General features: G+C 38.7%; 1 protein-coding gene across 1 annotated transcript; it reads right to left on the reverse strand.

The window, feature by feature from the left end:
- Positions 1–33,236: 33,236 nt before the first annotated feature.
- Positions 33,237–60,537, reverse strand: diras2 (DIRAS family GTPase 2). Its single transcript, XM_003216418.3, has 2 exons — positions 60,203–60,537; positions 33,237–39,190 (listed from the first exon to the last, which is right to left on the reverse strand). The coding sequence occupies exon 2, from the start codon at positions 39,149–39,151 to the stop codon at positions 38,552–38,554; it is 600 nt and encodes a 199-aa protein (XP_003216466.1). The 5' UTR covers positions 39,152–39,190; positions 60,203–60,537; the 3' UTR covers positions 33,237–38,551.
- Between the last annotated feature and the right edge of the window lie 411 nt (positions 60,538–60,948).

A 60,948-nucleotide genomic window follows, 5' to 3' on the forward strand; every position in this document is an offset into this window, starting at 1 on the left:
TGAATTCAAGTCTCTAAGACCAGATGAGTTGCATCCAAGGATATTAAAATAACTGGCAGAAGTAATTTCAGAACCACTGGCAATCATCTTTGAATCATAGAGTTGGAAGAGGCCACAAAAGCCATCCAGTCCAACCCCCTGTTTTGCAGAAACACACAATCAAAGAATTAAGCTTCTCCTTAATAACTCCCAGAGAAGAGACTACATTATTTTCTGAGGATCATATTCCATTGCCAAATAGCCCTTATCATCAGCTCTTGACATTAGGCGGTTCTAAAAAAACATTTAGGATATAATGGTGTTTTGTCCTACGGTTAACAAAATATTTACCTACTAATTCCGTATATCAGCACCACTGAAAAATATTATATGGCATTAAGAAACTGGTTGTTATTCTATAAAAATAATCTGCACAGCTTCTGCTTTTAAGCATTCCATGAATTATCTATTAATAGTGTTTATTCAACACCCTCTCATCACTCTGAGTTAACTATCCAAGTTTGATTCACACAGTGAGATGAATTGCTGACGTCTAGTCTACCATGTAAGAAATGTTTGTGATGATGTAGGTGAAAAAGTTCCATTAAATAACAGTTTTGCTTAATTCTCTAAATTTAGCAAAGTATCATGTACAAAACATCCCACACATCCAGTTAAGCTGGAGCACTTGATATGCAGCTAAATCCTACACATCTTAAGTTAGAAGTAGTGAGTGATGTACGAGTACAAATATGATCAATGCACAAATTGTATGAAGACCTCTAATTATATATTCTTTTCACAAATGCTACAGAAAACTGCTCCAGATTACACAAGTGTTAATCTGGCATTCTCACAAATTTCTCAGAAAGTCACAGCAGCAGATTCCCGAACTTATTTTCCATCATGTGTCATCAGTCCTGATAGTTTGGCTTTTTGTTGGATTTGGATTGTAGAGTGGGAGTGTTATCAAAAAATCACACACCCCAACAATATGAATTATATCAAATATATGAATTGTAAGATGTGATTCCACTGTAAAATATAGTCAGCCACAAGGTCATTTCTTATTGTCCTAAAAATTAACCTCCAAGAATTTCATTGTAATGTGCCTCACCATACTTTGGGCTCTAGAAAACAATGTTCCAAATTAACATAATCCTTTTTCAATGACATGGAACACCTGAGGGGAGCTCAGAGAAAATAGCAGACCTATTGATTGATGAAATCCTTCTGTATCTCTGTATAAGCCTTAAACCATTCATGGATTTCCCATTGCATTCATGAATCCCTTGTGTCCACCTCTCATACCCTTTGCCTCCTGGAGGTTCATTCATGAATTTTTATTACATATTTTCCCTGCAATCTTGCAATGCCAGCAGATTGCCTTTCTATTTTCCACAACCCCAATGGAGCCAAGCAGGTTGCATCCCCCTTTTCCCCAAAATTATAGTACAAAGTCATGTTTGGAATGTCTGCCTAGCCACATCTGAATGTGTATTTCTATCTGCATAATCGCTTCACAGTGCACAAAGAAGCACTTAATGTAAGCACACAAAGTGTTCCTTGACCCCATTGATAAAATCCTTACTGACATTATTTACTTAAACCTTTTCCATTGATAAACTCCCATTTCATTAATAATTTTTCTGTTGTCATTGGTAGATGCTTCCAATTTTCATTAATAACATCTGTAATTTCTGAAGTTCAGTGCATAAGGTTTGGGAGAACTTTGCCCATTACACTGTTTAAACATTTTTAAATATCCAATGTATACTTCCCATTGTGTTTATCCAGACTGGACCATTGAAGTCAATCAAAGACTCATTTACATGTTGCCACACTGAATTCCTAGGGTTTGCGCCCCTGTTAGGGCGGAACAGTGAATGGACTGAAACTTTGTACCAACAAATAACAACTGTTTATTTTTCCTGCCACTGGAGAAAACCAACCAGCAATGATATCTGAGGGAATCCGCAGCCAACAGAAGCTCGGATCTTAGCTGGGTTGGTTTTCAAACTAATCAGAGGCTTGCACAGGTATTCTGAATAGCTGTCAAGGTGAACAAAAATGCTCTGTATTTTCCAATGCTTTATGTCAGTACTTTGTGCACTAGCTCTACTGATATTCTCTTTGGCCATTGAGAATAAAGACCTCTGCCTTGCCTTCAAACCCGTTTGTGCTTCCTTCGACTCTCTGGCTGCTTAGCATTCCAGATTTCCAAACCCTGCAATTTAGGGAAGCTGAAATTACACAGTCAGAGGACTTAGGAACTCTAATGATACTGATCATCTCAGTCTTATCTACAGTTCTTGTTCATTTATGTTCCCCATCCTTTCCACAGCCCCTTTCCCTAGGTATGAGTGGTATTTACTATTACTAAATGGTAGTGTGGATATCCAGTAAATGCAGAGATTGTGACAAGACTTTGATTGGGAAACCTGCCAGAAGATAGCATAAGGATGTCATAAATGCCATGTATATGGACACAGAAAACCTTCAGTTCAAAATACATGCCACTATTAATTACTAATGGAGTAAAAATGTTGGGGTAAGAGGGCATTTTAATCAAACTTATATTGAAAACTTCAAAAACTGGAGTTACAAGGCCAACAGTCATTCTCTTTGTCAGAAACTCCATTTTGAAAGAAGGTTATGGTTACTCTCAAATAAATGTGAATTGAATTGCAAACTTGAGTTGACAGGAAACTGAGACCTATGAGCTAAATCCAACATTATGCATACATATTTCTATTCATATGTTTTCCTTCCACTCTTCCTTGCTGGAGCATCCTATTCCTCAAAATAAGCTCCACAAAGTATCCTTACACTTTGGAGAAAATGTAGAGCTGTGAGCTGGGAAAAGAGGGTGAATTCATCAATGCTATGGTATGTAGATGCACCCACAGTTATAGACCAGATTTTGTAAGACTGTAAAACTTTTATCTCTTGGAAGATGTGTTTGCTTAAACTCTGTGTCATTCAGTAGTTCTTAGTTGAAACACATTGGCAATTGCTTGAGGAAGAGGGCTTCCCTTCCTACAGTCTGGGACTGCCTCTCCTTCTCCACCTGGTTTAGCTCTAGATATGTTAATCCAACTTTCAGATTGTTTGCTACAATTGCGATGTCTTGCTTCTTTGATCACATTTTGGCTTCTGCCATCAGCAAGAGCTGAGCTGGTTTTTGCTGCAATATGTGTCAAACCCCCACTTTTCCTTACTGTGACAAGACATTTCAGCCTGCATCACTGTCCTATTTATTCCGCTGTACTCTGGCATACGGGCAGAAGGATCAGCCATATGGAGTCAGTAATCAACACAAATGTCATTGGTTTCCTTTTGGGAGTGTGTGTCATACAAGGAATTGCAGTCCTGACATTTATGGAGGGAAATTCTTTTCTGAGGTCAGCAAGTGTTCCCTCTAGTGACATCAGCACTGGCATTTCTTAGGGGGAAATTCTAGCCTGTGAAATGTGTTCATGCCTTTGTCTGAAGACATTGTTTTAAAAAGCTCATTTAAATTAGATCAGCAAGGATTAGTGTGGCTGCAGTTAAAAGAAAAGATATTTATTTCCAAATGTATTAGTAGAAAAACCAACAATGTCTTGTGACATTGTCAAAGTGATGACATCTGGCTTCCATATCAATCAAATTGTGACTCTTCAACTTTTTATTCAAGTTGATAAATCCTATGCCCAGACAAGGTTTCTTAAAGTTTCTATTTGGACCATTGCTGCTGTTAATTACTGTCAAGTCACTCTGACATATGGTGGCCCAATGAATGACATTCTGATATCAACAGCCTTATTGTGACTTCATTGACCAAGTATGTCATTTGCAATGCAATCTGTTTGGATCAGGACTTGAATTTTGGACTAAAACTTAGAGTGGCATGATCATTCCAGGAGCATGGAAACCATCCGTTGTTAAAGCTTTACAGGAGAACTGATTTGTTATTAATGTAAAAGCAACCTTGTTGTTTGAAACAAAGTGTCCACCTTGTCCAGTTTTTTGTTTCCTATAGTGGACAACCAACTCCCTGTAGAACATTCATAGTAGGCCAACTGTCCCATTGTGCTTTAGTTTCTCAATGAATGTCATGTGGAGGCCCGCTGAATATGATCCTAGAAGAAGCATATTGCCATTTTAATTGCTAAACACAGACATTCACAATAACATTTAATCAATTTAAAAGCCAATGTGATGTAAAACTTTAGTACCAGATGCAGAAATAATATGGAAAGAACAGAGATAGTTTCCTCCATCACAAAAGGGAAGAGCAATTCAACAAACACATCTGAGAAGCCTTGCATAAGTGTGCAAAACACTGAATCTTCAAGAAAAATGCTTGGTCTTATTGTGTGCTTTCAAACCATTTCTGAGTCATGCACTCATGACCCTTGGGAACAAAAAGCACATTCTCTATGGGGAAAAACAGGTATGCAAAAAAACAACAACAACCTTTTCTCAAGAAAAACACATTTTCTGTGCAGAAAACATTTATTTTTCTGAAGAATAATTCTTTCACAAAACTTCAGGGTGTTTGAATATGGGAAGATTGCTGTGGATGAATGTTTCTTTTCTCTCACTGAAGGAAGAAATGTACAGTGATTACTCAACCTTTCATGTACGGATGAAATGACTGGGGATTTACAAAATTATTGTGGTATTGTAGCTTCAAATGTTACATAATTTAGAGGGCCCTGGTGGGAAGGGGAAAAAACTATAACTACTTCTAGTGAACAAATAAATCAATAGTTTGCTTTTCCTCTGAGAGATTTTCTTGACCTATTTAACTGTGCTCTTGCTCCTTATGCCTACTCTAAGCCTTGTTGTTCCATCTTATCTATTCAAGACTCTGTCTCTTCCCTGATGTCTTTTCCTCTTCCAACTTACTTGACAACATACACAGCCATTGCTTCTTTCCCCAAAGGCACCTGAACCACCCAGACTTTTTATTGCCATCTACTCTGTTGCCTCTGCTTCTCATCCCATTCTTTGTGTTTGGAAGTTTGTTTTAAAGAGGGCATGCTTTCATGATCTCCATTTTAAGTTCCTTGTATTTGAAATTTTAAATAATTCATAGCAGTGAATAACAATTTACTTTTTTCCTGCTGTGATTGCACATTTGAGTCTAAAATGAGGACAGATGTGGGTGTAAGGGGGTAGCACACTTTAGCTATTTGGCTCATCCCAAAATCTCTCTCTGTGTGTGTGTGTGTGTGTGTGTGTGTGTGTGTGTGTGTAACACAAAGCACTCCCTCATCACCTGCCCACTCCCTTGCCTACAGTTCTTGGTGGATCCTTCCTTTGAAAATGCAATTTTGGAAACACCATATATACTCAGATATAAGTAAAACTCATGTATAAGTGAGGTTGGTTTGGGTCCAAAACTATAGATTTTTGATATGACATGTGGATAAGTCGAGGGTCATTTTGTGAAAAGAGGAAAGCACCAGTATGATCCAGGTGGTCAGATGCCCCTGGCCATTGCCATTTCCCTCCCAGGCATCCAAAAATGCCAAAAGCAACCCTGTGCCAAGCGCTTCTTAAGGCCCTTCCGGACAGGCTTTATATTCCAAGATCTGATCCCACGTTTTCTGCTTTAAACTTGACTTGTTTTATTGTTGAGTTTTTACATTGTCTGTTTTATCTGACCTGCTGATTTCAAAAATGGCACCAGCATTCACCAATCATCTATAGCCATGTACCAGTCATCATCTGATCATTCATAAAAATTCAGGATATTTTAATGTAGTGTTTAAATTAATATCTTTTAAGCATGAAAAAAACATCTTAAACATTTTAAAAGTGTGCTACATAAAAATCTATTTCATACCAAGTGCACAGATGTATGATACAAACATTCTATTATAAAAATGATATCTAAGAAACTAGAGCTGATGCAGTCTATCCAATTAAATTTTCTGAATCAGCACCCCAAATAACCTCAGGAACAGATCCAAAAGCCAAGGCACCAAGAATTTTTTTTTTTTGTTGGGCTGTGTTAACTCTTTTTAAAGCTCTCCTTCTCTTGATGTGCTATACCCAACAAGATGCTAATGTATTTTGACTGTAATTCCTGATTTGTTAATTTTAAATGCTATCACATCTGTTGCACTTTTCAGCTTTCATTTTCTTATCGTTATCATAAGTGGTAAATAGCAGCCACATTACCTGACAGGGCAAGGAAGGTCTGAGTCATATGGCCACTTTGCTGTGTAAAGATCATTTCGGGGTCCCACGTCAAATGGAGTAGGTTGGCTTGTGACCAAAATGCATAATTGCCAATCAAGATAGATAGCACTTGTCTATAAGAGGCAAAATATGACTCTAATATAGTACTTTTCAGTAATGACTGTTCGGTAAACTCTTGTATGTTGTTCACTTGACAGCTGCGGGTCCATGGACCGTAATAAAGTTATGTATGTATATGTATGTATGCATCTATTTAAAAAAATAGCAGCAAAATGAATTTGCTGTGATCGGTCTCATTAATGCAGACACCAAAAGTAATAAAAGATCTGCAATAATACAGATATTGATTCCTTACCAGAAAAATATGTAGACTCGAATTATTATTTGAATCAGTGTAACCTATTCTAAACTTTTTTATTATTATTTGACAGCAAATCCAATTAGGCTTTACTTACATGTACATAAATTTAGGAATCTATTTTCTGCTATAGGTTTTTTGTTGCCAAAATACTTTGTAACACTGAATTTAACTCTTCCAGGCACTTATATCACACAGGTGACTGGAATAATTCAAACTGGATTTACATTTACTGGAGAGGCAAAATAATAGATGTGCATACCATCAAAACACAATGCCAGCCCTAAGGCCATGAACACTAAATAATGCATACAAGAGCACTATATAAATATTAAACTGACTTTTTAGACAGACTGCATCTACGAGATTCTAGAATTGTTGAAAAACAATGCTTTAAGGACAACAAAATAGAGGACAGAATGTCTTCACAGTTTGAGAATCAGAAAAGAGCTGCAGGCTTGTCCCTGTGCCTTCTTCTCCCTGATCAGTTCAAAGACATAACCAGGTTAGTCCTGAATATCAGTATGCAAAGGAATCTTGTAGCACCTTAGGGATTGAGGGAATGAAATTCATAGAATCATAGAGTTGGAAGAGACTATCAGGGCCATCAGGACCATCAGGGCCAACTCCATCCTGACCTGCATGAATACACAATCAAAATATTCCTAACAGATGGCAATCTAGCCTCTGCTTAAAAGCCCCCAGAGAAGGAGACTCCAGTACTCTTTGAGGCAGTGTATTCCACTGTCGAATAGGTCTTACAGAAAGAAAGTTCTTCCTAATGTTTAGGTGGAATATCTTTTCCTGCAATTCAAATCCATTGTGTTGAGTCCTACAAGACACAAAATGCAGGCGCTGTAGAAGAGATGTTGTCACCTCTCAAATTTCTCTTCTCCAGGCTAAACGTACCCAGCTCCTTAAGCCTCTCCTCATGGGGCATGGTTTCAAAACGCTTTACCATTTTGGTCACCATCTTCAGGACTGGACACAGCATTACAGGTGAGGTCTGACCAAAACAAAATAGAGAAGTAGTATTACTTCCCTCACTTAATAGATACTATATTTGTGGAATCACAGAATCATAGGGTTGGAAGAGGCCACAAAGGCTATTTAGCTCACTTCCTCACCATGCAGGGACACACAATCAAAACGCTCCTAATTGATGGCAAGCCAGCATCTGTTTAAAAACGTCCAGAGAGTTTGACTCTGCCACATTGAGGCAGCATTTACACTATCCAACAGCTCTTCCAGTCAGGAAGTTCTTCCAAATGTTTAGATGGAATTTCTTTTCCTGCAATTTGAATTCATTGCTCCATGCCCTGGTCTCCAGAACAGCATATTGATGAAGCCTACATTAAGCTTTTGTGGCATCTAATGAAGTAGACTTGGTTAACAAAAGCTTATACTACCAATTTGTTTCTCTCAGTCTTAAAGGTGCTACAAAACCCCTTTGAATACAAGTAATATATTTTAGCTTAGTTGTCAATGACGCCATTCCAGGTTGTAGTTAAAACTGTCAGAGCTACCCAAGGTACTGATCTCTACCTCCAAATGCATGTCATGCCTCAGATACTGAAAGAGATTCACTATTCCAGTGATTTGGGGACCATCAGCTACTCTTGCTTCTCTGTTTCATCTCTTTTGCGCATACCTTCCCTCTTGGTGTTTTGCTTAGTACTAAACAGATAGCTGGAGGAAGAAGGATGCCTCATGTAGTAAAGGGCGAGAAAGTAGAGGGGTGGAGAAGTCACGTTCATTGTTTATTCATGATAATCCAAACAAATCAAGATTGCAAATTACAACAGATTTTTTTCTAACCAATTAATTTTTCTTCCACTGCAACCAATGCTGCAGGTTTGGGTTTTTTAAAGGTCTTTCTAATTAATTGAATCTTGTCATTTTGGTTCAATTGATGTTATTTAAAATCATGGCTAGGTGCCTTGGGCTTAGTATCCCATTTTACAAAGAATTGTCCTTAATTTGAAAGACTAACAGAAACTTTCTACTATTTGAAAGCATTCTCTGTTTGAACAAAAGACTTGAGGTGACAGACTAATCACTTGGCCCCAGTGCTCTCTATTACAGTGAGGTATCTTACTGTATTTTATTTTTATTCTTTATAGTGCAGAATTATTCCATTTGATTATATATTTTATTATGTGCCTTGTCCTTATCTATAAGTACTCTGTTCTTATTGTGTTTTAAATAGTACATTGTGTTTAATTTTGAATCTAGCCATTCAACATAATCAAACTGGTGTCCTCCTTTGTTCCAAGCTTCAATAACCCATGTCTTCTCTTGTAGCTCAGCATAGGTGGGCATCATATCTGTAGTAGGATAGATTAGATATGCTGGCAGAAGTCAGGTTATATATTTTAAAATGAACGTTTAAAGTGTCACTTTGGTCATCTTCTAATATGTGGCTTTGCCATTTCATTCCTTTTTAGGAATAGGGAAATGTGTTTTTTTTCATAATGATTTGCCATTAAAGCACATATTCAGCTCCTTCACCAAGCTGATATATCCCTAGGACCCTGAGAGCAGCACCCATACTTCTGCTGTTTCATATTGGAAAAGTCATTTAGAAAAGACCTGCACCACTGCTACTAAACATCCATCATCTGAACCTCATCTCTTTCAGTGGGTGCAACCTTCAGAAGGGAAAATATGGTGAGAATGTGAATAGAGCAAAGATACTGTGAGCACAAACTGACACAAAGTCTCTCCCACTCTACATCTAAGTTTCAAATGGGCTCCAGTGATCCATGAACACATAGTGCTTGAGGCAAATTCTCGAACACATTTATAAACATTTCTGCTGGGAAGATCATGGCCCTTAATGAACTGAGACAAGTTTAATCACTAAACATTGAATCAGCAGAATGCACTTGTGTCGCAGCAAATATTGAAATGAAGTACATAGAGAGCACAAAAAACTTGGCTAAGAAATATGCCAATGATTGTCTCACAGGGCTGTATGATTCCATTTTATTTATTTACAATTGATTGATGATCCAAAGGATATTTACACAGCACGAGTGCTCTGAAATGTAGGCAGAACCATAGATAGCAGCAGAGGCTTTGCTGTGACGTCTTGAAAGATGCAAAGCAATTTTCTAATCCAATGATGCTGATGAGATCTTGGCAAACCTTTCTCTTGGATGATGCAGTCTTGTACCCAATAATTAGTCTGTGCTCAAAACACAGCAGAGGGATAAAGTTCTAGTTCAATTCATAATCCAGGTCAGGGGATGGACAGAGAAGAACTGATAATATATTTCTAATAATGCACATCAGAGATCTTGTTGGAACATTTTATAAATAGCTTTTGCTTTCACACATTTTCCAGTCACAGTTATATTCATTAGGACATATTCTCAAAATATGGTGTAAAGGTCTGAGCAATGTGTGACTTAAAATAATCCACTTTTAATCATTTCCAGTGTATAGAGCTAAATCCAATATTAGGCAACAAGGTATCTCCTTGTGCTCAGGAATTACAAATCTCTTCTTCACACATGAAGCAAGACTTATCCTCCCATGCTCTATATCTGTTCTGAAGGGGCATGAAATCTGAAGTCTGAATTCAGTTAATCTGTTTTTGGGGGTTTTTTTGGTCATAAGAATACTGATGCGTTTCTGCAATTTTGTTGCATTGTGAGTGGGATAGAGAGAGTATAGTTGATGAGGAAATGGATGACTCACCAAAGAAAGATCAGGTATAAGAGACTTTTGGCAGATGACTTTTCAACATCCAGCCCCAGGACTTGAAGGAAGTCAGAGGCTGATCCTGTTAATGAGAAAATTTTAAAGTACATGAAATCTTGCAGTGAAGTGTCTTCAGGCAAGTGATTTTCTACATGTTTTCTACAGTTAAATTCAAACATATCTTCAAATATCTCTGGTGAACCCTTTCAGAAACAGGTTCTTCTGAAGCAAAATATGGTTGCATTTTAAGAGCAGCCAAAAGTTCCCCAACAGTCTAGAGAGAAAGTTCAAAAAGTTAATTCCATAGATCACATCTGGGATCCTAAATATGGCCACTGAAACTCCCCATAGCCTTAACACGATTTTCAGGTAATTCTTCACCTAAAAACTAGCCAAGAGCCTCCTCATTATTTCCAAGTTGTGGCAGGGGCTTGCTTTCCTCAAATGTTCCCAAATGAATAAAAATGGCAGTCAAGTATGACATTATATGTACCACTTCCAGTGTGTCCAAAATGCACTAGGCTCCTGATGCCTCCACAGTTGCTACTCTTGATTTAGAGAAATGGGGCATCCAACTCCAAACTGTCCTCCCAATCAAAAGAAAGCAGGAGTGGTATTCAGACCTTGCAGAAGAGAATGATGGAAAGCAAACTAAATGCAGCTGACTAACCTCACCACTCAAAATAGAATAAATAATAAAACAATAACTATCATTGGAACAAACTCTGAAGAGCAGAGAGACTAGGTCGGACATCCATAAGCTTGGTCAAATAAGGTCTAGTTGTAATCTGATGACAAAGATATTGCAGTGTTATCAACTATCATATCACTGTGCCATAGTGTCTGTGGCAAGTTGGGAAACCTCTTTTAGCCAAATTCACTTTCAGAGAACTGCTTCACTTTACATGTGGGTGAGGCCAAACATTCTAGCATATTTTAGATTAAAAATGTTACTTCCAGTAATGATGGGCCTCTTTACACTACACAGTTCTAGCTATGGCTGCATCCTAAGTTTGTTATTTGGTGAGATACTGAAAATCTCTAGCTGAGAATTCTAACCACTGTTACCAAAACTGTAAACTCCATGTTCCCATGGCAGTTAAAATAGAATCATGGACCTCATCAAAAAGGTCAATGGATTCACCCTGCATCAGGGCAAATCCATGGGCTTCCAGCAGGGGGAATAGAGAAGCCACCATTCTATGCCCTGCATCACCTACCTTACCTTGCCCCTCATCCCATGAGCGGAAGCGTTGCTACCCAGCTCCCCCCCTCCCCACATACACACACCCCATTACTAGGAAGGCAATATGGGAAGGCTTCCATGTTGTCACAGTGGTGGTATGCACTACTTCTTCTCCATTTTCAGCATGGAGCCTGACCGGAAGTGCCTGTACATCGTATGAAGGGCTCCGTGCAGAAAATGGAGGGGAAGCAGTTGTTGTAGCCCAGCCTCCATCTGAGCTGTCAAGTGAGCCCCATTCAGCCTGTGATTGTCCCTGCACCTGCCTTGTCAGAGGTGCAGCCAGAGTTTGTCCCTCCACCTGCCTTGCCAGACTACTCTGGGTTTGGGCCTGAGATGCAGCCAGAGTTTGTCCCATTGGATTCTGGGACCAGGGACAGAATGGTTGCAACTAGGCAGTTTGAACCACATTCCTCAAAGCAGTCAAGGTCAGATCTCCAGGTGTCAGATGGACATTCTAGTTCGGATGCTGGAACTGATAAGGTGGAGAGGAATAATGAGCTTGACAGGAGGAGGGTGATAACTCAGTTGAGAAAAGAAAAGGAGTGTGTTAGGAGTAGATGTTTGCTTTTGAAATGAAATAATGAGCAACCTTCTCACGGAAAGGGACCTTAAATTTCCCATAAGAAGGGTTGCTTTCTCTGACACAGTCAGAGGTGGTAACGTTGCTAATCCAAGAAGGAAGATTTTTGCTTTGTGTGTATTTCTGCAGCCTTGTATCTTTATTAAAGTTCCAGCCTTGCTTATTCCTGGGTTTCCAGTTCCAGTATTTTGCAGTTTGGATTTCGGTTAAAGCCAAGACCCTTGCTTTGTGTTCCAGCTTTATTTCTGTACCTTGGACTAAACTTGGAGTTTTGTTCCTGTACTCCAGTTTTGCTTCTTGTGTTCCCAGCTTGATTCATGCCTTGGATTAATCCTTGAAATCCTGTTTGGACTACTCATGATACTTTTCTTGGAACTGTCTTTGATATCCGGTTTGAACTATGTTCTTTGAGTAATTTTTATAGACTTTTGCTTCCAGGTTTTCAAGTACTTTGTTCCTGTGGATTCAAACCCATTTTATTGGCTTTGAACTTTGATTTTGCTATTGCTTGCATATAATCTTCAACAAACAGCTTGCTTGCTTATATTCTGGGGCTTCAGTATGGTTTTGAGGTGCCTACGCAGCCTAGGAGTGCAATAGCAGTGTACAATGGGGAAATCGGCCCATCTGATGAGCTAGTATGTTTGTAACCAAGGCCTTGGGAAATGTAGAAGAGGCCTTAGCCTTTCTGAACATAAAAAAATGTATAAAATCTGGGAACCTGCCCTAAGTGGTGCCATGAAGGTGAGGTTATGGGACTGATTTGGGTCCTAGGGCCTAAGATTCCTCAGCCCTGCTCTATGAGGAAGCTATTCCACAGATGGGACACATTTCTCATAAATACTCTCACCCTATGCAGACATACCACTTGTCCTAGAACTATAGAAAAACATCAATCAAACTGCCTTAAACTGAAATATTCTGTAGATCAATATTGTCTACTCTAGCAACACTAATTTCCCAGTGCCAGCCTTTTTCTTTCACTAGAGATATGAAGGATTGCACCTAGAACTTCTGCTTGCAACCATCAGTTCCGCATTCCTCCTTCTTAATTGGTAGTTGTTCCTGCATGAACCCTACCTGGAAACAGAATGAGAAAGTTCTCTCTATCTACCTCCATGTTAAATTGGCAGTTTCAATTGTTGTTGCAATAAGTCATTGTGGCAAAGAAAGGCAGTGTATATTTTTATATGTACTTGGGAAGAAATACTTATTACATCCCAGAAATAGATTTAGAAATGATATCTGACATTCTACAAATCTGAAATGTCCAAATAGTTGCTGTAGAACATCTATTACCTACTAAAAAGCTGAGTAAATTATTTGTCAAGCTGTGTAACTAAAATTGCAGAAACAGGACAATTGCCTAGGGTTGTGAATCATCCTTGGAGGGATTGCCACAGATGCTGTCACAGTTTTTCAAACATACAAAAGAAAATATATTGTGAATTATCTTTCTGCAATGGTGGTCTGAGGTGTATCAACACCATAGAGTTAATGCAATGGGACACCTCTTTAATTGCAATGACTCAATGCTATGGAAATTATAGGAGTTGAAGTTTTACAAACTCTTTAGCCTTCTCTGCCAAAGTATGTTGATGCCTCACCAAACTACAAATCCCAGGATCCAAAGCATTGAGGTAGGGCATTTAAAATGGTTTTAACCTACATTGATTCTATAATATAGATGCACCCTTGGTTGAATTACAAAATCATAGAAGTGTGGGAACCCACAGCAATAGGAATCTGTGATATGTCTGAAGTGGATGTCCCAAAGATTATATTTCGTACTGCAACTAAGATGTGGGGAAAGAATTGTATTTCATTTACCAGATAGATGCTTTGCATGCTCAATGTCCCAGATTCAATTATGGCATCTTCTTGTAAAGCAAGGATAGTTTCCTGTGTGAAATACTGGAAAGCCTCTGCTAATCTGTGTCAAAATGATGGGACTGTCTGATTTGACATACAGTGTTCTGGCTTTGATTCATGTTGGATTCCAGGCTCTTCAATTCATTTTGAGCTACAATTTCAAATGAATAACACAACTTGATTAATCAAATCAGAAGATTAAAAGGATGCTGAATGGAAGACTGAAGGAGGAGGTTAAAAAAGAGATGTCATGGGTAAGACTGAAAGACATACAAAGCCAGGTCTTTGAGGCTGCAATCTAGAGTGTTTGCAGAGAACCAGTCCAGGAGAGAAATCAGTCTTCTCAGCAGCAATCACTCACTCATCACTCATATAACCTGCTCATCCATATGTATAAAGGTCAGTTCCATGACACTTCACTCCATCCATCTTTTTTTATAATTTTTGATTGTGATATATGAGAGGGGGGCAAAAAGAAACATACAATCTTCAAGATTAAACAATCAAAATACAAATATTATTTCCCCTGTCCCACCACCTTCCCATTCCCACCCGTGAATCCCCACCCATGACTTCCAGCACCACACTATATGGAACAAGTATCTAACAAAAATCTGTCCTTATCATGACACTAATAAATCCCCCATTCATCTATTTCAAAATCTTTTTTGTCTTCTTTTTTAAATACCCAAAGGCCAGTTTCCATTTTCTAGTGAATTCTTCTTTGTTTCCTCCCCTTATGCCATTGGAGATCTTGGCCATTTGAATATACTCTATTAAATTTCATCTCCAATCCATAATAAGTAGTTATTTTCCCCCTTCTAAGATTTTGCTATAATGATGCATCTGATGACATGATGGATTTCAATAGGGATAAATGTAAGTGGTAGGGGAAAAAAATCAAAAGCCCAAATATAAAATTAGCAACATCTGGCTTGATAGCAGTACTGAAAAGAATCTCAGGGTCTTCACAAAGTATAATTTTAACAGGAATAAATAACACCATTCAGCAGCAGGGGAAAAGACCCAATGCACTTCTGTCCTATATTAACAGAGCTAAAATGTTCAGACCAAGAACTCATCTACACTTGACATTTTAGCTTGGTAGAAATATGCCCCAGAACACCTGCAGATTGAACATGGTCATGCTGAATCCAGGGCCATTGTTCACATGGCCATTTAGTACATCTGGTCTATTTGGGCAGCATATGTCTCACCTCTTCCATGTTGCTGTCACTGCTACTGCTTGCTAGACAAAGAGCTTTGTACAAACTCCTGGCTATTATGGGCACTTCTCCCTTCTCCTTCCCTGTTCAAACAGACATCCCATTCTGACATTGAGAGATACACCCACATGACCAGTAAGAAGAGAGGTTATCCTCAGGATGCATGGAAGCATCCGCTGGTGTCAGAAGACCCTTGTGAGCCTTTTATAGAAGTATGAGTCTATAACTTTTTAAAATAATTTGGAGCAGGTGGGAAAACATACTTGGATTCTTAAAAGTCAAATTAAACATTATTAGCTGCACTCTTTAATTCCTCGCAATGATTTGTCCCTCCCCCCACAATCTCCAATTTGTTTTAAATGAACTAGCTCATTACTCTGAAGAATCACAAAGGCTTTTAGCAACCCAGCAGGATTTAGTTAATTATTTAGCTATCACCCCACAGAGTAAACAAATTACCCAGCATTTATTCCCTATTGAAACCTGCAATTTTTCCTTTTTCTTTGATCACTGTAATTTCTTACAGGTCTACCGTGTGATCAGTGTTGTCAATTTTCCTGACATTGCACACACTCGGTTACAGATTTGAAACATGCCATGGTTATTCATTAGCTCTTTCTTCTGGCTTTTGGACAACTTCTGTGGCTTGGTCCACCAGTTTGTTATACTGAGTTGGGTGTTTCTTTCATAAATATAATTGCAAGTTGTCAGCACCTACTGCAGAAACAATTGGGGGTTGGGGCCTGAGAAAGAGGGAGATCCCTCAAAATGAGGAAGTGAGTAGCAAGAAGCTTGCAATTTCTATGCCAATAAAACATCCACCAAGACCAAATTCAGAATGTCTACCCAGTCAGGGTATCCCCATTTCTGCTTCCCAACCCATGTGCCCTAAAAGAAACAGAGGTTTGCCTGTGTCATAGGTGTGATCTATAATAAGCAATGAGCCAAGCAAACTTCTGGTTTTTATCAATTAGTGATATGAAGGAGAAATGCCACATTTAGGGTTGGGAAGGCAGAATTTGGATACCCTGAATAAAAAGAAGCCCTGAATTGAGGATATTTTATTGGGATGGAAAGTGCAAATCCTTATTCTGTATTATGGAAATTCCTTCTGTCTAAATCCCTGATTCCCAATGTGGAGTACACACTTCACAGGGGAGTAATTTGAATTTGGGGGGGGGGGGGGATATGAGAATGAGCTATTGATAGTGTGTGTGGGGGGGTTGCATTTCTTATGGGGTTACAGTCCTCATATACAATTTATAAATCTTTATCATGACATACACATTTTAAAAATGAAAATAACAATGCACACAGAGGTCAGCTGGTATCAGTGGAGATGGGGAAAGCCCTCTAATAGAGAGCATAGAGTTAGCTAGAGAACTCATGAGCACAGAAAAGTGAAGCCACTTTCATTCCAAACTCCTCTCCATGTTCTTTTAGCATTACAAGCTATGCAAAATATATAAAAATGTCTTTTTGTTCTGCATATAAATGCAGCAAGAAATATGTGAGCACAATTATTACTTTCATAGGTAAGTCAATATTTTGTATGATTTTTTTTATTCTTGCACATTTTCACCAAATACATGTAATGAAGTTGGACACTTAAGTTACCCTGAACTCAAGGCAGATCTCTCAAATCAATCATGCCTTGAATATTACTACTGCCCACGTGATAGTTCTATTTCATTACTTAACTTTATTAAGCGTGAAGTGTTTTCATTAGCAAAAATCATGTTCAAAAATGGAAATCTTTCATTTTCCATTGCCATGACTTTTTTCCTGATATCTTGTTGGCTACTTAAAATACTTATGTGTGTGTTTTAAGGGGAAATAACTTTTTGAATACATAATAAAAAGAACATGCATTGACACATCACTAACCATCAACAAATGATGTCAGCCCTATATTTCAATCCTGTTTAGATGTTCACTATTGTGAAACTGCATGTGAGATATAGCAGGTAGCAGAACTCTGACAATAATTTTTAAAAGGAAACTCATTCTGCAGTTCATTACAAAAAAGCCTTCATAAAAAGGTTGATGCTACACTGTGTGAAGTATCTCTTTTATGTTACAATATAATCCATTGTTCTTTTTACATATCTTCTTGTTGTGCTAGTTATTGCTTTCCTTTGCTAATATTTAAATATTAAACAAAAACCTTATTATTGATAAGAGAAAAGCATAAAAGTTGAGAAATCCCACCAGTCAAAATTCCTCTAAAATGTCTTGCAATGGCCTGGGAGGAAGAAAACCTTCAATAGCAATACTTGTTATCCTTTCTTCAAACACTGTCAATCCCATGTGTTATTTTATGTTCATGTTGTCCAGAAAAAGAAATTAAGCGTACAGTAACTATTTTACTTTTAATTCATAGCTTCCCTCTTTGATCATAAGGTGGGGATCTCTTCTATACTCACGTTTCTGAAACTCATGGTTCTATAAAAAGAACAGAATTTCCATATTCCATATATGGTACATCGGGGTCAAAAACTGAGTGGGGTCCAAGGGCCCATTTTTCCACACACATCTCCCCTGGACTGCAAATGCAAATACTGGATTTCCATTTTCCCTTGAAGTTCCTCTCAAAACGGTGACATGTAACATATTCAAGGCTATCACTTTCATCAAAGGAGTGTCAGCAAAGTCAGTGCTTTAGTGAGCGAAAGCAGCCAGTTTAGCTTTGGCTGCACAAGGTGATAAATGCATTAACGGAGAGCTGTAACCCAACCCTTTGTTACCAGACTGTTACATAATACACATTTTCACCCCATTTGAGAAATTTGATGCTTTGCTCACAGATAACGATTCCAGAAGTACATGCCAGTTCTGAAGGCGAAAGCAAGAATGCAGATTATGCTGCAATTAAGGCGGCTGCTTTTAACACACAGCTAGGAAATTGCAAGGCTTAATGATACACTCAGCTGAATTTTCTTTCTGCTCGGCCTCTGTAATCTATCATGGCCCATCAGAAAGAAGAATCAGTATGTTCCTGATACATGGGTTATTTAGAATGGACTCCTGCAGTCACTAGATGCCACGGAACCTACTTCTGAGTAAACATGGACATAAACCAAGTTCTTTAGGCAGCTGCACTAAGACCTTGATTTTTAAAAAATATTTTACTTGAAGTTTTTATAGTATAGCAGCATATTGTCCCCTATCCTTCTTCCTTCAGCACTGATGATATTTCATGATTCAAATGAATTTATGATATGAACTCACAATTCCACAACAGTTGTATTATTCTTGATATGGATACTTACTGTCAAGTACCTCCAATAGTACACCTCTCTTCATTAGAGAAATTGTGCTGAATCACAAATTAATTCTATTGTTATCATACTTCTGCACACTCTCATAACTCTGCCTTCCCACACTAATGCTATTCCATATATTTTAATTATTATTTTTACTACTAGCACAATTCTGAAAATCCAGCATTTAAAATAAAACAAAGAAAAGGCAAATAAAATTGTAAAATCTATCTATACACATAATACAAGTGAAAATAACTATATGTGTATGTGGCAGAGGTGTCCACTTACACAGACAGCCTCCAGCCTCCACAAATAGCTTTAACCCACAGTGCTGAGGAACCACCAATGCCCTCCCACAGGTTATAGTGAGCGCCATGAACATGTATCCCAAACTTTGCCAATGTCCTCCCCAAAGACTACAGCCCACCATCCAAGGAATGCTTTCATTTCATCCTAGATTTTACGTGTTTCCTCCACCACACTTAGGCATCACAGTGTTCCTTTCTCTCTCAATTGGTGTGCAATTTGCATGACCCTACACACTGCCTCTCCCTTAACCCTTTACTACTCTTTTTAACTCTGCTTTCATAACAAACTGAGCAGAACCGAGCAGCAACTAAACATACTGGAGGAGTTTGGGGGACTGACTCCAAGTGATGGAGGTTGTAGTTCACCCTGCATTTAGACACAACATTGTGACCCCCACTGACAATGGACCTGGACCACATTTGGCACACAAAACACCCATGACCAACAAAAAATACTGGAGAGGTTTGGGGTGAATTCACCTTGATTTATGGGAGTTGTAGGTACTGAGATGTATATTTCATCTGCAATTGAAGAGCACTCTGGACCCCACCAACGATGGCCCTGGACCTAACTTAGCATACAGAACCCCCATGACCAACGGAAAATGCAGAAGGACTTTGGGGAAAATTCACCTTGCTTTATAGGAATTGTAGTTTACCTACGTCCAGAGACCACTGTGAATGCAAACAATAATGGATCTGCACCATATATGAGCTATGATTTGTCATGCATATTTTCAGATGCTAAACCAACATTGGCATTACACAAGATCACCTCTATATGTTTTACTAAGGTACATGCAGTCTCTGGCCAGCTAAAAACCTATCAGACCTCTTTGTTTATAAAGCCAACATGGTGTAATGGTTTGAGTGTTGGAGTACAACCCAGGAGACCAGGACCTTGGGCAAGTCACACTCTCTCATACTCAGAGAAAGGCAAAGGGTCTGAATAAATTTTGTCAAGAAAGTTCTGGTTGTTTTAGGGTCATTATAAGTCAGAAACATCTTGAAGGCACACACTAAACAACATGCATTCAAGAGCTTTGACCAAATTAAAAATGGTCAGGCCTCCTAGTTTATGCTTCTATATGTTGCACATTGTTTATTTCATATCATCTGTATGTTTCCAGAGTGCCTCTGAAGGAATCATATGCTATATCTTCACATCTTCAATAAATAGAACTTTTGATTTTGCCTGTTGATCTGGAAGAATATACTTTAGCCACAGAAATGGCCTAGGATATTATGCCACTTGTAGCGGGGTGAAAAAAGGCAGCCTCTCACTCATGCAAGTCAGGGTGGACAGCATCCAAAGACAATCTACTTAGGCCTCTTCTACACTGCCAGATAAAATCCAGATTATCTGCTTTGAACTGGATTGTATGGCAGTGTAGACTCATATAATTCAATTCAAAACAGATAATCTGGATTATCTGCATTGATAATCTGAATTATAGCTCAGTGTAGAAGGAGCCTTAGTATGGAACATGAGAAAGTAATCCCAGAAATATTTATTTGTCTTTCTGTCAGTAATAATAACAGTAGTAATAGATCAAGTAGTAATATGTATTATCACCACTGCTACCAATTGAACAACTACCATGTTTTCTGAAATGTGCTGTGTGATTGTGCCTAATTGCCCTGCTGCCCTTACCATGCCATCAATCTAAAATAAAAAGTTTGAAGGACTGAGGAACACAATGGGGTTCATAAGTTCCACAAGGCAAAGGAAGCCGGAGATGTGAACACAGTCTAGCAGGAAAGGGAAACCCTAGAGAGAGAACATATTGTAACACTGCAGGAGTCTTTGGAAGTTTTCCTAGCACTGGTGTGATGTTTTTGTTTGTTTTTGATTTTATCTCTGTTTTAACAGGCTACTTAGGGTTTGATATTAAAAGACGTTCATGAAGCATGAGACACAAACAAGATTTTGCTTAACACTAACTTTTTTTTATTTTATTCTTCAACCTCTTATCCTTTTATGAAACAAAACAAAATTACTTGTCTTGCACCCGTTTTGTGTTTGCTCCCTGCTCCCCATACATCATCAGTTTGAGAAATAAGACTTGTCAGAATGATCATCATCCCAGCTATATAAGAATTGCATATACAGTAGAGTCTCACTTATCCAAGCCTCGCTTATCCAAGTCTCTGGATAATCCAAGCCATTTTTGTAGTCAATGTTTTCAATATATCATGATATTTTGGTGCTAAAGTCATAAATACAGTAATTACAACATAACATTACTGAGTATTGAACTACTTTTTCTGTCAAATTTGTTGTATAACATGATGTTTTGGTGCTTAATTTGTAAAATCATAACCTAATTTGATGTTTAATAGGCTTTTCCTTAATCCCTCCTTATTATCCAAGATATTCGCTTATCCAAGCTTCTGTTGGCCCGTTTAGCTTGGATAAGTGAGACTCTACTGTAATTGTTACACAACGTGAAAGAGTTACTTTTTTGGATTAAACTCCCACAAATATCAACCCCATTTTTCCACACAGGCCCCCTTGCCAGAGGCCAAGAAAAGTTACATTTCGGACTATAATTCCCAGGAAACTAGGGAATTTTGGGAGCTTTAATTAGAAAAAAAAACTTTCCTTCACTCTGCCCTATAATTTTTTTGTATATTCACAAAAGAAAAATACTTCAGTAGATGGATGTGGAATTATGTTTAATGACTACTGGAATGGCCCAGATTGCAATGCAGATAGCACGGTTTTAATCATGAATGTTTTAAAATGTTTTAAGGTGTTTTAAATTCAATGTAAATGTTTTAATTGTACATTGTTTTTAAGGCATCAAATAGTTGCCTATGTGTACAGCCACCTTGAGTCTCCTTCGGAGTTGAGAAGGGCAGGGTATAAATATGGAAAATAAATAAATAAATTCCTCCCAACCCTAATTTAGAGCTGGAAAGAATATTGAAACGTATTCTTAAAAATTTCAAATAACTGTTGAGAAACCCTGTCAATAAGTATCTTTGCAGTTTGGCACTCTAGCTGCACAAAATCCACATATGGTTGTTTTGCATAGGAAACAGTTTTTTTCTGCACAGACAGATTTTTTTCTCCATGGAAAATATTTCAAGACTAAATTCTTAATTCCTGCATAGCATTTCCGTTCAGAAAATGCTTTAACTGGAGACCTAATATCCAGCACAAAATTCATACATGGTTAATTTTCATAGAAACCAGCACTTCCTGTGCTGAAATGAATATTTCTGCATTTAAATATTATTATTTTCCCCTTGGGGGAAAAAACTTATTTTTGCACAAAATAACCACATGTGAATTGTGAAGTCCAAAATTGTGAATAACATTTGAAAAACTGGATGGTTTTTGCAGATTTTTTTTTCAGCAGCAAAAATATTGTTGAAATTATTCATTGCTATCTTTAAGGGGGAAAATGTAGAGAAGGATTGCATCCATGCCCAATTGGCTTTAGCAATTTACATTCTTAATATGAGTTTTTTAAATCAAGGAATCCACAGCACTGACATTGCAAAACTCAAGCAGAATTGGAAGGTCTCTCATTCATAGAACTGTCAAACGTTGAATTTAACTTAACAGAAAATAGCAATACTGGCAACTTCAAAATCGCTACCAAGAATGAACTCAGACTGTGATGGAGAACTGCTTCAAAACCAGGGGATCATTTTGTTTGTCTCTGTAATGGTTTGGAGTTTCATTTGAGAATCTGGGCATGAAGCCATTTTCAAAAAAGGGAGTAAATCATGTAGTCTGTTATTATTATTTATTGTTCCGAGATTACAATTGGGGAGCAGAAGATAGGAAGTGTTCCCTCTAACTCAGTGCAGCCTTGCTATAGTCTTAGGTCTTTTATTCAAAATATGAAGAGGAAAAAGAAAACTTTCAGCCAAATGACTAGGCCATTTCACATAAAGGATGTATTACTATATGCATAGTTTCAATATGCTTTCCTTTAAAGTTACCAGAGTCTGCTATAGTGAACAGAATAACAAGCCAATAAGGAAACATCTGGCCTCTAGCCCTGGTTACTGTGGCCTTTGGATGTCTTGCTTGCAGTCATAGTATCAAGGCAAGACTAAGGTCTTTTGCTTCTCTATTGTTGTCCCATTCTTCACAGTTTTCTCCATGAGAAATCAAAAAAGCAAAGAAAACAACCCACAGGAGAAATAAAAGACACCTTTGTTTATTCCAAGTTCCTTAAAGATAAGAGGAATTATGTCTGTTTTCCTGCTTCCAATGACAGTATGGGAATAAATAATAACTGCAGATGTCTGCAGTGAAAAAATGTTTACATGGTAAACTCTGTTTTTATTTACTATATTTTGGTCACCCAGTGTAAGAAGTTTTGTACAAAAATTGTAATTCTGTTTTGAACAAATAAAGATTAAACAGGTTGGGTATGTTTAAATTTGGAAGATAATGTTTTGACTTTTGGAAACCATAGCAGCGGCAATCTACCATAGATGCAAAAATCTGGCTGTACTAGTGATTGAAAGCATGTTCAAAATATTGTCCAAAAAAAGGTATCAGAAAACCCCAGATGAGAAGAGTACTAGACTGATGATACTCTTCACAGTTCAAGAATTATTCAGTGTTCTCTCTTTATGTAAAATAATATATCTGTACAGCGAATAGGGGTTTTAAATTCAGAAATAATATTTTTTCATGAAGGAAACAGAATATGTTGCTCTCTGCATACACACAAAAATCCCCCATATGCAAATTTTGCACAGAATAAGTTCCTAACTGCAGCATTTTCTGTACAGGGAAATATTTTCTACACTGTTTCTTGTGCAAAAATGTGATATTCTCTTCAGAAAACACAAACACATGCAAATTTGTGAGAATTATTTAAGTTCCCAAACTTTAAATAATCCCCCCAAAACTGCATTGTTTTCAAACGCTTTCGCAGCAGGGAGAAAATGGCTAAATAAAATTAATGAAAAATTAATGATTTCTCATTATGTTAATGGGTCTGCATGCAACTTGGTTACATGTATTCCAGTCTTCCTCCTATTTTGTATCTTTAAAATGGACTGGAACTATCTACTATCTACTTTTAAAGAAATCATGGCACCCTACCCCATTTTCCTATACTAATGAGACTGTAGTTTTTACAACCTCTAGCAGGCGTGCTCTCACTAATTGTTGCTTAGTTGTTTTTTGAACACAGTTATCCAATGGAGTATAAGAAAGAATTGCAAGAGGCATATCTTTCTTGTCAGAGCCACATGCTGCAAAACATTAGGAAAAGGTAAAGTGTTTAACAGCAGCATTTTTTTTCCAGATTATCCAGTCTGAGTTTCTTTGTAATACTCTGTTTTAGCTCACTCGGGGGGGGGGGGGAATGGTTCTGCGAGCAATTTATTAATTTCTATGATGCTGCTGAACCATGAGTAATGTCATACAATATTTGGAAAGAATAAATCATATTGCAGTCTAATATTTATTTCTTCTTTTTGATATATTCTTGTAAAAGGTCTCTTGTGTAACTTTAGTGTATCTCTACAGTTCTTAATTTCAGGCTGTTCACACATAATAAATTTCCCTCTTTTTCTACTTTCCAGTACTTGACAAATAGTCACACTGCAGAATTTCACAGTAACCAAACACTGAATTACAGTATATTATAAGACGATATATAAAACTAGTTTGTACATATCGCTTTATCTCAGAAGTGGACAAATATGACCTTTTATATATCATATATAATTGGACTATTTGGTGACTGGGTGGCTGCTGAGTCTCCTTTTGTCATGATGCAAGGTACAAGTCTGGAAGATATGACAGGATCTACAACATCCTTCTCCAACCTGGTGTCTTCCTGGTGGTGTGCCATCTTCTCCAGCCATAATGACCATGAGATCTCACAAGAACATGCTAGCATGATCATTCAGAAAGGTGTGCCTATCAAATAATTCTTGTCCTCTTCCTTTTCCTCCTCCTTCTGCTTGTGAACTGAAATGCTTCAGGTAAATTGGTGACAGAAAGTCAGAGCAACCATTTCAAGCTAAGATCCTACATTGTCCAGATTAGAGTAAAATTCGGCATGTGAGACTTTGCTGTGATTCCTCCTCCAGCCATTGCTTTGCTTATGGAGAATGGCAAGGGGATTGGAGGAGTACCTGGTTATGTTTCCATAGTCATATACTGACTATGTCTTCTGCAAGATCTTTCTGGATGTGTCAGAGGTTCCAGTAGATTCTTTCATTGGCCTCCTTTGTTTCCCCTACTTTCCAAAACCAGTTTAATAGACTATAAGGAGAAAACTATTGAACTGAAATGGTGAGCCCCAAATGTGTGTGTGTTTGGATATAGTGAAAACACGAAAAATATACCATCATCTGCAAATGCAAATGCAAGGCTATGGTGGACTATGCTTGTCTACGTCATTAATGTAATCCTTATATCTCCCACAAATCAGCGATACAGAATCCCGATGACTAAGCCCCATCCACATTGACCACTTAAAGCAGTTTCAAACCAATATTGAATAAAGTGGTTTCACTGTGTAGATGATTACATAGGAAATCCTGGAACTAGTTTGAGGCCTGGATGGTGATTTCACAAACTACAATGCATTGGCGGACATTAAGGGTTTTCTTTCATGCACTTTTGTGAGAATTTGTTGCCTGGCCATCATAGTTTGAAGCTATCTTTGGACTGCATTAAATGATCAGTGTAGATGGGATCTGAAAGCCTCATCAGACTAACATTTTTAAATGAGCACCCACCTCTTTCTTGGCATCTTCTGCCTCTGAAGAAAGCTGGGAAATGTAGTTTAGGGAGGAGCCTCTGCAATTCTCAGCTAGAGATGTCCTCCCCTCCCCAAACTATATTTTCTAGAGTTCTGCAAGAGGCAAAAGATGCTAAGAAGGAGGGGTGTCTGCTTTAAAACACTAGTCTGATGACGCCCTAAGAGGTCTGGTGTATTCTTCTCATCCCAACTGATATACTTTTCCATTTAAATCCCATTAAGCCTACTCTAAATGTAGTCAGTTCTGCCTTTAAAATAAATAGGACTAAAGAATACCTTATTTGGCTTGCTTGTGCTATGGTAGCAATCATTGTCTTTTAATGCCACTTCAGTTCTCAATTATTTAACTCTGTCCTATTTTAGAATGTGCAATTTAGTCATACCCACTCTAATAGCTTTTGCAATATGCTCTTTATTTTTGAAAGCATAGGAGGCTTTTCTTTTACTGATTCATTTTCCTTTCCAAATAATGTTTTTCTTTCCATCTTGGCAGCTTCAAGAGACTACGGCAGGCACTTGGCTCACAGAGTTTTTTATTGATTGCTATATTCACTTTCACACATCTCTCTTCCTTAACTTGTATCTTGCCTTGAATTTTGGCTGCTGTTTGTTTGCTAGCATGGCAAAATCATTGCCAATATTTGTTACACCTTTCATGCTTGGGTTTGTTGATGGTTTTGTTGTTCTTAAAGAAGTGACAATTTATTGCTGTACTTCTCATCTTCCATCTTTTTATTAAAGTCTCTTTAGGCAAATTCGGACCCAATGATTGAGCAATTTCTAATTGGGAGGCTCTTGCCTGGAAGGTTTCAAGAACAAGCTTTACAGTTTTATTTCATTCAGCAGCACACTTACAGAAAACATTTCCTTGGAGGAAAAATGTGCTTTTAATACAGAAAAAATTATGAGTATCGTGCAGAAGTGCAGTTTTCTGCCAAAAAATGTCTCATGTGCAGAAAATATGATTTTTCTGTGCAAAAAAAGTGTGAAATTTGCATAGAACAAGTCCACAACTTGAAGAATCTGATTGATCTGGCATTCTCTACATCACGGTTTTCCAAGGCTTAAAAAAAGATTTTAAAAATATGTTTGAATATTTTTCATCATCATCATCATCATCATCATCATCATCATCATTTAATTACTTATTAATCACCCTCCATCCAAGATGCTCTAGGCAATTTACAAGATAAAATTGTAAAGGATAAAAATACATACAAATATTGATAAAATTAACATAGATCAAAAGCTCTAGTAAAAAGCCAGGTCTTAAGTGCTAGGGTAAAAGGCCCTAACTCACGCATGGCTCTCATATAGGGCAGCAAGGCATTCCATAAGGCAGGGGCAGAAATAGAAAAAGCTCTGCGTCTGGTCCTTTCCAAGTCCTTTTGATTATTTTCCCATTCATAAACTCAGACTGACTGAAATAAATGAGAGCCATGCATAATTACTAAATCAGAAGTGAGAAAAGTGTAATGTCCAGATTTTGTAAGAATGCAATTCTCATTATTATTCACCTTTGACATTTCAGGGCAGAAATTATTATAACTGCAATCCATAATCTGGAGAGTCAGGCATTCTTTCTCCTTGGTATACATTGTCCTTTTTAGTAGAGCTTGTGGGGTTAAATTTTTGTGCCTTTTATTAAAACAATCCTAAAAAGAAAATAAAAAAGAAATAATTTTTAATATAGTTTCTGAAAATAGTATACCATTCCCCATTAATATATCGTGATGATAATTCTGCAAAAAAAAAAAAAAGAAGAAGAAAGAAAGAAAGAAAGAAAAGAAAAAGAAAAGAAAAATGAGATGTATTGAAATATGGCACACTCAAAAATGATGAATTTTTGCTGAGGCAGAAAGTGCCTTATGATCCAGCAATTTCTGAATTACAAATGTCTTGTCAGCAGCTTTAGAAGCGTAGTCGGACATTGATGAAAGGCAAAACAGTGTGATCTATTACTTTTCCATGTAATAAGTATTTGAAATAGCTTTTCTTGCAATAAAAAATGAGTTGACTTTGCCAATATTATGCTTCCATCCCTGATTAAGCATCACAAAAGGCAGGGAGTGTATGGCATAATCAGCTAATTGAAAAGAGGGCTGAATTCTGTTTCAAAACTTTGGATCCATCCATTTTCACAAGTGTGCCAGTGAACTTTGAGAATGTTAGCATAAGCATTAAAAGAATACCAGCTGTTTTCCTAAAGCCTCATCTTCTTATTGATTTAGTATCTTGGAAGGAAGTCCTATACATAAGGAATCTTTTAACCCAAAGGCTAAATAAATCAAGAAGTGCATTCCATTAAGGGGCTGGGCCAAAGCAAAACAGTGGGGCAAAAATACAAACATATTATACTTCAAAAATTTTTGCAGACATTAATTAAATCTTAGTAGAATTATTCCAATCTTTCAGAATAGGAAAAAACCAATACCACTTGATGGTGACTATCATGACAAAGGAGTGGCATTTAGAGGATAATTTTATTTGGGATCTTAAGAAGGTTTTAGCACCTGCATTTCCCTACCTCTAATACACACACACAGTACAACTCCCATACCCGCAGGATCAGCACCCATGGTTTCACTTGTCCTCATTGAATAAAATATGCCATCTCCAGGAAATTTCTGGCTCCTCCAGGAAATTTCATGCTTTGCTTCTGCTGGAGGACCTAACAAATTGATTGAGAGCTACCTCAAGGGGCCCTTCCACACAGCCATATCACCCAGAATATGAACATAGATAATCCACAATATCTCACATACACATAATAGGTAAGAAGACAGTGCTATACAATGCCTGAAACAGAAATGTTGTTAAATGTTATTTAAGCAATTTTTCATTTGAGAGAAAAGAACATAATAAAATGGCAGTAGTAATACAAACAAGCAAGATTTTGTAATATGTAATGCTGAAACTACACAGCTACTTTCTACCTGTTACAACTAGAAACCAACATCAATGCACAAACATAAAAACAAAAAAACCACCAACATATACATACAAAAACTAACAAACAAGAAAACAATTTTATGAACCTCACATTCACTATTGAATATTTTGTTATCCCATATTATTCTATTCCCCTTAAGTGGTATTATCTACCCACACTTCTGCATTTGGTAATACCTTTCTAATTCATAAATCCTACAACTGACAATTGCTTTCATTGTTGTTTTGAAAAAATAATAAACAAGTCTTAGTCTTTCTGGAAGTTGATCAGATATCCATCTCAGTTTGTCCATCTCAGAAATTCTTCTTGAATTGGGATAATTGGTTCCTTTCATCTCTGAGCATAAATGATGCTCACTGCAGATAGATAGATAGATAGATAGATAGATAGATAGATAGAATTTTCTTTCTAGGTGGTCTAGAAAAACATTCACAGCGCAGCTAATGAACATTTAGTAGATTCTTGTTCATGACACTTCAGATAATTCAGTCCTCATCTACACTGCCATTTATGCTTTGAACGGGATCATATTAGTCTACACTGCCATATAATCCAGTTCAAAGCAAATAACCTGGATTTTATATGGTAGTGTAGATGGGATCTTAGTTGTCTTCTTGAATGCTTTATTTGCTGTAAGGTTTTGTTATGCCCCATCTTTCAGACTCATATACTAGACTGTCATGAATAAGAGCAGAACAGTCATGCTAGACCAGCCTAAAAACTATCTGGTCTGACATTCTGCTCACACAGTAGTTCCTATTTGACACTGCATTGTATGTTAGTCAGAATGAAGATCAAGTTTACGGATCAGGACTCTAGGACTCTGTATGGGCGTAGTTGATCTTGGGCAAGTTGTACTTTGTCAGACTCAAAAGAAGATGAAGGCAAATCTAGCCAAGAAACCCTTGTGATATAAGCTTTCCATGAATTAGTAACAAGTTGAAGGTATATAACAAGAAGTTTTATGCACTTAATATGGTTTTCCTCTTGATATTTTTATTGTTTCTTTGATACTTGTGTGACTGCATTCTCTAAAGAAAATGAAAGCAATAGCCTCTCAATCAGTTCTTTCCAGTCAAATGGCAAAAGAAGTCAATTGTTCCAAGGCAGTAGTAGATCAGTCTGAGTTGATCAGTCAAATCCCAGGCTCAGATACATATACAAGATGTGTTCATTTAAGGATGCATATAAGTGTGGAATTACTGACTGAAAAACTTGTTAAGTAGATGTGCACATGAGGAATCATCATAAAATATACTTACCAATTTCCACATAAGAATCTGAAAATGAGGAAACATCAGCCAGACATTGTGGGCTTTGAAGGACTGCTAAGGGGCTTCAGGGGCTGTTTTCTTAATATTCCTGATATATAGGGATTGGCAAATTAATTGCATTTTGTTCCCTATACACATTGTCCAAGTGCTAATTCTAGGCAGAAACTGAAACAAAATCCCAGAACAGTCATGGTAATTGCTCACTTTCCCCCTTCTCAGTACCGTTTCCTCAATACAGTTGCAATCTTGTGCATGAGTTGTCTCTTGGGGAATAATCCTAAATATTTTAGGCCTAAGTGTATTTTTTGTTCCATTAATGTCATTCTTAGTTTACAAAAGTATTATTTTAGTTTTTTTTTATTTCTAGAAATACTCTAATATGCTGTCAATTGCTCTTTGTACCAGAAGATGGAACTGAAATGTTAACTGATTTACATTGCCTTGACTGCCATATGTGGGCATGACAGCTGCCAAATTATACTTGTCTGAATGACTGAGCTACAGTGCAACCAATGTATCTTAGATGTTTCATTCAGGGGCCTTTATAATTCACATTACTGAGAGCTATAAATATCAAGAAGACATAAGGGCCTGCTGGCCTTACACCCTACCGTGTTTCTAATCTTGGAAACATTCCTTTTTTGAATGACCATGATGGATAGATGATTCTAAAAGTTGTAGTTCACAAAACATTTCTAGGCTTCATTTTCAGTTTTTAAAATGTAGAGTGTATAGTCCAGGTATGTTAGAAGACATGTTCATACTTCCTGAGCAATAGCCCTGCTAAATGAAGCTACTGTGAGATGTAAATTGAAACATTTCAAAGGCTCCTGGAGAACAATGCTGTTCTAGATTAATACCCTTTTCAGTTCTTCTCCATGTATTTTAGGTGCTTTTTTGCTGTGTTATTGTAGTTTTTCTCTTCATGTCTGTATTTTTCCTTTTTGTTTGTTTATTTGTTTGGGATTTTTATCATTTGCTTCGCAGCTTTAGAAGAAATAGGATTTTTTTAAAAAAGGAATCCCAAGAAATGTAAGTAAAGTACGTTCATCCAAGTACACAGAAATACATTCACTTAATGTTCTATGTGTCAGTCCTCTCGTTCCTCATAACATTTTCTAGGTGGGTGGCTAACAAGAACAAAATGAAGAACAAACAATTTATGGAAGTTGAAAGAATTGAGCAGCTAAGAGAAAGCCTTAAGAAAACAGCAACAATTGAAATAGCAGTAGCATGGAAATGTAACCTACTCAGTCTTTGAAAGAGAAAAGAAAAAGAAAAAGAAAAAGAACACTGCAAGTTGATTATTACAGGTTTGACTTTGATCAGATGTTGACTTGCCACTTGCAACTGGAACTCTGTTGAGCAGTTATGAATGTATGACCTGGGCCCCTTTTACACTGCCATATAAAACCCAGATTATCTGCTTTGAACTGGATTATATGGCAGTGTAAACTCATATAATCCAGTTCAAAATAGATAATGTGTATTATCTGCTTTGATACTCTGGATTATATATCAGTGTAGAAGAAGCTATTGTCTTCTGCATTTGTAATTGATTTGTATTCACAATCTGTACCCAGCTGCTAGCTTAAATTGATAGGCGTCTGGTGGTCCTATCCTATTTTGCAGAAGCAATCTCAGGGCCCATCCAGAACGGCCCCAAACTGTGGGGTCTGTCAGGCTTTTACCTGAAGTGTCCAAATGATGCCTCAGGTAAAAACGAATTAATTCAGGAGAAAGCAGGAAAACTCTGCTTTTTCCCAAATGAATTAAATACCCCATTAGATCCAGGCCTTCATTTCTACTCACCAGGAGGACTGCTGGAGCAACGTAATGGCCACCCAGTAAATTTTGTTTAATTATAAGAGCTTTTTTTGGGGGGGGGGCTTCTGGGTAGCCCATTGGAAAGCCCAGTGTTTTTTTGGCGGGGGGGGGGGGGACTTAAATCCATGCCGAAGTGGGTTTAAGCCCTGTCTGGAAGCACCCTCAGGCACAAGGAGAACATGCTTCTGCTTATTGGAATGGAGATCACTCATAAGAGGATTTGGGATAGTGAGCTGATTCTCAGTTGCCCAGGGGAATATAACTCTTAGTGAATGTGGCAGCTCTTTCACAGCAAGTGAGGATTTGAGGAGTACAGTACACTAAAATACAAACTACAATGTTTACACATACATGAATCCACAAAAGGATTCCAATTATTAGTTTTGGTGTGTCACTTAAAAATGTTAAAGCCTAGTAAGTAGTAAATGGTTCAAAGAAGAGTATTCCAGTGTTAGAGAACAATCACCATCAATAGGGATGATTACTTGTATGCATGTTTTGAAGATATGTATTGCTTAACCATCTTCTGCCTGTGATTCACACAGTTTTAACCATTGTTTTGTGTGCACTGAATAGTTGCATTGTTTACTGCTCAGTTTTTCAATATATGCATATTTGTTCCAAAAGCACCCACTTTAATTGACAGGTGAATTCCAAAGTGCAAACTGTGTCTCTCTGATGGACAGGTTAGAAATTGCTGATGTAGATAAGCCCGCTGAAATTTGGGCTGAAACTGGATTCTTTGCATATTCCTAATCAGGAATGGACCAAATGAAAAATAAATAAGCAAACATTCCATTGAAAATGACATCATAAATCAATTCATGATTGTGCAGTTTAGAATTGCAGTGTTGTTGTTGTTGTTGTTTATTCATTCAGTCGCTTCTGACTCTTTGTGACCTCATGGACCAGCCCACCCCAGAGCTCCCTGTTGGCCGTCGCCAACCCCAGCTCCTTCAAGATCAAGTCAGTCACTTCAAAGATACCATCCATCCATTTTGCCCTTGGTCAACCCCTCTTCCTTTTTCCTTCCATTTTCCCCAACATCATTATCTTCTCCAAGCTTTCCTGTCTTTTCACTGCAGTGTTGTGGAATGGTCATATTCCCAGCTGGGGAGCTCTGTCATAGCTGTGTTATCTGGGCCATTGCACAAGTGGACATTGTGCTGTGGTTGTGATGAAACTGATCCTTCATGGGACAGGATGCCTTTGTGAAATGGCTGTGCAAAGAGATAGAACAATGCCCCCCAGCCAATTAATGGGGCACTGGTACTTCCAAATGGAGGGAATTATGTGGGGGAATTTAGCATCCTAGGATGTTTTGACCCTGTCTAATGGATGGAGCACAAGACAACTTTTTCCACAACATAGGCGGCTTCCTATGGAGCCAGCACAGGATCTTGCCTGGGGGGCAATGCTTCCATCATATGATGGGGGGAAGCATCACCGAGAAGGAGCTGTGAGCATGGTAACGGATTCACCCCACTATGCCTCTCATTTCTCTATGAAGCCAGGCAAAGCAATACACTTTACCTGTCCTTAGTGATGAAGGCCTACGACATTGAGGTGCAGAGAAAAGTACATCTCAACAAAAGGGCATTGTGTGATATGGGAACACTTACTTCTTTAGATAGCTGCATCTCCAGCTATACCAGATGCTCCAGCAATCAAAAGAAAATGATAATATTTGTAATTTAAAATGTTTATTTTCCATATCTTATATACAGAATATCACATTAAACTTATACATGAATTACATGATAACTAGATAATGAAACTGCAACAATAAATTACACTAAACATATATCTTAAGAGTTTGCTCATGTATAGAAAATTCATGCTTTGTGAGCAGCATACTTATCAATTTAATGTTGCCACGATGCTAAAATTCTTTGAAATTTTTGAACAGGTCATCCTTTTGTGTACATACATTTTTAAACAATTCATGTCTATTACTATTGCACTTAGAAATAAACCACAAAATATAATAAAGCTGTATAATTATTTTCCCCAAGATTTCCTTCCCTTTCTCTCTTTTCTATATATATATAATTTAAAAAAACTTGTATCAGTAATAGCAAAGCAGAACAAATATTTTGATAAACACATATATATGCAAAACCTATTATAAATTACAAGGACAACAGAAGGCTATATTATAAAATGTATCCTCCTTAAAATTACTGGCCCAGGAATAAATATTGCTTGTCTACAAGCCCTGCACTGATAAAATGCAAGGACATGAAACATTAACCATGGCTTATTATATTATGACAAAAAGGGGGTTGTACATGGAACAACAGCATAATATCAGACCAGCCCCACCTCCCATGACTTACAGGACAGGTCTTTACATGCAAAATTATCTGAAACTAGTTTGAAATAGATCAGCTCAATGTTTGAATTTGATTCTTCGGATTGCTACAAATGGATTAGGACTGCAATCACTGAGAGCATTTCAGGATAAGGCAAACTGAACCTTTCTTCCCATTATATAAGCTGCAATGAAGTTAAGAAGGATTTGTACCAGCTTTCTCTTGGGAGATGATGCATATTTGTAAGAGAGAAAATTGCAGAGTGGCTTGAGTAAGAGAGAAGGATGAAGTCCACCCCACCCCCACCCCCATTCAGCCTATGACCTATCCAGGTAAAAATGTTCTGAAGTATTTTCATAAAGATTTACTGGTAGTTCTTCTGGAACAAGGATATTTTGTGGTACAGCTCACAGTTACAAACCCTCTGATGTTCTGATGATGAGAACAGAGCACCCTTGCAACATCATGAAAATGTAGAATGACTAATGGAATGGCCTTGGATTTGACTCTAGATGGCTTGATTTTAATTATTGTCTTAATATTGCTGTTGTTTTTTGGCTTTAATGTACAGTATATGTTTATTTTTTTTACTGTATGTATGTATATTTATGGCATCAAATTGCTGCCTTTCTGTGAGTCCCCCTTTTGGGGTGAGAAGGGCGGGATATAAATGTAGTAGAGAAATAAATACATCACAGTTGCCACGCAGGGATCTTTAACCAAGCCCCCTCCATACATCCAGAAACACCTTGTGTCACATTGCTAAAGCTCCTCCTTCTTCTGCTGTCTGCTATTCTATTTTAGAACTACTAAATAGCTGACCTACTATATCTACAGATTCAACCATCCACAGCTTGAAAATATGTTTAATGCACCAAAGCTAATCTTGATTTTGCCGTTTTATATAGGGACACCATTTGATTATTCCATAGTATATAATGGGACTTGGCCATCCATGAATTTTTTTTGGGGGGGAGGGGGTGTCCTAGGACCAAATTCCAGTGAAAACCAAGGTCTCACTTTACTGTACTACACTCCCTCTGTACTGCAGAGGTCACCCATTGATCCTTGGTGCTTTAGCATTAATGTGAATGTACTGCCACTAGACAAAAACATTTAGCTGTATTCAAAGTGAGCAAACCCATTGAGACTTGATTTACTCTTGACTAATTTAAATGCCATTGAAGTTAGTGACTCTACTCCAAGTATGAGTAGGTTGGTGTGAAACCCTTTCCCACATGCTCCTGTCCAAGATAGTCATGGTGAAGGGAGCCAAATCAAGAAGAATAAAACTATACCTAATGATATAAAAGATATTCTCAAAATTTAAGATGGGTACCTTGCTTAACCAGCAATAGGCAACAGAAAATCATGATCACTCTTTTAAGTAGTGAGAGACTTGGAGTATAGCTAGTTTCTTGAAACTAGCTATACTCCAAGTCTAACTATTTAAAAAAGTGATCATGAACACCACAGAGTAGTAACCTTTAGCATGAGGTTTTGTCCATCTGGCCAGCTCTTGATGTGGCTATCATGTGCATGTATGGTTTGGGATACGGAGGAAATATTGTGAAAATAATAGTTCCATAGGCAGAGGCGGTTCAACCACCAGGCCAACTAGGCATTTGCCTGTGGCGCCATCTTATTGGTGGCGCCATCGAAGCAACTCCTGTCTCCTGCGGCCTGCCTCTGTAAGGTATTGAACTGCTTTTTCTGTTGATTTGTTGTAAAACATGATATTTTAGTGCTTAATTTGTAAAATCTTAATGTAATTTGATGTTTAATCGGCTTTTCCTTAATCCCTCCTTATTATCAAACATTTTTGCTTATCCAACGCTTTTATTTTTCAGTGATTGGTTTGGAGGGGGGGGGTGCCAAAATTCTGTTCGCCTACACTTGAAAAATACCTAGGGCTGGCTCTGTCCATAGGTGTGTAGAAGCTGGCCCAATTGGATTCCATACTACTCAAATAAATAGGTAAGGGGGAAGGGATAGCAGGGAGCACGGATGGCTGAAGACCCCAGGGAGCCAAACGGAATATCCTTGAATTTCTGACCCTTTTCACAATTTGATCCAAGGCACCTGCTATCACATGCATGCATATATGTGTGTCTCTTTTTGGACAGGGTACTGGAGTTTATTCTCTTGCTCTGGTACTGTGTCCCAAAACTGCTGCTGCTGTTTAACAGTGGGAAAGGGAAGCAATGGGAGGCCATTCATGCAATGAAGACACGACTGCTTGAAGGAGAAGGAAAATGTACTGCATCCACGAAAGCACCCTTGTTTCATTTCTCCACAAACTGAGACCAACTGCTTCTTCATGACCTATATCACCTCCTCTTTCTGCCTCTCCAGCTCTTTCTGGCCCTTGGCAGCAGCTGATGAGGGCAGGGAACATAAAACTGCACTGATGGAGTTATTCTTCAGTGCAAAATCTTGGCCTAGTTTCCAAATGGGTTGAAGCATCACTTTCTGTCATTTGGTGTGCCAGTTTTCTGAATAGATTCCTAAGTGGAAAAGATAAAAAAAAAAACCTTTCCTAGGTTGAAGCATCGCCTTCCAAATGGAACAAACCAATTATGTGGTTACATATTGAATAATTGTCCTGCTAAAGTGGATGCATTTTCTGCCAGTCAGAAAGAGAACTGACTTCATATAAAACTATACGAATACCTTCCTTATGCTCAGGAAGAGCATAGAAATAGAAAATGTCCTTTTCTAACAGCATTCTCAGTGCATTGTGATCCAGAGGAAAAATAGAAAATGAAATAATTTCTAGCTTTGGGAATTGAAATCATTTTTGGGAAGTGGGATGAAGACTCAAATAGGTGTATTTGACTGGTTCCTTCATCTGGGGAAGGCATCAATTATGCATAACCTATATAAAGTGTGGAAGTGGTTTCAATAAAGTATGTAGTACTGAAATCCCTGATGACTGGTGGTTTCTTGTCTATGAAGAAGTGAATCAGCCTGGAATTTAGTCTGGATGCTAAATGAGGACCCAAAAATGCCAAACTCTATCCCCAATGGATGGTTATTCATAGTAAATAATGTTGTCTTACCATTACTAACAGCAGTTCTGCAAATATTCATGTAAACTTTAAATCCTTTAGGTAATAGATTGTCATGAGTGTTGTAAGACAGAAATCAAAATATATCACTAGCATGTTAAGTACTGTAGAAGTTTGCCTTGCAGAGTGTACCCTTTGAAAAAAAAAGTAAGTTTCTCTTCTACCATCTCATCACACAGGGGTCATTTGCCCCTGGCCCCACCCCATTAATCCCTGAAGTGGCAAGGAAGCATGACAAGATGTTTCTTCGCCAACGACAGAGAGGTAACTGGCATTCCTCTCTCCTTTTTGCCATCTGATGGGGGAAAGGGCAATGCAGCAATTCTCATTGACAACCTTCCTCCTGTTTGATGGGGACAGGGTGCCAGTGTGAGTCTTGTCCTGTTCCCCACCTATGATGGGTGAAAAAGGCACCCTGTGAGCCTGCAGTTTTGATGGCGATTGCCAGTGAAACAGAGGGAGTCTTATCTGTATGTTGAGGTCCCTAGTGTATCCACCATCCTAATCTTTTTCTCATTATCTTGGACTATTAATGTGTAATGTTTGAAATGAGATATTTGTAAATGGAGGGTCTTGGATAGAGGGCCTATTTTGGGAGAAAGATAGGGAAAAAATAAGGGGATAAATAAAAAACAAACAAAGTGACTATGATGTATGTTGTGGACAAGAATAAACAATTGGAGCCACATGTTAATGGGGACTAGGGAGTGAAGACTGGTCCATACCCGTGGGTATAGACAAACTCTTCTGGGATGCTCAATGAACCACAAAAGTGAGAGATACATCACACAGACCAAGGGTTGTTCACCTGCATTTTAGGAGATACAGAATTTTGCATTTTAGCAATATCATTTTACCTTAACCCTAAATTTAGAGACACTTCCAAATATATGTGTCTATACGTATGTTGATATATGTGTGTCTACACATACACATACTTAGTATATGTACTCGTATGTATATCAACCTCATGTATAAGTCAAGGGCAGGTCCAGGTGCCAAAACTATGGATCTTGACATGACCTGTAAATAAGTCAAGGGTAAAACTTAGGGGCATGTAACAAAAGATGCAAAAGATGGAGAAAAGGAAAATGATGCCAAAGAACTTACAAAAGTCGGGGAGCTATAACTTACATTGACAGCTAAATAAATCAGCCCAGTTCTATGGTGCCAATTTTTGGATAAAATTTCTAAACTTATGCATGTGTATATACAGTACATTCATACATTTGGAAGTGTATCTATGCACATCTTTGAAGCATTTTTGTAATTCTACAGATAGCATTAGCATAAATCTTTAAAGAACTAACTCCTTTTCCTTATATTGTGATAGTGATGCTGGTGGAAATTCTTAATTATGGATGCCTTATTTCCTAGGACACTGAAATTAAGTATCTCTGGTTCTTTGGAACTACTCTTGTTATGAATGGCTAATTTATAAAAGGATGACTTTTTGATCGTACATAGTACAGTACATTTACTCCACTGTGTTTGGTTGTACTATATTCCTTTCCAAATAGCCAATGATAAAATAGTCTCACATACTATGCGATATATAGGCATAAAACCTGTACAGTCAGGAGAAAGTCTTGATGATGCTCCAAGATTTCTGCCTTCACATGACGACACACTTGCCTTTCAGCTTCTCTTTTCTTTTCTGCTGCTTACTTTTTTTGCCATCGATCTGTAAACTTACAGTCCGACGTTTCTCCAGGTTCAGTAGCTCTTGGAACAACTCCTTCACATTGTGATTTGTCTTTGCAGAGGTCTCCATAAAGGCACACTTCCACTTCTTGGCCATGGCTTCTCCATCAGGTGTCTGCACCTCTCGGTTGTGGTCCTCATCATTCTTATTTCCCACCAGCATGATGGGAATGCTGTCTATATCCCCTTTAATCTGACATATCTGTTCATAGATAGGTTTGAGTTCCTCCAAGGACTGCCGGCTTGTGACAGAATAGACCAAAATGAAAGCGTGTCCTTTGGAAATAGATAAACGCTGCATGGCAGGGAATTGATGGCTGCCTGTTGTGTCAGTAATCTGCAAAGTACATATGCTCTTATCACAGCTGATCACCTGCCTGTATGTGTCTTCAATTGTTGGGATGTAACTGTCTCTGAATGTTCCTTTCACAAACCTCAGGACCAGTGAACTCTTGCCAACTCCTCCTGCTCCAAATACCACCACCCTGTAATCATTGCTTTGTTCAGGCATGATTTTCAAGGTATGTGATGATCAACAAGGGAAGAAAACCTATGGAGATAAAATATGAGCATTAACTATTACATGGAGAGATGGCTCCAAAGAAATTCCAAGTCTGAAAAATTAGACAAATATAGTGTATTATTTTATCACTTCCGTGCTAGCAATGATAAAGCCAGCTTCATCTCAGGCCCCTTCTACACTGCCACATAATCCAGATTATCAAATGAGATAATCCACATTATCTACTTTGAACTGGATTATATGAGTCTACACTGTCATACAATCCAGTACAAATCAGATAATCTGGATTTTATATGGGAGATTGCCACACTCCTTTCCAAAGCAGATCTGTATAGTGGTATCAAACACTGATTGTTTGATTCCAGAACCAACGAGAAATAAAATGTATTTATTTGCCCCATTTATACCCTGCCTTTCTCACCCCAAAGGGGACTCAAGGTGGCTTACACATGGCACAATTCGATGCCCTAAAACACATATAAAATCAAAGCTTAAAATATTAAATATTTAAAAATTTTAGACATAAAAATTCAAACATTACAACAGTTAAAAATCACGCCAACCAAAAAATCATGGTCTAAAACCATTCCAAGGTCATTATACATTTTAGACATCCATTCTTGTACTGCATAGTTATCCAAAAGTTTGATCTCAGAGCCAGGTCCTCACTTTCCTTCTGAAGGCCAAAAAGGAGGGTGCTGATCCTGGGGAGGGAGTTCCACAGCTGAGGGGCCAACACCGAGAAGGGCCTGTCTTTGTCCCGCCAGCCGTGCCTGCAAAGCAGGTGGGACTGAGAGCAGGGCCTCCCCAGATGATCTTAATCTACGAGGTGGTTCATAGGGGAAAATATGTTCAGACAGGTAAGCTGGGCCAGTACTGTTTAGGGCTTTGTAGGTTAAAGCCAGCACTTTGAATTGTGCTCAGTAGCAGACTGGCAGCCAGTGGAGATGGCGTAGCAGGGAGGTTGTGTGCTCCCTGTACGCCGATCCGGTGACCAACCTGGCTGCCGCCCGTTGGACCAATTGAAGCTTCCAAACAGTCTTCAAAGGCAGCCCACGTAGAACGCGTTGCAGTAATCTATTTGGGATGTAACCAGAGCATGGACCACCATGGCCAAGTCAGACTTCCCAAGGTACAGGCGCAGCTGGTGCACAAGTTTTAATTGTGCAAATACTCCTCTGGCCACCGCCAAAACCTGGGGTTCCAGGCTCAGTGATGAGTTCAGGAGAACTCCCAAGCTGCGAACCTGCATCTTCAGGGGGTGTGTGACCCCGTCCAACACAGGCTGTAACCCTATACCCTGTTCGGCCTTACGACTGACCGCGAGGATCTCTGTCTTGTCTGGATTCAATTTCAATTTGTTCGCCCTCATCTAGTCCAACACAGTGGCCAAGCACCGGTTCAAGACCTGGACAGCCTCCTTAGTGACAGGTGGAAAGGAGTGACAGAGCTGGACATCATCTGCATACAGATGACACCGCACCTCGAAACTCCGGATGATATCTTCCAATAAAAGAGCTTATTGTTGGCCAAACCACAAAGAAAAACTAATTTCTTTGGAATGCTTAAGTTGGTCTTTTAGTGATCACAGCATTCCTTTCTAAGTGATTGCAGACTGCCTCCTTATTGATCTGTTCCAGAATCTTCCCTGCTATTGATGTCAGGCTAACTGGATGGTAATTGTTTGGGTCCTCTTTTTCCCCCTTGTTGAAGATAGGGACAAGATTTGCCCTTCTCCAGTCTGCTGGGACCTCTTCTGTTCTCCAAGAACTCTCAAAGATTATTGCCTGTGGTTCTGAAATCACTTATGCTAGTTCATTCATTACCTTGGATGTAGTTTATCTGGCCCTGGAGGCTTGAATTCATTTAGTAATATAAGGTAATAACCACAGAGCCTCTGCAAAAATCTGTGCTACTGCTGCATGTATTTCTTTTGCCATGCACAGCCCCCTTCTCTCCACAAAATGGTTTCCTAGCAGAAAATGTCAGATTTTTTTTAGGACAAGTCAGGGTTTGCTGATGTCAAGGATTGGCATCAGGGGGCTGATTTTAAAAAAATCACTCAGGAGCTACTCCTCTTCACATATCCAGTCAGCTTCTTCACCCACGTCTCACTCTGGCTCAGAGAAAATGAGCAAAGCAGAGTTCCACTGGGCATAAAGCATTATCGGGAAATATTTCTTCTATATGCATCTTGTTCTCTCATCTCTCCTCCCACGCCCATTTTTAAAAAATCATTTGAAGAAATACTTTTTATTAACTGAATATACCTGATTCACTGAAATGCTATGGCTGTGTATAGTACCTCTAATAACTATTACCATAGGGAAACATATCATTTACAAAAACTAATTTGTATGTACATCTTTATGGGAATCCCATTTACTAAGATAATAACATCTGTACCCTTGAAAGTAAATTTTGTAAAACCAGACAAATCTAGAAAGAAAAAAAATTCACTGATGTGTATTTCTAATGCAAGTTAAAAATCTCTCATCTGGAATTCCAAAATCCAAAATACACAAATTCTCTAAAGTGGCTGAGATAGTGATCAAATTTTGCTTTCTGACAGTTTGTTGCGGACATACTTTGTTAAATGTACACAATTATTTAAAATATAGATAAAGTTACTTTTAATTGATGTGTATAACGTATATTTGAAACATAAATGAATTTCATGTTTAGACTTGGATGCCATCTCCAAGATTATGTACATACGTATATGCGAATACAGGTACTACAAAATCTGAAAAAGCCAACTTCCCAAATCCTTCTGGTCCCAAGCATTTTGGATATGGGATACTCAACGTGTATATAACTTGGTTTATTGCAATGTGTAGATAGTTGTATGCTGTGTGTGTCTGTGATTATATATGCATTGTTTCCTTTTAGTCCTGTCCCTAGAAAAGGATCCCTTATGAATTCAGGTCAGTTCACTCTGAGCAAATGTGTACAGATCTGAAGCGTGATTATCCTACTTTCAAATATGATCTAATATATTTTGTGACATCTTTTTTACAGAAAACATAGCTTCATATTTCTGAAATACACAAATGTCTTTTAACTGAAGGGTTTTGCCATGCTACACTGGGCTTTTTTCTCTTAGGCAAACCACTATATGTAATTAATCTTATTTTACATAAGAGCTTTTCATCCATGGAATGGAAAAGGGATATGGGTGGCTCTGATTGTAACAGGATTTCAGAAACTGTGTCATCAAAAATGCTTTTGAATTGTTTCATTATATTTTGGTGTCCTGAGTTACCTGGCTTTTTTTCTGTTATAGAGGGAATGCATTACAAAGGCAGTATTTTTCAGGATAATTTTCACTTGTTCTTTTTCTAGACAATATACTGGGAATGTGTATTTTGCTGCAGTTTTAAGTGCCATTTGTTTCTTTCCCCAGTTCTGCATTACCGATTCTAATATGAGAAAACACTGGAGTGCACTAGTGCGCATTGATTAAACACCACAACAAATTTGATATGATTATAAGCATAGTGCCATGCATGTACTGTTATACTATTGCATTTCTTCTATTCTAGGTGCACCCCCCCCCCCATATAAACATCTCTAAAAATGGGATGCATCTTAGAATTGCAGGTATATTTTGTGTATTTTTGCTGTTTATGGTGGTGGTCCTGAAATATGACATCTTAGAATTGAGGAAATATTGTATTAAAATGATCACATTAAGGAAACACCATGCAAAAATAGATACCACCACAATGCAACCAGAATGATGTTGTCCTACATTAGTGGTAGCACTGTTTTCAGGCTCATATACTCAAGGTATACATAAGAGAAATACAGCTTGCGATCTCTGAATAGTCTCTTCCTTAAGTACATTATTCTCCCTCCCAAGCTACTCTGCCCATTGTATTTTTCCCCTACCACTGTCACAGCCACTGACATCAACAGGATTTCAGCCCAAGTATATTTTGTTTTGTTTTTTTATCCATGTCCTCATGTGCATGCGTAATGGGGTGGGCACAGGCAAATAAATGGAAGGAACTGAAACCCACAGCTGACTGCACAGGCTCACATTCTATAATTAGAATACTAGAATCATAGAGGTGAAAGAGACCACAAGAGGCATCCAGTCCAACCCATCTGCCGTGCAGGAACATAGAGTCAAAGCATTCCTTTGACTCTCTACCTAGAGAGATCAGGCAGGCCCCTACCCTCCTCTCCTTCCGGAAGAGCTTAAAAACCTGGCTCTTCCAAAAGGCCTTCAATGTTTAATGGTTGCTGGATTGATCTATCTGTCCATTCCATAATAGTCCCATTGTTGTTGTCTTGCCATTTTATACCGCACTTTATTGTCCATTCAACTGTGAAATTTCCTTTCCCCATTTAGTAACACTCTGCACTTTCCCTGGGATCTACGACATAGTCTCCTGTTTTTAATACTGTATCCTGCTTGTTGATTTTAATGATTTTTTTAATTGATGTTGATGTTTTTTATTGGGATAATTGTTTTATTGCTTTGTTACTGTTATTTGTTTGTTTTATCGGGCCAGGGCCCATGTAAGCCGCCCCGAGTCCCTTCGGGGAGATGGGGCGGGGTATAAAAATAAAGTTGTTGTTGTTATTATTATTATTATTATTATTATTATTATTATTATTATTATTCCTGACAGATGGCCATCCAGCCTCTGCTTAAACATCTCCAAAGAAGGAGACTTTACCACACTGAGGTACCATATTACACTGTCAAACAACTCTTACTCTGAGGAAGTTCTTCCGAATGTTTAGGTGGAATCTCTGCAATTTGAATCCATTGCTCTATGTCCAACAATCTCATCACAATGACCAAAATTGGCAACATACACCGGTTCCTCTCCATTTGCCCCACGGAGCTCACCGGCTCCCATCCCACGACATACAACAATTTCCGGCAGGGTGCCATGGTCCAAAAGGAGAGGAACCGGTGCATGCTGAGTGTTGACAACACAGGAGGCTTCCTGTGTTGCATGAGCAACAATAAGGGGGAAATGGGCAGTGGATGCTTCCCCTCATGAGGTGGGGTTAGGGGGTAAGTCAAATGATGATGATGATGATGATACTCAGGGCAGTTTCCAACATGGCAAAATATGCAATTGCCAAAAGGAAACCATACAACAAATTAAACATAGTAAAAACAATAAACATAAAACAAGAACATACAATTCAAAACAATCACAAAAATTAAAATCCAGTTACAATATGCTCCATCAACGGGGCAAAAAAAATTATGCCAGGGCTTAAGGGTTGGCATAACCAATTATAAAGTGCTAGGCAAAACTAGTGCAATGGAGTAGCATAGGGCAAGGAAATGGATAAAGTGCAGAGCAGGGTCCTTGCTAACAACCAGAGGGGCCTGAGATTAATCCTGCTCAAAAACCCTCTGGAACCACCAAGTTTTCAGGTCCCTGCAGAAAGAGGACAGTGTAGGGGCTCCTCTGATCTCTTTGGGAAGGATGTTCCAAAGTTGGGGAGCCACTACCGAGAAGGCCCTCTCCCTCGTCCCCACCAGCCAGGTTTGTGATGTTGGTGGGAGTGAGAAAAGGGCCTCCCCAGCAGATGGCTGTGCTGGTTTGTAAGGGGAGATGCGGTCATTAAAATAAGCAGGGCCTGAGCCGTGATACAGGACAAGGGGCAAAGGGTTCTCCATGCTCTCCTCCAGGTACCGCCAGATTCACCCCATTACTTGGCGATTCCAGTGGAAAATGTCATGAGGTTCTACTAATTTCTAGAGCACCAGAAAACAAGCCTGCCCCTTCCTCAATGTGACATCCTTTCAACTATTTAAACAGCTATCATGGCTCCTCTCAATCTTCTCTTATCCAAGTTAAACATACCCAACTCCCTAAGACATTCCTCATAGGCCATAGTTTCCAGACCTTTTACCATTTTGCTCACTTTTTTCTGGACACGTTCCATCTTGTCCTTCTTGAATTGTATTCCAGATGAGATCTGACCAAAGCAGAATAGAGTGGGATTATTGCTCCCCATGATCTAGACATTATACTCCTATTGATGCAGCCTAAATCACATTGGCTTTTTTAGCTGCCACACAGGACCTAGGTTTTCTCAGTATGTAAGCAAACCTAGGGCTGCCCCCCCCCCCCCGAAATTGTGCCTCCCACCCCAAACTCACCGGCGGCGGTGGTGGCGACCATTGGGTCACTCGCTGCAGAATGAGGAAGTAATTGGTATTCTCGTGAGATCTCGTGAGATTTCGCAAAATCTCATGAGAATACAAAATACTTCCTTGTTCCGCAGCAAGCGACTCAATGGTCGCCGCCGCCGCCCACCGCGACCACCCACTGCCATCGCTTCGAGTGCGCCCAGGAAGGGCTGCACCCGAAGTGGCGGCTTCATGGGCCTCAATGAAGAACCGGGCCTGCTGCCCATCATATTGATGACTCATTGTCCACCTTGTGGTCTATTAAGGTGCCTAAATCTTTTTCACATGGACTGTTTTCAAGCCAGGTGTCACACATCCTACCCTGTTTCCCCTAAAATAAGACATCCCCAGAAAATAAGACCTAGTAGAGATTTTGCTGAATTGCTAAATATAAGGCCTCCTCCAAAAGTAAGACCTAGCAAAGTTTTTGTTTGAAAGCATGCCCAACAAACAGAACACTAGAGCATGCAGGATCGGTAAATGTACGTACCATAGAGTGTTGTACATGGAAATATTGATAGTAACAAGAAATTCTTGATAGGATTCACAGTTTGTCTGGTTATGCTGGTTTGTGATGACAACTACTGTACAGTATATAATAAATGATCATTTTTTGTTCAACAATTGTGAATTCTTCTTCATGGAAAAAGAAGACATCCCCTGAAAAAAAGACCTAGCACATCGTTGGGAGAAAAAATTAATATAAGACACTGTCTTATTTTCGGGGAAACACGATATGATCTATATAGGGAATTTCATTTTTTTATCAAAATATATATCTTACATTTCTCCTTGTTGAAATTCATTTGTTAGTTTTGAGCCTGCTTGCTAGTCTGTAAAGGTAATTTGGGGTTCCGATTATGTTCTCTGGGGGATTAGCTATCCTTCCCATGTTAGTTTTACTTGAATTCAGTTAGGCTTCAACTGTCTTGAATTGGCAGAGACAATCCAAATTAATTAACATTTTAGTCCCAAAGCAGAATGGATAGAAAACATCAATACAAAGTATCATTGAGCCATTTGATTGGAATTACTTCCTAATGCAATATAAACAAATAAGGGTGGCACTATGTTCTCATATCTATTGGAAATGTGAACTATCAATCCATTTGAGATCTCCTTATCACTGTTGCCTTGCACTTGGGAAACCCATTTTCGTGTATCATTTCAATATTTTAAGATATTTGCTCCATCCTTACCCTCAAATATATATAGGGCTATAGCTTTCCATGGGCAACATCCCAATAAAAACATTAAATTGCTTTGTGGTTAAGACCACAAAACTTTTTAGCATTTGACAAGCATTCACCTCCCCTCTTGCCTTTACCCTCCACCAGCAGTTTCCATGCTAACATGCACCATTTTCTTTGATTCACACAGGGGTGGGGAGTTACATTGCCAAAATAAGTACTGAAATCTGAAAAATGAATGAACTAAATTCAGCTTAACAAAATACAAATGAAAATATTCCAAAAGAAAACAAATCTGAAAATAATTTAAATCTAAAAAGCAATGAGAAGAAGATGTGCATTCTCTTTGTCTCCCATGAACATCCCTTATATTTGTAGCTTACATAGAATATGGTGAGGAGTATAGGGCTGTGTGTACACTCTAAAAACAATGCATCTGGACACCACTTGAACTACCATGGCTTAATGCTTTAGAATCTTGAGATTTGTAGTTTGGTAAGGCACCAACACTCTTTGGCACAGGAGGTTAAAGAGCTAGTAAAACTACAACTCCCAGTATTCCATAGCATTCTGTCATGGCAGTTCAAGTGGTGTTGAAATGCATTAGAAATATTTTAATCAATTGATGCCATCAATTAATTGACAAAATATTGTATGTTTGTTTTACGTGGTTTTGTTTGTACAATTAACATGTACAAATTTGTATTTAGTATTTCTACAGTGTAGATGTATCCTAAGACCTAAGTTGTCATATACCTAAGCTGTCATATATCTAAATTGTTTGCATTCCATCTTACACTCAGGGATAAAGGAGCTGTTTTATCAGCTAAAAATGACAAATGTTAAAATCACTATAATGTAACATTCTCCTGAGTGAGTGTGAGGATTGAAGAACCTTGCTATAATGAAATGTTTAATTACAGTTACTGAGCAGGCTGTTTTCCAAGAAATTATGATATCCTCTTAGGATTGCATGTTTCTAGGCAGGAGGGAACGGTGTCTTTGAAACTGGATCAGTTTGTGAAAAAAGCTGAGGATAGTCAAGTGAGGGGGAAAATGAGGATATTCTTTGAGATCTATTCTTTGGTGTTGTACATCAGGCTGAGCCTTGAAGCAGGCTGGGGAGGGGCTGTTGCTTTTGCCAAATCTGCCCACTACAAAATCTGCCACCAATATACATATAACAGTCTCACACCCAATTCATCTATATAATTAGACCAGTGTTGTAACACTGGAAGGTTGGACAGAAAAGATTGAAGGAATCTGAAAAACTCTGGCCAGAGTTGTCAAATATCTTCTTTGGGAGATAAGTCAGGAGCCTACAACATAGCAGGTACCATTTCCCCCCAAAAAGCATGAATATCCCAGCCAGTTTACCAGCTGTTAGGATTTCTGGGAGTTGTAGGCCAAAAACATCTGGGGGGGGGGGGGCAGGTTGAGAACCACTGCTCCAAAGGGAATTCAGCCTAAGTGCTGCACTGCTAGAACTTCTCACTCTTCAAGAGGAGCAGGGGAAGTGAACATTACATTTTTTGGCATTACAGATTGATACTTGACTGTCCTGAAGATTTAGAAAGCAACGAGGAAAAAAACTTAGTTTTTGCTGTGTTGATAGCAGTAGACGTAAGTGCATGAGAATTGGTCTTCTGCATCTCTTGCCCTTTTTTCGTTTTCCCGAGTAAAGGAGCTGCATGTTCAAGCGGAATTTCAATCAGGCTGATTAATAATGCAAAAAATGGTTTTCCAAATCATTTTAAGTACAGTCCTAGAGACTTAGCCAAGTCGCACCAAATTTAGCTGTGGAGCATAAGATGCCAGGTTTAATTGAAAGGAAAGGAAAACTCTCCACTGAGTTCTTTTTCTGTTCAAACAAAAATCGCTAGCTCTCTTCTCATGAACAGCACAGCTTCTTTCATAAGCTCCCTTCCATGCAATCTAGACTCTTTGTAAAAAGCTGCCCATTAAGGTAAAATGGAGGAGAGCTCTACCAAAGAGGGAGGGAGGTCAAATCCTCAATGAAGATGCTCCATATACCCCAGAAAGCACTGTTATCATCAATCTACTGCCAAGATTTTGTCATTATTTGCAGATGAGAACTGTGCAGCTTTCCTGTGACTGCCTGTTACTCTTGCTGGCAGTTCAACAACCTCTGGAAGGCTGAATGATTCCTATCCTATTGCAGATCTGGCAACAAAAGATGCAAGCCCCTCCTAGAATCATAGAATAGAATAATAGAATCATTGAGTTGGAAGAGACCTTGTGGGCCATCCTGTCCAACCCCCTGCCAAGAAGCAGGAAAATCGCATTCAAAGCACCCCCGACAGATGACCATCGAGCCTCTGCTTGAAAGCCTCCAAAGAAAGAGCCTCCATTACACTCTGGGGCAGAAAGTTCCACTGCCAAACAGCTCTCACAGTCAGGAAGTTCTTCTAATGTGTTGTCGAAGGCTTTCATGGCCGGGATCACAGTGTTGTATGTTTTTCGGGCTGTATGGCCATGTTCCAGAAGTATTCTCTCCTGACATTTCGCCCACATCTATGGCAGGCATCCTCAGAGGCTGTGAGGTATGGAGAAAAACCAAGCAAAAAGGTTAATATATATCTGTGGAAAGTCCAGGGCGAGAGAGGTCAGTGTGACTGTTGCAGTTTATCACCTAAATTAGCATTGAAAAGCTTATCTGCTGTCTTCTTCCTGCCTCTGGGGCATCCTTTGTTTAGAGTCGTTAACTGCCCTTGATTGATTCATGTCTGGAAATCCTGTTTTCAGAGTGTTGCTTTTTATATACTATTTTGATTTTTGAGTTTTTTTAATACTGGTAGCCAGATTTTGTTCATTTTCATGGTTTCTTCCTTTCTGTTGAAGTTGTCCACATGCTTGTGAATTTCAATGGTTTCTCTATGTAGTCTGACATGATAGTTGTTGGAGTGGTCAAGCATTTCTGTGTTCTCAAATAATATACTGTGTCCAGGTTGGTTCATCAGGTGCTCTGCTATGGCTGATTTCTCTGGTTGAGTGAGTCTGCAGTGCCTTTCATGTTCTTTGATTCGTGTTTGGGCGCTGCGTTTGGTGGTCCCTATGTAGACTTGTCCACAGCTGCATGGTAGAGGAGAGAGGATCCCTCTTGTCTCCTGCAGAGGAGAGAGGATCCCTCTTGTCTTTTGCTGACCGTCAGTGAAAGATATATATTAACCTCTTTGCTTAGTTTTTCTCCATACCTCACAGCTTCTGAGGATGCCTGCCATAGATGTGGGCGAAACGTCAGGAGATAATACTTCTGTAACATGGCCATACAGCCCAAAAAACATACAACAACCCAGTTCTTCTAATGTTCAGGTGGAGTCTCCTTTCCTGTAGTTTAAAGTCATTGTTCCACGTCTTAGTTTCCAGAGCAGCAGAAAACAAGCTTGCTCCATCCTCCCTATGATTGCCCCTCACATATTTATAAATGGCTATCATGTCTTTTCTCAGACTTCTCTTCTGCAGGCTAAAGGCTGAGAGGAGACATTACCGCTATATCATCCTGCAGCTCTACTTGGCATTGCTGGGCCACTGCCTATTTTTGACACATGGCCCTTTCATATATAGAGAGATGGGGGGGCACTTACAAACTTGCAGAGATGCCCAAAGGAAAGTAGAAGCTATTCTTGAGAAACCTTGTGAGTCTTAATATGCTACAGTAATTGCTCAAGGTCTGCAATGGGTCATGATTGCTTTTAAATGGCTTTTCTTATGGACTCTTGCAGTTCTCAGAGGTAGAAGGAATCACAGACAACACATTATGAGGGACATTGAATAATAAGTTCAACAATTGCAGTAAGTTAATTGAAAATTCTGCTTTCATAGAAGCAAACTGCATGTGATGACAAATGCATGAATACAACAGGCATGCAATATTTGTGTTATGTAAGTAGTAGCCATAGAACTGAACAGGATGGGCAGACAGTAGATCCGGACTGATCTCTGGGTAATTTGCAACAGAGTGGTATGGATTTCTCCCAGTTGGCTAACAATTGCATAATGTCCCACAGGCTAAATCACACTATTGAAATGAATAAAGTTTGCCACACCTCAGGGAGATTCTAATGTGCAAGGTATGTGTGCTGCAATTCACTCTCCTCTTCACATAAAAATTCTGGGCTGAGATTCTGAAACGTTTTCATCTCATGCATGCCCTTTTCATGATGCATCTATTGGTTGATTACTGGGTTATTAATAGAATTAACAATGTAGACCCTACATGTCTCAACTCTACTTGTTACACCATAGAAAATGGGGAAGAGACCATTTTCTTATTTGTTATGTTTTTCACCCAAAGTACAGGCTTCCCAAAGCGTCTTTTTGCAATCCAAAGCAAATGCCTATTGTTGACAGAGAGAACAACCACTGAGAAACAAATACCAGCTTGGGTGAGGCAATCTTTGCTATAACTGTGGAAGAAGGTTTAGCACTCGGCTCCATTCTCCACAGCCCAGCTGCTTCTCAGTTCTTCCTGTGATTGGTATTTCATTAAAATCATATCTGCAGTGCTCATTGGTCTTTACATGCTTTTAAGAAGGAACTGGGCTTCCAGGATTATGCTTCTGCAGAAGATTGCAAATTACAGGATGCATCTAGAGTTTAGGAAAGTTACATTTTTTATTACAACTCCCAAAACCCCCGATGCCGGTGGAGGTGGATCTTAAGAGTCATCATCCAAAGAAATGGTTTTCTAGGATCTCTGTATATTGAAAACATGTTATATCCTCCAACAGGTTACAGATGAAAAGCAACACCAGAGTGTAGTCAAGATGGCAATAAGGAATAAGAAACAAGCTAGAAGAAGCTTCAGCAGTTTGTTTTCACCTAAAACTATAGGAAAGTACAAGATTCTTTCACCTCCTCTCCTCTCTCTCCTGCTGTTTGAGTGCAAATTATCTTTGTATTTTGAATTTGGTAATAATTAAACTAAGCTGAGGACAAAGAGAGAAAGTGGGAGGTGAAGAGAGAAAGTGGGACATTGTAAAAACAGCTAGAAAAGTGGGATAGCAGAGATTAAGCGGGACTTTTCTGCCAAACTGGGACAGTCAGAGGGTGTGACAGTCTAGTAAATATGCAGCAGCCTTACCCTATAAGTACAGAGACCAGCATTTTGCTGAACTGTACATGATGACTTCATTTATAAATGGAAACAATGTCCAGGAAGCTTGCCCATCATTCATTGATCACAATGCTCTGCTTCTGATTAGACAAAGTGACTGGCATGCATTCAATGAACAGTCATTAATTCTGCTATTTTGAAGGCCTCAGCAGCCAGAGAACACTCTGTTCAGATTCATTGTATTTCAGCTAAGCTAAGGCTGAATCACTGAGGAAGAACTATTCCAACCAGCATTTGGGATACAGCATCAAAGCGATTTTAAAACTGTATTTAATCTTATGCAATGGTACAAGAAATACTTTTTAAGGCTGTATATCCACTTACCAGGAGGTAAATCCTACTCAATGGAATAGGATTTATTTCTTCACTACAAGTATCTTCTAGTACATTTTACAGCGCATGTTGTGCTATTGATAAAATAGGGTCTATTTAACTGGGAAGTGCTGATGTACTTGGGTCCATCTTATATGCTTCCCATAGGCCACTGAATAGACAATGAGCGAACTGCATCGGCCTTTGGCCTGATCTAACATGATTCCTCTTAAGTTCTTATGAATGTGGATCTGATTATATGTCACCCTTTTTTCTATAAACTGTTCTTTCTTTAGTACTCTTAGCACCATTCACAATGCTCCCTATGACTCAACCACCCTTTGCAATTTGGGTGCAGCGTTCATAACAGAGTACCCATCCACACAATTGGGATGATCCAAAATCTTGGAAGCACTCAGATGGAGCCTGGAGATGATGTGGTCAAGGGTGTGAAGTAGCCTGATAAGAGATGAGAATATTTTTATATCAGAGAAGCATGACCTGTAGAGCACTGGGGCACAGCCCATCATTTTCCCTATGTATATTGTTCATGTGAGTAAAACAGAGCTCCACGTGCTTCCATTCTAAAACTAATGCCCTACACTTCATGCTGGCACAATAATGGATTGATATTCTTGATTTCATCATCATAGGTTAGGGATGTGGCACCAGTGTTTTTGTTTCAGCGAACTTTTGAACTGCAGTGAAAGGTAGAAACCTAAATACAATATCATGAAGGGTACATTCCATTCCTGTGAATAAAGCCAGTCCCCAAGTTACGAAAAATATAGGTGAATTTGTATGTAAATTGGAACAGATACATTTAAGTGTAACTCTAGCCATGCATATATGTGTATTCTTTGGATAGCATAGGGAAGGTTAACACACCTGTGGTGTTTATTTTCCTGTTGGTGCCTCTGTTCAATATATTTCACCTCACTTTCTGTCCCTGTGAAAATGGGATTTTGAAAAAAAATGGCTTGTTGTGGAAATGAGGATTGGTGAAAAAGCTTCAGTGGAAACATCTTTTCCCCATGACAACTCTGTCAGTAGTGAATGTCCCTTTTTAGGGATAAATCTCTTTCACTTCCTGTTGCCTTACTCCCATTCTTAACTATGAGTCATTTGTAAGTCAGATGTTTGTAATTTAGGGACTGCCTGTATATGAAACTATGGATAATAGTGAGCCTTATATTTGGACCATAATACAGTCAGTAGCATACCACAAAACCACACTGGGGCCCCTAGGGAGGTTTGCAAAGTGCCAACTCTTTCAGGGGATAATATTTTTTGAACATGAGGAGGTGAAACTATGGATATCAAATCTGTGAACTAGGAGGCCATGCTGTAGCATGTTATAACAATTGACTCGAAATGGAGTTTATATACATACAGTGTTCCCTCACTACTTCGCGGTTCACTTTTCGTGGATTCACTGTTTCGCGGTTTTTCAATAACCTCTAAAAGGAGAAGCCAAAGGGAGAAAAAAGGAGCCCAAGTGGCAACGGAAGAAGGAGGCGATTTATCAACACACGATTGATTGATAAAGACTTAAAATAGTCTATAACTACTAAAATAATGTATAAATATTAAAATAAATATAGTGTCCCTACTTCGCGGATTTTCACTTATTGCGGGTGTTCCTGGAACCTAACCCCAGTGATAAGTGAGGGAACACTGTATACATAAAAAGAGCTTGAAAAGATTGTTTTTGTATTCTAAATGTCAGAATTCTCTAGCTAGTACTACTACTACTAATAATAATAATAATAATAACAATAATAAACTTTATTTTTATATCCTGCTTCCATCTCCCCAAAGGGACTCGGGGCAGCTCACAAGGGGACAAGCCCAACAGCATAAGTTAAACTCACAGAATAATCAATTAAAAACATTATAACTACTTATGATGGTTGGAAGGCTCTGGGAACTTTAAAAAGTCATTTTCTGTGATCCACTCACATTAACAATACAGTTTTAAATACTACATATAACTCCCTTGCTGAAAGAGCTTCACTAGCATGAAACATTACAAACTAAAATAAAACATTAAAAGAACTGGTTGCCTTTTTGAAAAATGGGAGACTATGGTTTCAAAAATGTAATTATGGTAGTATCTTAATATTTAATATATGTTAAAATAGATGCGTGCATTAAAAATGATACATTGAAATTTAGTACAGTTGCTAATTCCACTTCATCATAAAGTGTTATTTTGAAGAATTGTAGTTTTAAAAAATTAAACATTGTTTTTAATCACTGAAATCATCCCAGCTTTCCAATGGCAAGATTTAAGATCACTTTGAAGAGGAAAAACAAAGAAACATTCATGCAATTCAGTGAATCTCATTATTGCCCGGCATTGATTTTTCGTCAGAGCTGCTGAGCATTAAGGAAAGAACCTTATGCAATCTGGAAATTGATGGGCTTTTACCAAGGCTGTTACTGTATGGTACATCCATCTTTTAAAAGGAGAGAGAGGGAGAGGGAGAAAAGAAGGATGCTCTTACTGTAGCCTTTGCTGGTCACTCTGACATAGACTCTCTTCCTGGAGCTTTAATTCAATGTCTACTGTGTTAGCAAAAGGAATTTAAAGAATGTGCTGACAGAGATTCCATTTAAAGACTTCAAGTGATGGATTCTGACCTTCCTCTCCCATAATTCATTAATGCATTGTATTTCTTGGCTTGTCTGTAAAGCATCTCATCCAGGAACCAGAAAACATAGATCCACCTTTGAATTCTGTTCTACCTGTGTGTTTATGGAAAAATGTTGGAAATTGTTTACATGTTTTCATTCTGCAATACAGCACAAGCCCCATATCTACAGGGGATATATTCCTGGACTTCGCAGGAATAAGCGAAACAATGGATAACAAAGAACTCTATTGAAATGAAGGACCGCTGACTCATGAATACCACAGAGATATGCTGGAGGTCCTTTGAAAAGGCTAGAAAGGCCATAATTTGTCAGAAGTTGATAAATAAAAACCACAGGTTCTGGTCTTACAGATATGAGGGCCCTACTATACATCTAAAAGCTTTGAGAAATTATTTTAAATGAAGAAAAAGATCAAATAGTAGCTCCATTTAGGATAAACACCCAACAGTTTTTACTCACTATTTTTAGCAATCAGAATTTCTATCAACCACAGTTTCCCAAAGCTCTGTTGTAATACTGGAAAAGGCTTGCCCAAATCAAGGTAATCCAAAGTGGTGGTATAGCCCTGTCTAGGACTCAACAGTTCCTGGTTGTTTAAGAGTTTCCAAGAAAGAAACAGAAACAAATGTAGTCAGAGGTCTTCCTGGTTAGTCGCAAGGCTGATTGGGGCATAGGGTGGCAAGCTGTGCTCAACAGGGTTATACTCCGCCTGAGGGCACAGGTCCGCAATCTGGGTGTTCTCCTGGACTCATCGTTGAAACTTGAAGCTCAGGTGTCAGCAGTGGCCAGGAGGGCAGTCACACAGTTAAAACTTGTGTGTCAGCTGCAACCGTACCTCAAAAAGCCTGACTTGGTCATGGTGGTCCATACCTTAGTTACTTCCAGAATGGACTACTGTAATGCACTCTACGTGGGGCTGCATTTGAAGATGGTTTGGAAACTTCAATTAGTGCAAAGGTTGGCTGCCAGATTGCTAACTGGTGCTAGCTACAGGGAGCATACCACACCCCTACTAAAGCGGCTGAATTCAAGGTACAGGTTATCACCTATAAAGCCCTATACGCTTTGGGTCCAACCTATTCTTGAGACTGCATCTCTTTCTATGAAACGGCGTGGGCTTTGACATCTACCGGGGAGGCCCTTCTCTCAGTCTCACCACCATCTCAAGCACGGCTGGTGGGGACGAGAGAGAGGGCCTTCTCGGTGGTGGCTTCTCAGCTCTGGAATACCCTCCCAAGAGAGATTAGGTTAGCCCACACCTTCCAAACCTTTTTATCCAGCCTAAAAACATAGATTTTAAAATGGGCCTTTGACCTCGATTAAGCAGAAATTGGTCCATATGAGGTTGACATTCTGGCACTTTAGTTTGCTAATTGATGGCAGCCAGTTTTTAACTACAGGTGTTCAGTGTTTCAAAATTGAACAATTTTATTTATATAATGTTGTGTGTGTTGGTAGTGGTTGTTGATATAAGTTTATGCATTATTGTTTTTATACTTATGTACTGTTTTATGTTATATGCTGCACCCTGGAGTGCTTTTGTAAGCTGCGCCAAATCATCATCAAATGATGATGATTATTATTATTATTACTACAACATATGATACTGGGTGGGAAATCTTGCCAGTTACCTGCACCAGAAAATCCAAGTCAAATGAACCAATTAATTGCCATATACAGTAGAGTCTCACTTATCCAACATAAACGGGCCGGCAGAACATTGGATAAGCGAATATGTTGGATAATAAGGAGGGATTAAGGAAAAGCCTATTAAACATCAAATTAGGTTATGATTTTACAAATTAAGCACCAAAACATCATGTTAAACAACGAATTTGACAGAAAAAGTAGTTCAATATGCAGTAATGCTATGTAGTAATTACTATATTTATGAATTTAGCACCAAAATATTACGATGTATTGAAAACATGGACTACAAAAATGCGTTGGATAATCCAGAACGTTGGATAAGTGAGACTCTACTGTACAAATGTAATATAAGACAGGTGTCTTCTTTAAAATCTTTTATTTATTTTGTAATTGGCTACCATATAACCATTAGTAGTATGCCTACTTTTCCCACTGGAACTAGTCTTTAACATCAAGCACAATCTATGATGCAATTCTGCTAGGTAGCCTCCATTTTTCTTCATTGGAGCTTCCAAGAAGTCTGCCATGCATGTTGCATTAAACTCAAAGGAAGGTACATAGCTGTTATGATTGCTAGACACTGCCTTCTGTGTGTCTACTGTCTGAACTATTGTCCTAACATCCCTTGTGCATTAAAAAAAGAATTAATGGAAATAAACAGAGTTTTCTGTAACACTGGGGTGAGAGGGGATGCTATATTTATGACGCTGTGTTAAAAGGAATACATGGGATTCCAGCACTGGAAACTTATCAAAAAAAAAAAAACCTTTCTGTGAGCACTTTTAAATAGATAAAATGCATTTGAGATTTTTAAAAACAAAGAGGACCCTGACTTATTTTTGCAATGTGAGCTTTTATAGGCATTGTCTACTATCAGATACGTGAAGTTTGTACTTCAGGTTGACAGATTGATTGACATGTTGGGAGGGGATGAAGCTGTAAATAGCAAGCATGACCCATTTTCTGAGTGTGAATAACTCCACCCAAAATGATAGAATGAGCCTCCCCCCCAATTGGATCAGTGTAGGTGGGAAACAATAAAGATAGAGTGGGGCCTTATCTAATGAAAAGCAGATTTCATCTCATTTGGCTCATGAATCTGGGAAATGTATAGAGCTGGGGTGGGGTACAGGGAATTGCCAGCTGACATAATCAGAACATAAGGTGTTGACAAGCTAAAACATGTCCAGTAAAGGGAGGACAAAATGATCAATGGTTTGGAAAGCAAGCCCTATGAGGAGCACCATAGGTGACTGGGGTCCCTTCTACACAGCCATATAACCCAGAATATCAAAGCAGAAAATCCCACAATATCTGCTTTGAACTGGGTTATCAGAGTCCACTCTGACATATATTCCAGTACAAAGCAGATAATGTGGGATTGTGTTCAGCTGTGTGGAAGAGACCCAAGTCTGTTTAGCCTGGAAAAAAGGAGGCTGAGAAGGGACATGAGAGCTGTGTTTAAATATCGGAGAGGATTTCACATTGAGGAGAGGGAAAGCTTGTTTTCTGCTGCTCTGAAGATCAAGAGCCAGAGCAATGGATTCAAACTGCATGAAAAGAGATTCCACCTAAACATTATGAAGAACTTCCTAGCGGTAAAAGCTGTTTGGCAGTGGAACACTGCTTCAGAGTATGGCGGAATCTCCTTTTTTTGGAGACTTTTGAGCAGAGGTTGGATGGCCATCTGTCAGGAGTACTTTATGTGTTCCTGAATGGCAGTACGGCATTGGGCTGGATGGCCCTTGTCATCTCTTCCAACTCTGTGATTCTATATTGCTTTACACCAAATCAATGCCACAAATTTTGATGGATACCAGCACTCCAGAATTTTGGGTACAAGATTTCCACATTACCTATCACCCGATAATTTTTACTGCAAGTATCAGGGACAGAAGCAGACCCAAATGCCTGGGTCAGCATTTTATCATGGATCTATGACACCTGACCCAATAATATACAGTTACATATCTGAGCACATGAATCATGGCAAGAACTGTAAACTAGAGTCCAACATTTGGCCAAGATATGCGGCATTCCTCTACAGAGATTCATATGCCCATCTCAAGAAAGGTGTGTCCTTTTTTTAAAAAAAAAAAAACAAAAAACCTTATTCCCATCACTGTCATATTTTACCTGTGAGCATAAAAAGACATCTTGCTGCCCAGCAGGTTAATGCTAGAAGCAGATTACAGGCCTGGACAGATTATGTTCTGATTAAGCTATGCAATTTTGACAGATTGTGTGTGTGAGAGAGACTGGGAGAGAGAGAGAGATGGGAGCAAGGACGCTGCTACCAAGTAAATACTACAACAGACTTTTCCAGTTAAAAACCCGCTTCCTTTACCAAAGTCCTGCCTTTTTAAAATGATTCATGCATTTAGATAGTATAAAAAACAAAAATCCATATTAGTGACTGTCATAGAAATCAAAAGTACTTAGCACCCTTGGAAAGCTTACAAGAGATTGTGTTTTAGTTATCAAATAATGTTTTAAAGAAAAATATTACTTTAACGTAGCAGAGCATATGAAGCTTATCAACTATACTGGCCACAGGGTTGTTGTATGTCTTTCGGGCTGTGTGGCCATGTTCCAGAAGCATTCTCTCCTGACGTTTCGCCCACATCTATGGCAGGCATCCTCAGAGGTTGTGAGGTATGGGCACCTCTGAGGATGCTTGCCATAGATGTGGGCGAAACGTCAGGAGAGAATGCTTCTGGAACATGGCCACACAGCCTGAAAGACATACAACAACCCTGTGATCCCGGCCATGAAAGCCTTCGACAACACATTATACTGGCCACAGTTTCTCATGAAAAAATATTTAGAAATCCAATTGCATTCATAACTCATGTGGATCCTAGCTAAATCTTTTTCATAAGCAGGGCTATAAGGAAAGACACCAGTATACCTACATTTTGTTGAATACTGGTAGGACTTATTCTTCTTATATTAAACCAAGTTATAAACTTGACATTAGTACATCATGTTGGTTAAGCATCTTATATAATGCAATAGCTTGTATATTCCTACATCATCATTCTCCTAATTTTATGGAAAGCATATCTGTACTGAATACAGCGAATCCCTACTGAGAAGACATGTATTGATTTATGCTATGGATTGGTGTATGCAGTACAAATTTATGTTGTAAACTGCAGAGCAGAAAAACCTTTATAATTCCTGAGAAAGAAGAAGCATTCATGAGCATGTATGCCAATATCTATTAACATCCCATTTCAAATAAAAGAAAATGTAAGATTAACATTATGATTACATGACAAAACAGTATGGTATGGCATTTTGTACATGGTTTTGCATGCTTATGCCAAACCATATACAAAATGCCATACCATACTGAATGTTTTAATATAGCATATCTATATGTATGTATGTGTATAGACAGAGAGGAATATACATACACACACATATATAAATAAAACAAACATTTGAACTGGTAAAAACAGGGGAATCAGCATGCAAAAAGGAGCCCATCTCTGAAGTTTACCAACTCTAAATATGCTATAGACTTATTTAACAACTGATCCTCTTAACTCATATATTTCTTTCTCTCTGGATATGAAACTCAAACTGAACAGATTTTGAATATTTATTCTCATTTAATCTCTTGCAGATGGAAGATATAAGGAGCATGAGACAGACTTAAACCTACGATGAAAGATGCTGAGGCATAAAGTTCTCCATCACCAGCATCCCTTTGCATCCCCAAATCTCTTCTCCCTTTGGTTCCTCCCATGTCTTAATTTCAAATCTTGTAATATTTCACATCCTTGCCCCGATACATAGATGGAACCCACACGCGCTTCATTCCATGTTGCCACATATATCCTGTTTGTTATGCAACGTGCATCAGTAAAATATAGATGGTTATGGGGAAAGATGCAGAAGAGGCTTACCTGAGAAAAAGAAGTCAGATTGCTCTGCTTCAGTTTTTGCCTGTCATAGTAGCCAAGGCAATGCCTTTCTTCGGGAGAGATGTTAGTAGGCACTGAACAAGCTGGCTTCCCTCTTCCTTTTCTATCCACTTGGCAGGGCTGGCCTTGGATGCTGCTCCTTGCGTCGCTTGTGAGTCAGCCACTGGGTTGCAGATCCTCTCTTCCTCTCTGGCTGCCTGGGCTGTGGCTTGAATGCTACTGCGAATGAGGGAGATGCTCTCTCCCTTTTACACACATCCTCTTCTGGGGTGGACCAGCTGGAGCTTTGGCGGCTGCTTCTGTTGCTATTAGGAACCTAAATGGCGCCGGCCAAGCTCAGCAAAGCTTTTCACTGCCACCTACCAAAGAAAAGTGGCATAGCCGGCTTTCACCAGGGCTGGACTGTTCTCTATTTATCCTGAGCTTGTTCATTTCTGCCATTCATTTCTATGTACATCCCAAATTACAAAGTCTGGAGGAAGATTGTTTGGGATTACAACCCCCAGAATCCAGCCCAGACCCATGAGTGCAGCAATTTTATGGTTATAAATTAGACACAATGTGTATCCGCATTATTTCTTGCTTCATTTTTTTCCCCCAGAGTTAGGAAGGGATTCTTAGACTTTTTTCACTTGTGATCCCTTTCCACCCCAGAAATTTCTACACAACCCCAAGTATATCGGTATATAAAATAGTATAAAAATCAAATATTCACTGATAACAAATCT

This window comes from Anolis carolinensis, chromosome 2 (genome assembly GCF_035594765.1).
Source record: "Anolis carolinensis isolate JA03-04 chromosome 2, rAnoCar3.1.pri, whole genome shotgun sequence".
NCBI classification, from domain to species: Eukaryota; Metazoa; Chordata; class Lepidosauria; order Squamata; family Dactyloidae; genus Anolis; species Anolis carolinensis.

Coding starts and splice junctions, on each gene's coding strand:
- diras2 (XM_003216418.3), bottom strand. CDS start 39,151: ATGCCTGAACAAAGCAATGATTACAGGGTGGTGGTATTTGGAGCAGGA.